The 72,089-nt window shown below is 39.2% G+C and overlaps 1 long non-coding RNA gene across 2 annotated transcripts; it reads left to right on the top strand.

Annotated features, from left to right (window-relative positions):
* The first annotated feature begins 23,305 nt into the window (after positions 1-23,305).
* LOC122744177 lies at positions 23,306-58,569 on the top strand. 2 transcript variants are annotated; one of them, XR_006355055.1, is made up of 4 exons: positions 23,306-23,447; positions 45,945-46,039; positions 56,808-56,931; positions 57,938-58,569. It is a non-coding gene; the product is annotated as an uncharacterized LOC122744177 (long non-coding RNA). The 2 variants fall into 2 exon arrangements; XR_006355056.1 differs by lacking the exon at positions 56,808-56,931.
* The last annotated feature ends 13,520 nt before the right edge of the window (positions 58,570-72,089 follow it).

The raw sequence follows: 72,089 nt of genomic DNA, 5'->3' as shown, positions 1-72,089 counted from the left end.
TGTAAAGATATATTTTTGAGTTCCAAATTTTTCTCCTACCCTCTCTTCCTCCCCCCCTCCCAAGGCCAGCAAGCAATCTGATATAGGTTATACATTACAATCACATTAAATATATTTCTACATTAGTCACATTGTAAGAGAAGGATCAGAACAAAAAGGGGGAAAAAAACTCAAGAAAAAGAAAAGAACAATAACAAAAAGGTGACAACAAAAGTGAAAATAGTATGCTACAATCTGCATTCAGATTCCACAGTTCTTTTCCTGGATATGGAGAACATTTTCCACCATAAGTCTTTTGGCATTGTCTTGGATCATTGTATTGCTGAGGAGAGTTAAGTCTATCACAGTTAATCATCACAAAATGTTGTTGATACTATGTACAATGTTCTCTTGGTTCTGCTTATTTCACTCAGCCTCAATTCATGTAAGTCTTTCCAGGTTTTTCTGAAATCCATGTGCTTATTTCTTTTTTAAAAAAATCAATTCATTCTAATTATAAAAGTATTTTGTTTTCTAGTTACATGTAAGGATAGTTTTCAACATTTGTTTTGTTTTTGTTTTTTGGGGGAACTGGGCAATGAGGCTTAAGTGACTTGCCCAGGGTCACACAGCTAGTGTCAAGTGTCTGAGACTGGATTTGAACTCAGGTCCTCCTGAATCCAGGGCCAGTGCTTTATCCACTATGCCACCTAGCTGCCCCATAACATTTGTTTTAATAAGATTTCTAGTTTCAAATTTTTCTCCCTCCCTCCCTTCCTTCCCCCCCTCCAAGACAGCAAGTAATCTGATATGTTATATATGTACAGTAACATTAAACATATTTCTGCATTAGTTATGCTATAAGAGAAGAATCAGAGCAAAAAGGAAAAACCTCAAAAAAGAAAAACAACAGCACCAAAAGCAAGAGAAATAGTATGGTTCAATCTGCATCCATATTCCACAGTTCTCTTTTATTTTTATCCTTTCTGGATTTGGAGAGCATTTTCCATCATGAGTCCTTTGGAACTATCTTGTACTGCTGTATTGCTGAGAAGAATCAAGTCTATCACTGCTTATCATTTCTTACAGCATAATAGTATTTTATTACATTCATATACCACAATTTGTTTAGCTATTCCCCAATTGATGGGTATCCCCTAAATTTCTAATTCTTTGCTACAGCTACAGAGCAGCTGTAAATATTTTTGTTCATATGAGTCCTTTTCCCCTTTTTATGATCTCTTTGGGATATGGACCTAGTAGTGGTATTGCTGGGTCAAAGAGTATGCACAGTTTTAAAGCCTTTTGGACATGCTTCCAAATTGCACTCCAGAATGGTTGGATCAGTTCACAGCTCTACCAACAGTGTATTAGTGTTCCAATTTTCTCACATCTTCTTCAACATTTATAATTTTCCTTTTTTTGTCATATTAGCCAATTGGATAGGTATGAGGTGGTACTTCAGAGTAGTTTTAGTTTGCATTTCTCTAATCAGTAGTGATTGAGAACATTTTTTCATATGGCTGTAGATAGCTTTAATTTCTTCATCTGAAAACTGCCTGTTCATATCCTTTGACTATTTCTCATCCCCAATTACATGTAAAAACAACTTTTAATATTTGGGTTTTTAAAAAATTTTGAGTTCCAAATTTTTTTCTTCTCTTCCTTCCCTTCCCTCCATTGAGAAGAGGAGCAATTTGATATAGGTTATACATGTACCATCATGCAAAACATATTTTGATGTTAATCATGTTGTGAAAGAAAACACAGACAAAAACTCTCAAGAAAAATAATGTAGTGAAAAAGTATGCTTCAACCCACCTTTGGACTCCATTGCTTCTTTCTCTGGAGGTGGATAGCATTTTTCATCCTTAAGTCCTTCAGAACTGTCTTGGATCATTGTATTGCTGAGAATAGCTGTCATTCACAGTTGACTGGCATACAATATTTCTGTTAATCTTTATAATGATTTCCTGGTTCAGCTCATTTCATTTTGTATCAGTTCATCTAAGTCTTTCTAGGTTTTTCTGAGAGCATCCTTCTCATCAATTCTTATAGCACAGTAGTATTCCATCAAAATCATATACAACTTGTTCAGCCATTCCCCAGTTGATCAGCATTCCCCTCAACTTCCAATCCTTTGCTACCACAAAAAGATCTGCTATAAATATTTTTGTACATACCAGTCCTTTTCCTTTTTGTTTTTTATCTCTTTGGGATATAGACCTAGTAGTGGTATTGCTTGATCAAAGAGCATACATGTTTTTATAGCCCTTTGGTTGTAGTTCCCAATTGCTCTACAGGATGGTTGAATCAGTATACCACTTCAACAGTGCATTAGTATCTCAATTTTCCCACATCTGCTTCAACATTTGTCATATTAGCCATTCTGATAGGTGTGAGGTATTAGTGCAGAGCTGTTTAATTTGCATTTCTGTAATCAATAGTGATTTAGAGCATTTTATATGACTATAGATAGCTTTGATTACTTCATCTGAATACTGTCTGTTGGGAGGGGCTGAAATTAGCCTTGGGCACCCCAAATGGGCTGCCCCTCCCCCAGCACAACTGCTCTCCTTGAAACCACCTCAGGCACTTAAGCCTGGCTCACCATGCCTAGCCCAGGCAGGGCTCAGCAGGGATGCGCACAGAAAACCTCTGGAACGCCAGAGCTTTCTCTGCCAGTTCCCAGAGTGCCCTGGGGCTCTGCCTGCCCTGGGGGCACCAATGAATTAGTTTGGCATGTATGGGCATGGTCAGCCCGAGTTTAGACTGAGAGAAGGAGACTGAGAAAGGGGGGCTTTCAGTTAGTAGGGGAGACTACTAGAGGTAGTAAAGCAGAGGAGGCAAAAGTAAAGGAGCAGAGCAGTGAAAGGAGAGGACTGAGAAAGCTAGAGTGAAGGGGAACCAGGCAGCGGACAGCCGGCCACACCCACAGAGAAGGAGCAACCAAGAGTTTGGACAGCAGGAGACAGATGGGCTGGGGGCTAGGCAGCAGTAGAGTCCAGGTACCGAAGTTTACAGGTCGTATTTCTTGCTTATCCTTATTTTTAAGTTTAGTCTCATAAATAAACCCTGTATTTGCTTTAATTGAAAAGGAAGCTTTTGAATCTTTTTTCTTATCAGTCTGTAGGAGCAGTGGGGGAGGGGGAGCCTCCCAATTAGCTCTTCCCATATTAAATTAAAAGCAGTCAGATAGCCAGCCAGGACGTCACAGATTAGGGCCCAGTTAATAATATATTTTTTACACTGTTTATATCCTTTGATTATTTATCAATTGAAGAATGGATCTTATTTCTATAAATTTGACTCAGTCCTCTATTTGAGAAATAAGGTCTTTATCAGAAAATGCTATAAATATTTTTTCACAGTTATGATTACTGTGTATTGCCATTCATCTTATTTTCCCCTATTTATTCTATTCTCCTTTCACCCTACCCATTCTCAAAAGTGTTTTGCCTCTGACTTTTACTTCCCCCAATCCACCCTCCCTTCTGTCAGCTCTACCCCCTTCTCCTATCTCCTTCTCCTCCTACTTTCCTGCTTGGTAAGTTAGATCTACACCCAACTGAGTGTGTGTGTGTGTGTGTGTGTGTGTGTTATTCCCTCTTTGATCCAATTCTAATGAGAGTAAGGTTCTGGTACTTCCCCTTACATCCCCCATCTACCCCTCCACTTTAAAAGCTCTTTTGCACCTCTTTTATGTCAGATAATTTATCCTATTCTACCTCTACCTTTCCTGTTCTCCCAGTGTATCCCTCTTTCTCACTCCATAATTTAATTTTTTTTTTTTTTTAGGCAATGGGGGTTAAGTGACTTGCCCACAGTCACACAGCTAGTAAGTGTCAAGTGTCTGAGGCCGGATTTGAACTCAGGTACTCCTGAATCCAGGGCCGGTGCTTTAACCACTGCGCCATCTAGCTGCCCCCATAATTTAATTTTTAAGATAATTATCCCATCATTAAAATCACATCTGTTTCCTCTGTCTATGTATAATCCTCCTAACTGTTCTAATAAAGAGAAAGTTTCTAGGAGTTACAAATATCACATCCCCATATAGGAATATAAGCACTTTAGCCTCATTGAATCCCTTATGATTTCTCTTTCCTGTTTACCGTTTTGTGTTTCTCTTAAGTATTTTATTTGAAAGTCAAAATTTCTGTTCAGCTCTGTTCTTTTCATCAGGAATGCTTGAAAGCCCTCTATTTCATTGAATACCCATTTTCCCCCTTAAAGGATTATATTCAGTTTTTCTGAGTAGGTGATTCTTGTTTGTAATCCTGGATCCTTTGCCCTCTGGAATATCATATTCCAAGTCTTCTGATCCTTTAATATAGAAACTACTAGATCTTGAATTATTATGACTATGGCTCCATAATATGTGCATTATTTCTTTTTGGCTTCTTGCAATTTTCTCCTTGACCTGGGAACTCTGGAATTTGGATATAATATTCTTGGGAGTTTTCATTTTGGGATCTCTTTCAGGAGGTAATCAGTGGATTCTTTCCATTTCTATTTTACCCTCTGGTTCTAAAATAAGGGCAGTTTTCCTTGATAATTTCTTGAAAGACGATGCCCAGACTTTTTTTTTTAACATGGCTTTCAGGTAGTTCAATATTTCTTGATTTCTCATAAAGTCATTAGCTTCCATTTGGTGAATCCTAATTTTTAAGGAATTATTTTCTTCAGAGCGCTTTTGTACGTCCTTTTCCATTTGGGCAATTTGACTTTTCAAACTGTTGACTTTTTTTCATGATTTTCTTGCATCACTCTCATTTCTCTCTCTTTGTGGGGGGGCAATGAGGGTTAAATGACTTGCCCAGGGTCACCCAGCTAGTAAGTGTCAAGTGTCTGAGGCCAGATTTGAATTCAGGTCCTCCTGAATCCAGGGCCGGTGCTCTATCCACTGCGCCACCTAGCTGCCCCTCTTATTTGATTTTTTAAATCCTTTTTGAGCTCTTCCATGGTCTGAGACCAATTCATATTTTTCTTTCAGGCTTCTAATGTAGCATTTTTTACTTTGTTTTCTTCTTCTGAGTTTGTGATTTGGTTTTCCCTTTTACCATAATAAATTTCTATAGTAAGGACTTTTTCCTACTGTTTCCTCATTTTCCCAGCCTATTTCTTGACTTTGAATTCTATGCTAAAGTGTGGCTCTGCTTCTGTAGTGGAGAGGGCAGTATTCCAAGCTCTAGGGTTTTTGTGCAACTGTTTTTAGAGATCATTCTGGAACCTGTGAGTTTTCATTTCTTCCAAGCTGATATGATCTAAGGAGAGGTATGTTTACTACTCTCCTGGCATGTGCTCTGGTCTATGAGTGACCGCAAGCACTCTTTTCCGCACTGCAACTGTGACCAGGGCCCTATCTCTCCTGTGGCCACAAGCTTGTACAAATGCACAATACAGGGGGCAGCTAGGTGGCACAGTGGATAAAGCATTGTCCCTGGATTCAGAAGAACCTGAGTTCAAATCTGACCTCAGTTGCTTGACACTAGCTGTGTGACCCTGGGCAAGTCACTTAACCCTTATTGCCCCATAAAAACAAAACAAAAACAAATGCACAATACACAGATAGGAGATAAAATGTCAAATCTGGGAAATGTTTCAATATGACTGGAACATTGAGTTTGTGCAGGAGAGTAATATAAAATAAAGCTAGGAAGGTTAATGAAATTCATTGTTTGCCCTTCATTTTTGAAAAGGACCAATGACATCATAGGGTGATGTCATGACTGGATTTAAGTAAGGCAGAATTACATAAAGTTTTCAGTTTCACTCTCTCCTCCAGAGTCATTGGAATCCAGTGGAAGGACAAAAGTCAGGACAACTGGTGACGGCCTGGGATACAGTGGATCACCTTGGCATGTTTGATGTCTGACCAGGCTCAAAGCATTCCACACCATCTGTTTCAATTGGAACAAATTGTTCTCATTTACCCATTCCAGCAAGGGAAGTCTTCATGTGCATGGGGTAGACAACCCCCTAATCACCGAGGGGTTTGAGGACTGTCTGTAACCCTCAACCTTGCTTAGTCTGTCTGTCCAGACTGTTTATCAAGGTGTGCCTTGGAGCCACAAGTAAGAATTGGGTGAACCAGGTGGATACCAAAGGTGAATAAGCAGCCCTGAAAAGGGCTCAAAAAGCCCTCACTCCAGAGGAGCAAGTCCTCCCTTAACACTCTGGTGATGGTAAAGATCCAGTGCATAGTCCAGGTCAAAGAGAGACGTCCTGCTAATGGTGAGGTCCTTCAGCTGTTTGTGTATGACATTGTATGTATTGTCTCTGGTTTCCAAACATTGCCAAACCTTCTGGAAGAGGTCTGGAATTATTATGAACAGAGTGCAGCCAGTCCATCTACATGGAAAAGACCAAATAGATGATGAATTTCTTTTGCCCAGATTTCAACATACATCTTTTTTTTTTTTTAGTGAGGCAATTGGGGTTAAGTGACTTGCCCAGGGTCACACAGCTAGTAAGTGTTAAGTGTCTGAGGCCAGATTTGAACTCAGGTACTCCTGACTCCAGGGCCGGTGCTCTATCCACTGCGCCACCTAGCTGCTCCTCAACATACATCTTAATATCAGACAGACAACTATAGATGAATAGTAATCTGGGACCATAGTTGAAAAGGAGCTGGAGAGCAGGCTGTTTGATTATATCATGAAGGGAAGTAATTGCTAGGCTATGGAATTTGTATTTTTTTTTTCCTAGAAGAAACAGGGAGTCACTAAGAGTTGTTTTTTTTTTTTTTTAGTGAGGCAATTGGGGTTAAGTGACTTGCCTAGGGTCACACAACTAGTAAGTGTTAAGTGTCTGAGGCCAGATTTGAACTCAGGTACTCCTGAATCCAGGGCCGGTGCTCTATCCACTGCGCCATCTAGCTGCCCCCGTCACTAAGAGTTTTTGAGCAGGGGAGGCTTGAATATTAAGATGATGATTTTGGCAGCCATATTTGTTAAATGGAGTGGGATAGAATTGAATATGTCCCTCATCTGATCATTTTCTCCACAAAGCCACCAACTCAGTTCAGACTCTTGCCACATCTCACTTCCTAATTGATCTCCCTCCTTCTAAGATCTACCCTGTCTAATACAGAGTGGGGTTAAACAGATAATCTCAGAGGTTCCTTCCAGTTCTAAGACTATGATCCTAAATAGTTTAGGAAAAATGAATTTTGTACCATTAAGATAAAATATGAAGAACAACCAGAAATGAGGATGTAACAGTTCTGAAATGGTGATGCAGACTAGTGGAAAAATGCAAATCCAATTTATAAAGAACTAATTTATCTACACACAATTTTAATGGAATACACTGACTAGATCAAGTAAGGCAGGCTATGTAGCATTATCTTTAAAAAAATTTTTTTAAATTCATTTTGAACTTAAATACCAAAAGACCAAACAAAATTTCCATGTAAACAGTACAACATAAAGAGAAGATTCAATATAAAACCATGAATTTACATTTCAAACAGTTTACTTTTTAATAGATGGGATAGACTCTATGTAAGTGCTACACATTGTTTTCAAAACTATCCTGCTTTTCTGTGCTTCCTTCTAAGTTTTCTTTTGTTCTCTGCTGTGCAAAGAAGGCTACAATTAATCACAAATATATATGTATATGTATATATATATATATTTATATATGTAAAACCATACTATACACATATCTATTTACCAATTCTTCCTCTGGAGGTGGAGAGGTGTAGTTGATTTGGGTATTTATGATACTCAAGATTAATTAGTCTTTCAAAGTTATTCTTAGGATAATATTTCTATATACAACATATGTATGATATTTTTATATACAGCATATATACAATATTTCTATATACAACACTCTCTTGGCACTGCTCATTTCACTTTTCATTATTTTATGCAAGTCTTTCCACATTTTTCTAAAGTCAACCAGCTAATCATTTCTTATAGCACAGTAATGTTCCATCACAATCATATACCACAACCTATTTAGCCATTCCCTAATTGAAGGGCCTCTATCATTATAGCCAATCTGATAGGTATAAGATGGTATATCAAAGTTGTTTTAATTTTCATTCTCTAATTAATAATGATTTAGAACATTTTTTCATATGACTATAGAGTTTTAATTTCTTCATTGGAAAATTGCCTATTCGTATCCTTTAACTATTTATCAATTGGGGAATAACTTGTATTTTTATAAATTTGACAAAGATATTTATATATTTAAGACACAAGACCTTTACCTGAGAGACTATCTATAACATTTTCCCCCAATTATCTGCTTTCCTTATAATCTTTAATTTAATGTAATTGTAATTATCCATTTTAAACCTCACAGTGCTCTCTTGTTTATTCACAAATTGTTCTCCTTTCCATAAGTCTGATACATTATATGTTCTGTGTTCTTTTAATTTTCTTATTCTTTTCCTCTATATCTAGGTCATTTATTCGTTTTGACCTTGTCTTGGTAATTGGTATAAGATATTGGTCTATACCCAATTTCTGACAGACTACTTTCTAGCTTTTCCAACAATTTCTACCAAATAATGAATTCTTATTCCCCAAAACTTATGTCTTTACATTTGTCAAACACAAGGTTATTATAATCATTTACTACCATGTATTGTATGTCTACTCTGTTCTATTGATCTACCTCTATGTTTCTTAGCCAGTGCCAGATGGTTTTGATAATTACTGTTTTAAGATATACTTTAAGATCTAGTACAGCTAACCTCCTTTGATGATGATGATGATTGATGATGATTGGAGGAAGATGAGGATTGATTAATGATGAGGATTGAATGAGGGTGATGATGATTGATGGGTGATGAATGGTGGTGGTTGGTGATGATGACAAAATGTATGGTATTTACTTTGCTGGGCTATTATGAAGAAAATTCTGTCAGGTATAAGGTACTATATAAATGTTATCTATTGCTGTTGTTCTAATAATCAACCTCTTGGGTTTATTGTAAGGAAAACTTTTTAAAGTGCTATAAAATGTAGTTTACTATAAAAAAAATGATGAGCAGGATGCTAACAGAAAGACCTGGAAGGACCTGCATGAGATGATGCAAAGTGAAATGTACTATATACAAAATAACAGCAATATTGTGAGATGATCTACTGTGAATTGGTTATTTTCAGCAATGCAATGATCCAAGACAACTCTGAAGGTCTTATGAAAAATGAAGTCCATCTACAGAGAGAGAAGTGATGGTATTTGAATACAGATTGAAGCATAATTTTTTTGTTAGTTTCTTTATCTGAAGCTTTGTTTTTGTCTGTTTTCTTACACAACCTGGCTAATGTGGAAATGTTTTGCGTGACTGCTCACATATAGATTATATTGAATTACTTGAGTTCTTGGTAGGGTGGGGAGGGAGGAAGAGAATTTGGAACACAAAGTTTTAAAAAATTGATGTCAAAATTTGTATTTTATGTGTGCATTTGCATTTTACATTTGGGAAAATAAAATTCTAAATAACCTTCTCCCTTATATTATTCATTAATTTCTTTGAAATTATTGATCTTTGTTCTTACGAATGAATTTTGTTGATATTTTTCCTAATTCAGTAAAATAATTTTTAGTAATTTAATTGCAATGGCATGAAATAAATAGATTAATTAGCTAAAATTGTCATTTTAATTTTATTTGCTTTGCCTACCCATGAACAATGAATATTTCTCCAGGTATTTAAACCTAATTTTATTTGTAAAAACAGTGTTTTATAATTATGGTCATGTAGTTTGGGGGTGTCTGTTTTTCCAGGCATGCTTCCAGGTATTTTATATTGTCTACAGTTATTTTAAGTGTGGTATTCCTCACTATCTCTTCTTTCAGGTTTTGTTGGTGATATATAAAAATGCTAATGATTTATGTGGGTTAATTTTATATCCTACTACTTTGCTAAAATTATTACTTGTTTCAACTAACTTTTTTCTTTTTTTTTTTTTTTTGGTGGGGCAATGAGGGTTAAGTGACTTGCCCAGGGTCACACAGCTAGTAAGTGTCAAGTGTGTGAGGCCAGATTTGAACTCAGGTACTCCTGATTCCAAGGCCGGTGCTTTATCCACTGTGCCACCCAGCTGCCCCTCAACTAACTTTTTAATTGAATCTTTAAGATTTTCCAAATATATCATCACATCATCTGCAAAAAGAAATAGAAATTCATATTGTCAGATTCTGGTTTTTAATCCATTTGCTATCCATTTCCATTGTATGGGTGAGTTCATCCAATTCATATTTGAAGTTAAAATGACTAGTTTTATATTCCCTTCCATCCTATTTTTCTGAACTATTTTTCCTTTTCACCCTATTTACCCTACGTGTCCTCGAGCATCTAGTTTACTTCTAACTACTACCTTGCCCTCCTATTCCTTAATCTACCCACCCTTCTAAGAGTGTTTCTCTTATACCTTCTCCCCACCCTTTTACTTCTTGCTCTATACACTCTTCTAAAAGTCCCTCCCTCATTCTATCCCCTTGCCCTCCAATTTCTTTATAAATTTAGAAGATTTTTACACCCTTCTATAGATATGCATACATATATGTGTATATATGTGTGTGTGTGTGCTATTCTTTCTTTAACTCAGTTCTGATGTAATTCTAGCACTACCAGCCCTCCATATCAACCTGCTTTCACTGTAACAGCTCTTCCATTCATGCCTCATTTGCATAATCACTACATTTTACCTCTCCCTGCCAAATTTTATTTTTTTAATCATTCCATCATACTCGACGCCAAACCTTTTATCTCTGTATGATCTTTTAAACTACCCAAATAATCGAAGTAATCTTAGGAGTACAGATAACATTTTCTGATATAAGAAGTAAACAGTATTGTTTATAATATTTATTATCACTTATAAACTTATGTTTATAATATTTCTATGATATTATTGTTTATAATATAATTATTATAAGAAGTAAACCTATTGAGTCCCTTTAATGTATATAGCATTATCTGCAACAACCAGCCAGATCATTTGCAGAATCACAGGGATCAGATTCAGTGTAAAATGTACAACAATGGCTCCCTCTTCTGACAGACCAACATGGGTTTAGAAATTGGTTCTTTCCATTTTGTGGGTACTCCAGGAATTATTCTTCTCCCCTCCTTTCCTCTCTGACAGCATGTTAGTGTAGTCTTCCAAGCCACATTCAGGTTCATAGAATCTATTTGCATGCAAATTCTATCGCTCATAAACCCTCTCTTTCTCTCTGAATCTCATGACCAAAATTATTCCCTCATACTAGGACATTTACTTAAAACTGAAACGTTCAAGGTAAATAATAAAGAATTAGCATGGGGCGGCTAGGTGGCGCAGTAGATAAAGCACCAGTCCTGGATTCAGGAGTACCTGGGTTCAAATCCAGCCTCAGACATTTGACACTTACTAGCTGTGTGACCCTGGGCAAGTCACTTAACCCCCATTGCCCCGCAAAAAAAAAAAAAAAAAAAAGAAAAGAAGAATTAGCATAAGCTATAAACATAGTTGGCATTCCTACTCTGTCCCCTTCAGACTTCTCTGGGAACTCTTGCTTTCTACTGAAATCCCCACTATTCATACAATCTTAGTATGCAGAGGACACAGCCGGTCAACTCATGGCACAAATATTACTGTTCAGTAATGGCAGCAGTCTTGTGGCTGCCTCAGGTATGTAGAATAGTAGGTAGAATTTCACAGTATGCCAGGCTTAGGCATCCTCTTTCTTCTGCCATACCTGGAATTCTCCCCAGTCATACCTAAGTTCCTTTGTTTAACCTCGTCCAAATATTGACATTTCTTCCTGTCTCTTACATCTCTCTCCCTATTTACTTTTGTCTTGTTTTTGCGGGGCAATGAAGGTTAAGTGACTTGCCCAGGGTCACACAGCTAGTAAGTTCAAGTGTCTGAGGCTGGATTTGAATTCAGGTCCTCCTGAATTCAGGGCTGGTGCTTTATCCACTGTGCCACCTAGCTGCCCCCCTCCCTATTTACTTCTGACTGCTTTAGTTCTTCTTTCAAAACCTCTTCCCTCAGAGGTAGTTCCTACACTGTATGCCCACAGACAGGCTCCTCTGAGAGCCATTTTAAGACCCTCTCCCCAGTGAAAGAATCTTACTGTACCCAAAGAATTGTGAGAATATGACCATTTTTTAAATAGGCTCATATCGACAGCAATCCTGGTTGGGAAGGAGGACTTACAAGGCATACTTCTTGGTGGTAGTTCTGTCACGTTGGAAGAGAGTAAGTAGGCTAAAGATATTTGAGAATTGTTTACAGATGGAAGTTATATCCATTCATACTTGTTGACTGATTATTTGTTTCCTTTTCCTTTCCTTTCTTGGATAACTTAGAGTTACCATACTCTTCTAGGTTTAGGACTATAAGATTGTTGATATCCATATTAATACTATGCTACATGTAGTTGGTGGTGGTGATATGAGTCAAGTCAGCACGTATTTCCCTCAAGGGAAATACCATTTGGGAGAGGAACAGGTGTCCAACACTGACCACCAGTACTATAGCATGAGAGTGCAGTATAGGGTATAGCCTAGAGCAAAGGAGCTATGTACACTGCTGGTGTTGGGGAGCATGAATGAGAGTGAGTGAGAGAACTCCTGCCATCTGCTATAGCCATGCAGACCCATCAGAGGCAAGCTGAAGAGAAGCCAGAAGCATTGCAACAGCCTTGGGATTCAGGATTCCAGTTAAAATATAGGGACCTCATGGTTTTTAGAGTTGGTAGGGACTATGGATGAACCTTCCAGAAAGAGAAATAGAATTCAGTGGGAGAAGCTTTCTGTTAGATTTTTTTTTCCTGAAGGCTCAAACATTAGTCCTTCTGTGCTCATGACTGAGCTTAAGTAGACCTGTTCTGTGTTTAATGCCTTTGTTGGTCTGAATGCTTGTAGGGGAGCTGAAAGCCCTCCAAAATTCTAGAAACAGATTCTGAAACTCCCAGGGAAGATCCCTTGGCAGTAACATGAGCAACTGAGATTATTATTAGAGAGAAGCCCCTGATATTGAACCTCATCTGTTACTCCAGAAATCAAAGTAGATTACACATGGGTTACATATGGATATGGGAGAGACACTAAATTTTATTTGTTAAATTAATTTATTAGATATTTCAGGTGGATGGTCCCCACCCCCACCCTCTTCCCCCAATGTTAAATCCTGGAGCCCTGAATTTGGAGTCAGAAGGATTGAGTTTGAGTCTTGTTCTTGCCATTTACTAGCTGTATGACCTCAGACAAGGCACTTTAACTTTCTGGCCCTTAATTTTCTCATCTAATAATTTCAGGATGACAACACTTGTATTACCTCCTTTATGAATCAGTTGTGAGAATTAAATGAATTTATGAATGTGAAATGCTTTCCAATCCATATGTTAGGATAGGATTGGCACACACATTTTAGTATCACTAGGGAATTAAAATCAAGAGCCATGACGAGGGTCATAAAATCTTGGTGTTAGGATTGGATTGGGAGACTTTCAAGCACTGGGTTGAGCACAGATGGCTTTTTAGTGGTAAATATATCCAATGAGCCAACATCTAAACAGGATGGATACCCTGTTCTCCCTGACATGTAATCTGAAATTAAAAAAACCTTTTTATCATTATTTTTTATTTAACATTACCCTCATTTTTCTGAACGTGCTTTCTCCCACGTTATCCCTTATAACAAAGAATAAAAATGAAAGATAACAGAAAAGCAATTCAGCAAGACAGCCAACATATCAACTGTGTTTGATACTATGTGTGTATGTACAATGCTTCACACATATAGCCTCCAACCTCTGGGAGGGAGGGAGGTACATTTTCTCATCTCTTCTCTGAGGCCAAGTTTTGTCACAATTACATGACATCCACTTTCTTTGTGTGTGTGGGGGGGCTTCTTCCCATTCACATTGCTATTGTCAGTATATATATTGTTTCCCTGGTTCTTCTTACTTTACTTTGTTATCAATTCACATGTCTTAATCTTGAAGATAACTATTTTTTGGACATTTTTGATGTGTGACCTTGGGCAAGTAATATGACCTTCCTGTTTCTTTGCAAAGAAATCTGAGCTTTAAACTAGGGGCCAGGTCATGGGTGGATCTTTAGGGGAGGAAAAAAATGAGGGGATCCATCCTTGGAAGTGTTCAATGTCACACAGGTTTCTTCAAAAATGAACAGTGAGGGGCAGCTAGGTGGCACAGTGGATAAAGCACCGGCCCTGGATTCAGGAGGACCTGAGTTCAAAATCCGACCTCAGACACTTAACACTTACTAGCTGTGTGACCCTGGGCAAGTCACTTAACCCCAATTGCCTCACCAAGAAAAAACAAATTTAAATTTAAAAAAGAATGAACAGTTCGGGGGTGGGGCAGCTAGGTGGCACAGTGGATAGAGAACTGGCCCTGGATTCAGGAGGACGTCAGTTCAAATCCAGCCTCAGACCCTTGGCACTTACTAGCTGTGTGACCCTGGGCAAGTCACTTAACCCCAATTGCCTCATCAAAAAAAAAAAAAAAAAAAGAATGAACAGTGGGGTTTTGAGAGTGGGGTGGGGTACACAGTAGGTGTCAAATAAAGTTGTGCCAAAAGCTTCCTCCTAGGAAGAAGAGATAATGCTATAACAATTATAATGGGGAGAAGGAACTGGCCAACAGGGGCCCAGTCCTTGGAGCAGATGTAATGTTCTCTGCCTACTGCACATCCATATAGAGGCTTCTGAGACTGCCTCTAGATACATGTGATGATTGATTCTGCTCTCCATTCAGAGCAGGCACAGATATTCCATAATCATTTTCTTTTCACTTAACTGTATGGTGAAGAAAACATTTTAAATTCACTGTGCCTGCAAAAGTCATGAACAAGAAAAATAATTCTCTCTTCTGTGGTAGTTTTTGAGTGATGAGGAAGAGCTGCTTATAAGCATCTTGAGAAGGGGAGGGGCACCTGTTTCAGAAGCCTTATCTCCCCCTGGGCTGCCATGTGTTCATGAATGTATGGCTCTGTCTCTTTTATCTCTGTTGTTTCTTCTTACCTGGTTTTTGGTGAATGGGTATTAGAGATATAATGGATTAGGAGCTTTGAAAGGTAGGAAGAGCTATTAGAGATACAAGAACTGGAGTCCATAGCAGAGTTTGTCTTCAGCCAAGCCTAGTGAAGAGATGGCCCTGAGAAATGAACCACTTGGCCCATTCTAACAGTGGTTTGGCCTGGTAAATGAGAGACTGTCCTGAAAGTAAAGGAGTGACTTGTCTATTGGCTAGGCTGCACCTAAAAGTGAGTTTGGTGGGAGGAAAGCTTTGCATTTCTTTTTTTGGGGGGGGGGCAGGGCAGTTAGGGTTAAATGACTTGCCCAGGGTCACACAGCTAGTAAGTGTCAAGTGTCTGAGGCCAGATTTGAACTCAGGTCCTCCTGGATCCAGGGTAGGTGCTCTATCCACTGAGCCACATAGCTGCCCAGCTTTGCATTTCTTTAAGTTGGAATATGCCATTCCTCAGGGACCAAAATGGTGGAGGAGAATATGCTCTGGGTTTAAGAGGGGTTTGTACTTTAAAGTCTTGCTATTTCTGATCCTCCCTTACTGCTAGTGTTTTCCCTCAGAGATTATCTACTATTTACATTGTATATATCTTGCATGTGCCTAGTTATTTGCATGATGTCTCCATTAGAATGTGAGTTCCCTGAGGGCAGGGACCATATTTTTTGCTTTTATTTGTATCCCCAGCACTTAGTATAGTGTCTGGTACATAGTAGGTGCTTGTTGACTGATTAACTATCCCTTTGTAAAAGCTAATTGATTTTAATTGGTTAATAGTGATGCAGAGGAGATTGATCAGTTTGATCACTGGGGTTGATCAGTCAAAATTATAACCACTGGTTAGAAGATATCAAGGAAATACTAATTGATTAGTTGATATTGGGGAGATATTAATTCATGATTGATATTGGCAAGGGGGCAAGGTGGGCATTAGTATAACTCATATAAATTCTGCAACTACTCTCCTAATCTATACTCAGACTAGCAGATCAGGTCCCCAGAGAAAGAATAGTGATCCTCCTTCAGGGTTCTATTGATAACTCTGAGGGATTTGGTGTCTTTTTCTAACCCCATAGATCACCAGCCCCTATCTGGTGTATTCCCCCTAATGTTGATCTCTCATTCACCTAAAATCAATAAAGAAGAAGCACAACTAAGAGAAAAATCAGCATCGATCCATGTATTCATGGCTATATAGTTGCCTGGGTAAGAAGATAAAGCAGATGAAGGCACTTTTGGACTCCCTACCTGGAGGCTCACAGAAGTTATTCTTCCTCATTCAAAAGCCACCGTGGGGGGGGGGGGGGCAGCTAGTTGGCTCAGTGGATAAAGCAATGGCCCTGGATTCAGGAGGACCTGAGTTCAAATCTGCCCTCAGACACTTGACACTTACTAGCTGTGTGACTCTGGGCAAGTCACTTAACCCTCATTGCCCTTCAAAAAAACCCAAAAAAACAAAACAAAAGCCACCTGGGAAGATAAGGCAAGTTTGCTTATTTATGCCTTTTATAAGCTGGGTTCCAACTCAGGGCTGGAGGAGACAGGCTGGAGTCCAAACAATCTAGAGCCAAATTCAGCCTCTTTCCTCCCCTACCCCCCAAATTCCCTGGTGCTCTGAGGCTCTTAGGTTTGTTGTAGAGGTCAAGGCCCGTTTCTTATGATCCCTCTGGTGGCCCCTAGAGGGCAGCATTCGATGGCTTTTCAAAGCAGCCATTACAGCTTTTACATTGCTAGTGGCTAGATGTTTAATAAGACTGATCAAGCTCCCCCTAAAATACATTGAAATTGATTATGAGTTGGCTGGCAGCAAACATCCCATCATGTGTTCCAGGAGTTATCTGAGGTGCATTCCAAGAATTGGGCTTGCCTCTGAAGTTTCTCCAAGTACTCCAACCTGGGCCCATATAGACACTGAAAGAAGTAGCAGCTAGGTCTAATGGTTGGAATGCTCTGTGGTTATCACACCAACAGGTTCATCAAAAGGGCAAATTTAGCCCTTTTCAGTGAGCCACAGATTTAGAACTAGAAGAGCCCATCTAATCCAACCCCCTCATTTTACAGATGAGGAAACTGAATCTCAGAGAGGTGAAGTAAGTTGCCTAAGAAAAGTGGCAGAGCCAAGATTTGAATTTAGGTCCATCGACTCCAAATTCACCCCTCTATATACTGCACCCCTCGAGTCTCACCTGCCTCAGTTCTCTGAGGTCAGACATTGTATGTTTTTTTAAAATTTTCTGAACATAGTGGGCACTTAATATCTGTTGAGTTGAATAGACTCTACCATTTCCAGTGCAAAAGAGATGATGGGCATAACTTCTTAGAGGGCACGATTTCCCCAAGACAAGAGCCAATCTGATGTGATTCTGATTCCTGCTGTAGACACATTTCTGCTGGTATATTTTTCAAAAAGAGCTATTTGGAATAGGCACCAGAATCCTTGAAAGGCTTTGGAATGAGGCAAGTACCTTGAGGGTGGTGGATCCCCAGCACTGAACATAGTGCCTGGCACCTGGTAAGCATTTAATCTATGCTTGTTAATTTAACAGATCTCATCCTGGGCATACCTCTGGGCCCAAATCCAGAGACAGGATTAGGAGCCTATCTTTCTATTTCTCCTTCCTCCCCACCCCCAGGGCAATGAGGGTTAAGTGACTTGCCCAGGGTCACACAGCTAGTAAGTGTCAATTGTCTGACACTGGATTTGAACTCAGGTCCTCCTGAATCCAGGGCCAGTGCTCTATCCACTGCACCACCTAGCTGCCCTCTATATCTTTCTATTTCTTAGAGGCAAATGGTCGTGGGGGAAGGCTGTTTGCATATTAAGGAACCCTTTTCCCTCCCTCCCCAATGTTAGTTAGCATGGAATAAATCAGAGAACTACAGAGTAAAGGGAACAAGTCACAAAGGCTGTTTTAATGGGGTTGTTGAAATGCAGCTGGTCATGGGACCTACTTCCTGCCTCATTCTTCTACATGGGGTGAATCCTTATTTCAAATGCAGCCACATGGAGATTCCCAGGGTCTGTCACCAGCCAGCTGGGGAGGGAACACTAGCCATGCCTTGTGCTATGTGAGGAGCACCTGCTTCACTATTACAACATTTGGAGTTTCCCTGGACATTTTCCAGCCTTTCAGGGCCAAATATCAGTCATAGTTTGGCATTACATCACCCTGACCTCTGGAGCTCAAGATTTCTTGGCAATCCTGGTGAAGGCTGGGTCTGGGCACATGTCTTTTTGGGACCTTGACGGGGCTTGGCTATTTTGCTTATTCATCTATAATGCTTCTTATTGTCATCTCTGATTTCAGTCACTTGATAACTTGGCTCTCAGTAGGATAGTCTTTCCAGTTATTGCTAAGAATGCCTCACCACTTAGGGATTTTTAACAAGCTCATAGTCATAGGCAACATGAAAGCCCAATGTAGCCCTAGAAAAGAGACCCCCAAGATGGTCAATATGGGATTTCCTGAAGTCAAATATTTAGGACCAGTAAATCCATTGAATATTTCCCAAATTTGATGGGTGTCATCTATGTCATTATGCAAGTTCGTGATAAAAAATTCAAGAAGCCCAAGGATGAAGACAGATCCCTGAAGCATTCCATGAGATCTTCCAAGTGGATATTGGCCCATTAATGATTGACTCAACACCTCTCTTGCTCTTCAGCCTTTCCTCCTCTCAGCAGAACCAATGGGTTTCAGCTTCCTGATAAGAACAGAGATGTTAGAGGAAAAGCCCTGAGATGTGGCTACCAAAAGGGAGAAGGCCAAAGACTTGGAGGGACTGAGGGGATATGAGCTAACTCTTGGCCACTGGAAATTCTATTTGAAGGGCTCCGGGTGGAATAGGGGCAGCAACCTCTCCTTGTTGAAGCCTATTGTTGAGTCCTACCTCTGACCTGGTCATGGGCAATGAGCCACGGTAAAGATGGTAAGAAGCCATCAGCAGCCTTTGCTGGTGACAGGACACTGAATGGGCTGAAATTCATGTATATCCTTCAGAAATCATTATAAAGAAAAGGATCACTTTGTTCTGGGAGGAGTTAATAAGCATTTCCTTTCATTCATTTAACAAACTCTGTAAGTGCAACTAGGTGGTACAATGAATAAATAGCCCACTAGGCCTGGAGTCAGGAAGACCTGAATTCAAACCTAGTCTCAGACGCTTATTAGCTGACCCTGGATGAGTCAATTAACCTCTTTTTGCCTCAGATTCCTAATCTGTAAAATGAGGGTAATAACAGCATCTACATTGAAGGGGTGTTCTAAAGCTCAAATCAGATCATTGTAAAGCACTTAGCACAGTGCTTGGTACATTGTAAGTGCTATAGTATAAGATATTAGCTATATTCTAATATTATGTATGATATAATTATATATACTAGTATATATAATATATATATAAAATATATAATTATATTTGCACACCACATTATATATTTATATATAATGTTTTATAGATAATATATTATATAATGTATATTACATGTAAATAGAATTTATATAATAATATATAACATTATAGCTGTATCTAATATTAGTATCTAATATTAGCTATTATTATAAATACACTGTACTTTGGTGCTAGAGACAATAAAAAGCAAAAAGTCCTAGTTGTTGCTCCTAGAGAGCTTAAAATCTATCATCCTTGTCCTTATATTTCATTTGTATGATTGACATTTTCTGTCTGTCCCTTTCCCTTTAACAGTGATCCAGTTTGATCATGACAGACCTGAAAAGAAAAAAAACACACCTATGTGTTTCCAAGAAGCCATTAATCTGGGATGAATGAATGGGGAAAATGTATCAAATACTTGCTATGCAAAACACTGGAGATACAAATAGAAAATCGAGACAGTCTCTACTCTCTAGAAAATCACATTTTAGGGGGTGACAGCACAGATGGATGAAATCAGGTTCATTTGGATATTAGACAATTTTGGGGAAAATATTGTCCTGCCTTGGGATAGCCACCTCATTCTCAGTATTGAACAGAGAAATGAGTCAAAAATCATAGTAAATAGGCATGTAGTTTGATAGTAGCCTAAGTAACAAAAAAAATGAGCATTAAAAAAAAATAAAGAATCCAAAAGCAGCTTGTGATGGCTGCAAGGCAGGGAGGGAGAGTGGGGACTGGGGTGGGAAACAAATATCTTTATACACACACACACACACACAATTCCTTCTTTGGTCAGAGGAGAAATGGGAAGTGAGGTAAACAGGGTCATGGGTATTGGGTTGCTCGAGCAATGTTCCAGGGAAGGGAGGCAGGAAAGCAAAGAAGGCTAGAGACAAACCTCTGAGTGATTTACCAGCCATTGGTCTGATGTTTTGATGTTTAGCTCCATCTCTCATCTCTTTTTTTTTTTTTTTTTTTTTAGTGAGGCAATTGGGGTTAAGTGACTTGCCCAGGGTCACACAGCTAGTAAGTGTTAAGTGTCTGAGGCCGGATTTGAACTCAGGTACTCCTGACTCCAGGGCCGGTGCTCAATCCACTGAGCCATCTAGCTGCCCCTGAGCCATCTAGCTGCCCCTGAGCCATCTAGCTGCCCCTCTCATCTCTTTTTATGTCTCTAGTCAGTATCACAGATACTGTGTCTAGTCAGTATCTCAGTCCCTCTCCTCACCTCTGCTAATTGTCAGTAGGTGAGCATCAGGCACTGTCTATTTACTGTCTGTGCAAGTGAAGAGAGCTTGGCCAACAAGGATTCTTGGAGCAGTGCTCCTTCCTCCTTCCCTGTCTGTCTGCATGTCTGGCTTCTCAGAAACTGGAAGGATCCCACTATCGGCCTCTGGCCCTCCCAGTACCAGCTGACAACATCTCTGGAGGAGGTTTTACATTCGTTTAAATGGAAACCTCCCTTTGAGCTTTCTGACCAGGCAAAATCACGACTCTCACAGCTGAGCCTGTGAAGAATGTTTTTCTTCCTTTTGCAGAGAAACATTATGGTGTTTCTACACCACAGAAGCAAGAACACGAGTTAGAGATGGAGGATCTGATTTCTAATCCTGGTTATTCAGTTTTCACGTTGTGAATTTTCACCTCTTTGCCTTGTTTAAATTTCTAGCAAGCTCCAAACATGAACTTCCTTCCTTTGATCTTGCTTGCAATCTACAGGCTGGGAGGAGGTGTGGGGATGATGATGAGTGGGGCAATTTCTTTAATTTTATTTTACTCTGTTCAATAAATTGTGTGTATCATGATAACAAATAAATAGTCATGTATGAGAGGGACCCCAAAATGGGATGAGGGCTTAAGAACAGAGAGGAGAGGTAGCATTGCAGTAATTTTGGAGTGTATGCTGTATGATACCTTAGAATTCAGAACCTAACATAATAGGGGCTTCCTTCTTGCCCAGTCCTATCAGGGCAGAGAGGCCTGATGGGTTTGAATAACTCACTGAGAAGATTTCCTCTACTGGTTAAGTAATGTGTGTGATACCTTATAGACTTTTGGGGGGGGGGCAATGAGGGTTAAGTGACTTGCCCAGGGTCACACAGCTAGTAAGTGTCAAGTGTCTGAGGTCACATTTGAACACAGGTCCTCCTGAATCCAGGGCTGGTGCTTTATCGATTGAACCATCTAGCTGCCCCCTCTTATAGACTTATAAAAAGCCAAATAAGTCTGGTGCAGACTGTTGTTTTTCCTGTAGCATCTCAAGTGTCATATGAGAAAATTTCCCAAAGTCACAATAAGCCTACACCCCAACATTACTTCTATTTTGGGCAGACACTTCAAATGGATGGTAAGTTGGGCCCAGAATTGAATAGGAAGGCTGGGTTGGATTGCCACTAGAAAATTACAAAATTTCCTAATGTTTCTTCTTGAAGCAAAGGCCTGTGTTTCTAATACCAATATTCTTCTGATGTTCTCATGTAGTTATATCTATTAGAACTGAAGATTGACATTGAAAGCCTATTGTAAAAAAAAAAAAGTCCATCAAAACCTGGTTCTAGTACGTCTTCCTTTCTCTTTATATGTGATTGTAACTTTCCGATGATTCTCTCTCCCTAGTAGAATACTCCTTTATAACCGAAAAGTATAGTCCAGCAAAAAGGGCCATCCATGAAAATGTAAGTTTCATTATGAATCTATTATCTATCACTTCTGGGCTAAGTGGTGGGAAACATGACTCACCATCATAATTTATTACTTCATTGATATGAGTTTTGATGTCTATTTTTCTTTTGGTTCTGCTTACATTACTCTGCTTTAAATCTTGTATGTCTAGCAGGTCATGCCCAGATCAACCTAACATGAAGGAGCCCTTGTGTCCCCTACTGCAGGCTGTGTCTTTAAAATTGGCCATGCTGGGAAAATTCTTTCTCTTTTTTGGCTTGTTTTTCCCTTTGAGCTTTACTTTGGCTCCAAGAAATGGGTCTAGGGTCTTTGCTCTGTGTTGTTTGTCCTTATCAGCTCCATAAGCGAGTGGTAATCCCCACTAGACCCAGGAGTTGGAGCCACTATGGCCTTGGAGCCAGGATTACCGGTAGGATGTTTGCAGTCAGCCAGCCCAGCAAGGAAGCCTGGAGAAGCCAGTTTACTTGGGACTTAAGCACCTCTTTAAGTCTCTCTTTTCTAGATGATAGCTAATAACTGCTAGCATTTATTAAATAGCTATTATGTACAAATATTTGAGCCTCACAACCACTCTAGGAGATGGGTGCTATTATTATCCCCATTTTACGGATGAGGAAACTGAGACCAACATAAGTGAAGTGACTTGTTTAGTCGTGTCCAACTCTTCTTGACCCTATTTAGGGTTTTCTTGGCAAAGATACTGGAGTGGGCTGCCATTTCCTTCTCCAGCTCATTTTACAGATGGGGAAGCTGAGGCAAATAGGGTTAAGTGACTTGCCTAGGGTCACACAGCTGGTGTCTGAGGCTGGATTTGAATTCAAGTTTTCCGCTCAACCAGGCTGTCCTCAAACTCTACACTGGTTCAAGGAAGGCGCAGACCACAGTCCTGAAGTCAGCTCAGTCTCGGAACCCCAGGAGACGCAATACTGAGCATGCACTGCATCCTGGAGATCGCCCTCTCCCCTCAGCCCGCACTCCAGAGCCCGCTAAGCGAACGCCCCAGAACTCTTCTCCTAGTAACTTCTAGAGTCCCCGAGATAGGTCCAGCACAGGGTAGCCAGGAAGCTATACACTAGGAGACCTTGAAGGGGGCGTTCCGAGCCCCACTCCCACGCCAGCGCCGGCCCAGAGTTCCAAGCTTAATTCCCCGCCCCCCGCCCCCAACCATGTGCTGCGCCTGCGCACCGCGGGGGCGCTCTAGCGCCAGGCTCCTCCTCCCGTTGCTTTCGCTTTCACTTTCTTAACTGCTGAGGGATCTTCTTGTTGGCCTGGGGATAGATGGAAAATGGAAAGGGGAGGCTTTCAGCTTTTCCCTGGCCGCCGGGAGCTGGACTTTAATGCCCGCAGCCGGCCGAGCCTCAGGAGGTAGCCAAGTGAGTACTTTCATTCGAGGTGGGAGGTCAGGGACGGGGAGGGGTCTGGGGGAGTTTCTGGGGCGGGGAGGATGGGGGAGGGAGTTTCTGAAGGGGAGGGCAAGGAATTGGGTGAAGGTGGGGCTAGGGATATGAAGGGCCTTGGACAAAAAAAAAAAAAAAAGGCTCTGGGAGGGGGACCCCTCCTCCCCCCGAGGTATTTTCCTGAGAGCCCTGGAGCAGAGTAGGAGTATGAATGTTTGGGATTTAATTAGGGTTAAGATTGCGTGCGGAGAGTCTGGTCCGGTTGCTTCTACCTGCGGTCTACAGTTCTGACTCACTCTTTGCCCCTTGAGGTAGACCGGCCCTTTAAGAGAAACAATTTTGCTTTGATATCTATGACCCCAAGTGTGTGTGTGTGTGTGTGTGTGTGTGTGGGGTCGGGGTCGGGGGGAGCCCTTTTCATTTGCTAACTTGTTTGTCCTAAATTCTAAAATGACGATTTGTTGCCCACTCCACCCCATTCCTGAGCTTAAAAAACACAAAACGAAGAGAATATGATTTCTTGCTGTCAGTGGAATGGACTTTTTGATTTTTTGACATTCCTTTTCCCGCCACTGCCATCGCTAAAAACACGGGCTTTGGCTTGTATAACACTTTCTGCCCTTTCATAGTAAAAGAATGAAGGAACTGTGGCTAGACCCAAGGCGCTCCCGTTTTTAATTCTTTGCACACTGATAATGAAACTTGTAATAAACTTTGTTCAGGTATCACTTGTGATGCTACATTACTACATTGAGATACTACATTTCTATGATTCCACTCTAGGAATGGGTTTCTTACTTAGATCTTTACTGCCCCTGAACATGGGAGAAAAAGAAAAAAGGAGCTTGATGTAGTTTTCTGTTAAAAGGAACAACCCCCCCCCCCCCTGGAAACAAATGGAAATTTCTTCATTATTTAGAACTGACTTCCAGCCCTATGTGGACGTTGGTGGGGAGGGGTGATAGATGTGGGAAGAACATACTCTCCTTTCTGGACTAAACATTTCTAAACAAGCTATTGGTATTAAAGACAGTTCTCTCTTGTTCTCTCGGTCTGTCTGTCTGTCTCCCTCCCCCTCTCTCAGTCACTGTCTCTCTGTCTCCCTCCCTCCTTCCCCTCCCCCTCTCTCTGTCACTCTCTCTGTCTCTCCCCCCCCCCCCCCCCCCCCCCCCCCCGTCTCTGTCTCTCCCTTCCGCCCTCTCTCTCTTTTCTTCCCCCGTTCAGTCTTCCTTCTGCTGACTCCCTGGAATTGCCCTTGTTGGGTTTCTTCTTTCATAATTCTTTGCTGAGATTATTAGATTCCTTACTATAGATCTTTAAAAAAATACTTCGGCAGCTAAGATGTATTCAAAGCTTTGGTGTTTGTAGCATTTCAAATAGGTTTAATTAAAAAACAAGCAAACTTGAAGTTCAGTGATGAATTTTAGAGTACATGGCACATGATACTCACGTCCTATGTCGGTGATTTTAGCCGCCTGACCCCCAAATCTTACATGGTTTTCCTCTTCACCTCCTGACAGCGCTGGCTTTCTTTAACGTTCAGCTCAAGTGCCAGTCTTGGTCTCCCTAGGTACTAGTTTCTTCTCTTTGAAGGTTACTTTTCTATGTGTCTTGTATATGTACATGTTGTCTCTTCTGTGAGAAGGTAAGCTCCTTAAAGGCAGGAACTGTTTCATGTTTGTCTTTGTATCCCCAGTGCCTGGTACATAATTGGTGTTTCATACCTGCTTATTTGCTTGTTGTATAACTGAGAGGAGGTAGTTGAAGTACAAGCTGAGTCTCTTTTTATATACCTTTTTTTTTTTTTTTGGCGGGGCAATGAGGGTTAAGTGGCTTGCCCAGGGTCACACAGCTAGTGTCAAGTGTCTGAGGTTGGATTTGAACTCAGGTCCTTCTGAATCCAGAACCCGTGCTCCATCCACTGCGCCACCTAGCTGCCCCTCTTTATATACTTTTAGTCCCATCCCCTCATCTGCTCCAGCAGATGGCTAGCCCCATTATTCTCTCTCTCCTCACCCCTGCTCAATTTTCAATCTCTTCCACTGGTTCTTTTCACTACTGGTTCCTAAACATACGTTTAGCCATTTAGGTCTTAGTGCTCCTCCTTCTCCACAGTCTATTGCATTTGGCACTGTTGATCATCCCCTCCTGCTAAAAACTGTCAGCATGACATTATTTATTATTAATAATTGTTAATAATAATTAATAACATTATTAATATAATACTAAACCCTTACTGTGATCCAGGTACTATGGTAAGTGTGGGGAATACAAATCCAAGCAAAAAGACAGTCTCTGCTCCCAAGAAACATATTCTAATGGGGAAAAGACCACCCATAAAAGGAAGCTGAAAAGAGAGGGGCAGGAGGGGAAGAATCGATGGTACCTGGACCTGGGGCCTGGGAGAAAAAGTATAGCAGTAGAGCCTGACAAAGGTGGACCTGGGCTCTCTCCTTCAAATGAAGGTTCTGGGAGGAACTGTCCAATCAAGAGCTGTTGTGTGAATTCCAGGGCTGGAGTGAGCTTCCAGGATGAAGAGGTTTCTGGGTCATGGTAGAAAAAGTCCAGAACAGCCTAGACTAGATTCTGGAGAGGGATGAACACTCCTTTCTGCGTTTTCCAATCACTTCTCTTTGTTCTTCTACCTGTTTCTTTTCACTTTTCTTTGATTCATCAGCCAGACCTGATGCTCTAAGTGCTGGGGTTCTGTCCTGGGCTCTCTTGTTCTTTCTCTACATTTTCTCAGTGACTTCATCAACTTTCCTGAAGTTAATTATCATCTCTAAGCAGATGGTTCACAAATCTTTGTTTCTCGCCCCAGGCTTTCCACTGAACTTTAGTCTCATTGCCAGTTGCTCCTTGGACATTTCAAATTGGATGTCTCCGAGGCATTCTAAATTTAACTTATCTTATCTTTACTTAGAAAGCCATCCTTCCTCCAGACTTCCCTATTTCTATGAAAGGTACCACTAGTCTTTTAGAATCCCAAACTTGAAATCTCATTCTCTTGCTCTCCCTAACCACACATTGAATCAGCTGTCAAATCTTGCTATTTATACTCCTATAACACCTCTCACATCCAGCCCCTTCTTTCTGCTCATGCAGCCAGCCACCACTCTAATTTAGGCCCTTATTGCTTTTTGTCTAGATAATTGCAATGGCTTCTTTCCATTCCTGTCCATCCTCTTCACTATTACCTGCCAAAGCGATTTTCCTAAGTGCAGAGTTGACCACGTCACTCCCCTGATAAACCCCAGTGATTCTCTATTACTTCCAGGATAAAAATATAAATTCCTTTGTTTAACTTTTAAAGCTCTTCACAGTCTGGTCCCATTCTATCTTTCTAGACTCATTTAATATTAATTGCTTCCTGTGATGTTTTCTGTGAAGGCCAAACTAGCCTTCTCTCTCAGTTCCTTAATCATAACATTTCATCTCACATCTCTTTGCCTTTGCATTGGCTGCCCGTGTTCCTGAAATATATTCTCTTCTTTCCTTTGAATCATAGAGTCCCTCTAGGCCTTCATAGTTTGACTCCAGCAGCAGCCTCATGAAGCCTTTTTTTTTTCTTCTTTTTTTTGTTTTTTGGTGAGGCAATTGGGGTTAAATGACTTGCCCAGGGTCACACAGCTAGTAAGTGTTACATGTCTGAGGCTGGATTTGAATTCAGGTCCCCCCGAATCCAGGGCCGGTGCTCTATCCACTGCACAACCTAGCTGCCCCCGCATGAAGCCTTTTCTGATGCTGCCTGCTGCTAGTGTCTCCTTCCCAAACTACCTAGTATTTTATTTTATTTTTAAAAATATTTACTCTGCATACACCTATGTTGTTGTCTTCCCTTAGAATGCACACTCCTTGAGAGCAGACTGTGTTTGTATTCCTAATACAGGGTCTGGCCCATAGAAAATACTTGATAACTAAATGTTCGTTGATGAATTGGGATCATTCACTTTGTGTTCCTTATGTGCTTCCCTCTATGTCCCCCACTTACCTCCCCCAATGTTTTGCATCCCCTCTACTTTTATGGTTTGGGGCACTGGGTCAGTGATAGATTAGAAAAAATCTAAAATATGAACTTTTCTGAGAAAGCCAGTAACATTTTTGGTTGTGGTCAGAACCTGTGATTTCACCATTGTTGGGAGCTCTCAGGTGAGAAAACTCCCAGTGCAGAGCTGCAATTGTACAGTTTGCCTTAGAGAATTGTTTGGGGGCCCTGAGTAACCTTTCCAGATCTTGACAAGGAGGAAGTAATTATGTAGCTTGCCTAGGGTTCTGAAGGTGGTAGTAGGTGCCGGAGGTGAGACTTGAACCAGGTTTTCCTGACTGAGGCCATCTCTGAATTTGCAATACCAGTCAGCCTCACCATAGTAAGATTATTACATTAAAAATTGGCTGGGAGTAGACCTAGTCATAACAGGATGAATCACACTTATTAGACCTGGACCTAGCCTTCAGGTAGCCACTGGGACAACACCTTGTGCTAACATTAATGCTTTTTTCCCCCTCAGTTGTTTTTACCTGCAGGTGGCACCATTTTCTAGATTTACTTGCTCCTCTAAGGCAAGAAATGGTGCCCCGTTATCTTTTTAAGGATGTTTGTTGTTTCCGTGTTTTCTTCTAGTTTTCTTCTAGTTACTTTAGTATAAGAGTTAATGCAAATCAAAGATGTTCATATTTTCAGCACTAAAATGAATTTTGAGCTTTTCTTCATGATACAGATGAAGCCAAGAAATATTATAAGGTAGGATGATGCTGCACATGTTCGTTTCCCCTTCTTTCCTTCATTTGGGCCCTTGATTTGGTCACCATCACGAGTATATTTTGTCAAAGAATATGAACAGGCAGTATTCTGGTGAAAAAGCCAAAATAATTTAGCCATGTGAAAAAATGCTCCAAATCATCGATTAGAGAAATGCAAATTAAAGCAACTTTGAGATATCATTTTAAACCTTTCAGATTGGCAAAAATTATAGGAGAGGAAAGTTACAAGTGTTGGAGGGGATGTGGAAAAATTGGGATCATGATTAGTTGTTGGTGGACCTATGAGCTGATACTAACCCTTTTGGAGAAAGATATGGAAATATGCCCCTGTTAAGGGCTAAAATTCTAGCTAAACTGTCTAAAATATCTAATGAGTGGTCACCAATAAATTATAAGCTTTAGCAAGAGTTAGACTTTTAAGCATTTATTAAGGAGAATAAGAGTTTGGTAAAGAGAGAAGAAAAGGCCTAGATTCCTGTCTATTAAAGGGAGAGCACATTTCTAGCTCCGCTCTCCGAGAGCGAGCGCCTGTCTCTTCCTTCCTCCTCCCACTAGCCCGCGTCACTTCCTGACGCCAAAGAAAAGACTCCTGGTCTTGCCCTCAAAGACCTTCACTTCATGGGCAGAACTCTTCTACAGTAAGTCTCCAGCAGGTGGCGTCATTCCAATCGTTACACCCCCAAAGTTAATACTAATAAACTGCCTATACCCTTTGACTCAGTAATACCACTATTAGGTCTGTTTCGCAAGATAATTACGGGGAAAAAGGAAAAGAACCTATATATTCCAGAATATTTATAGCAGCTCTCTTTGTGGTAACAAAGAACTGGAAATTGCAGGGAGTCCTATTGGGGAATGGCTAAACAAATTGTGGTATATGTTTATGATGGAATATTACTCTGATGGAATATTACTCTGTTATAAAAAATGATGAGCTCAATGATTTTAGAAAAGCATGGAGAGACCTCCATGAAATAATGAGTGAAATGAGCAGAACCAAGAGATCATTGTATACTGTAACAATATTGTTTTAATATCAACTTTGAGCAACCAAGTCATTTTGACTATTATAAGTATCCAAATTACCTGCAAAGATTCCATTAAGGAAGATGCTGTTTGCATTCAGAAAAATAAGTAAGATGGGACCAGGTAGTGGAAGACTTTAAAAGTCAAATAGAAGAGTTTATATTTTATTTTTTATTTTTACATTTTTTTAATGAAGTTTTTTTTTTTTCAAATGAAGATGTCTTCTCCGCACCTTTTCTCTGTTAGGAAGGGGGTAGCCTGTTTCTTCACGAGTCCTCTGGAATTATAGTGATGTTCAGATGTTGCCTGTTGTGATGATCAGAGTTCCTAAGTCTTTCCAAGTTGATTGTCTTTACAATAATGTTTTTATTGTGTATTTTATTCTCCTGGTTCTTCTCACTTCATTCTATATCAGTTCGTATAAGTTTTCACTGGTTTCTCTAAAACCATCCCCTTGATTTTTTTTTTTTGTGTGTGTGTGAGGCAGTTGGGGTTAAGTGACTTGCCCAGGGTCACACAGCTAGTAAGTGTTAAGTGTCTGAGGCTGGATTTGAACTCAGGTACTCCTGACTCCAGGACCATGCTCTATCCACTGTGCCACCTAGCTGCCCCCTTGATTTTTAATTATAGCACATTATAGTATTCCATTACAGTCATATAATTTATTCAGCCATTCCCCAATGGATGGGCACCTCCTCAGTTCTTTGTCACCACAAATAGTGTTGGTCTGAATATTTTGGTACCTAAGGGTTCTTTTCATCTTTCTTTGGGGTATAGACCTAGTAGTGGTTTTGTCAAAGAGTGTGTCTTCAGTTACTATCTGTTTAGAATTTTATTTTATTTTCCAAATTACATGTAAAAAAAAATTTTGACATCAATTTTTAAAAACTTTGTGTTTCAACTTGTCTTCTTCCCTCCCTCCCCACCCCCACCCCCAAGAACTCAAGCAATTCAATATAAGTTATACATGAGTAGTCATGCTAAACATCTTCACATTAGCCAGGTTGTGAAAGAAAACAGACAAAAACAAAACTTCAGATTAAGGAACTATCAAAGAAATTATGCTTCAATTTGTTTTCAGATACCATCAGTTCTTTCTCTGTAGATGGATTGCAATTTTCATAAGTCCTTCAGACTTGTCTTAGATCATTGCATTGCTGAAAATAACCACGTCTCTCACAGCAGATCATCTTACACTGTTGCTGTTATTTTGTATACAGTACATTTCACTCTGCTTCAGTTCATGTAGGTCTTTCTAGGTTTTTCTGATAGCATCCAAAGAGTGTGTCTTAAAGTGATCCTTTCTATCTCTTGTTTGTTCATGAGCTCTTCCCCGATCCATAGATCTGACAGGTAATTTGCTCCTTTAATTTGTTTTGATATCACCTTTTATGTCTAACTCATGTACTTGTTTGGACCTTATCTTGGTGTATGGTGAATTGATATTTTATCCTAGAAGCAATAGGAAATCAATGGAGTTTATTAAGTAGAAGAATGACATGATTAGATCTTCACTTAGGAAAATCACTTTGGCAGGCAGTGGTATGGAGGATGGAAAGGAATGGGGAGAAAATTGAGGCAAGGAGACCAGTGAAGAAGCCATTGTGGTAGTCTAGGCAAGAAATGATAAGAACCTGAAGTTGGGTGGTGATTGGCTGTATGAACAGAGAAAATGGACTAGATGAGGTATTGTGGAGGTAGAAATAGCAAGATTTGACAGCTGATTGGATGTGTGGTGAGGGAGAGGGAGACACTGAGATTACAAGATTGGGAGACTGGAATACTGGTGGGATCTTTGATAAAAGTAAAATTTGGAAGCGAGATAGATTTGGGGGCAAAAATAATGTATTCTGTTTTCTCTCTCTCTCTCTCTCTCTCTCTTTTTTTCCGGAGCAATGAGGATTAAGTGACTTGCCCAGGGTCACACAGCTATTAAGTGTCAAGTGACTGAGGCCGAATTTGAACTCAGGTCCTCCTGAATTCAGGGCTGGTGCTTTATCCACTACGCCACCTAGCTGCCCCCTGCATTCTCTTTTAGACAAGTTGAATTTGAGATGCCCCTGTCCAGTTTTAAATGACCAAGAGGCAATTGGTGATATGAGACTGAAACACTGGCGATATCTCTATCTGCGTCTATGTCTATGTATGTGTGTACTTAGAGAGAGAGAGGATAAGTAAACTCATGAAAGTTGATGAGATCATCAAGAGAGAGAACTGAGAGAGAAGACATTGAGCATCTAGGACAGAGTCTTGGGGAACACCTACAGTTAGGGGCTCTGATGTTGATAAAGGGGCTGTTAGGTGGGTAGGAGATCCAAGAAAGAATAATGTTAAGAAAACCTGAAAGGCGAATATTTAGGAGGAGGGGATGCTGAATAGTGTCAAATGTAGTAGATTGTTGAGATGGATGCGCTCAGAGAAAAGACCATTAGATTTGGAATTAAGATGTCATTGGTAACTTTGGAGAAAGAAGTTTCAGTTGAGTATTGAGGTTGAACATCAGATTTTTATGGGTTGAAGAGTGAGAGAAGAGGAAGTCATTTCTTATTGTCATTCTCATTCTCATTTCGTGTCATTCTCATTCTCATTCTCATTTTGTAGATAAGGGAACTGAAGTCTTGTGGCTTGTCCAAGGTCACAGTAGCAGTAAGGACCACAATATTACCCTTTTGTTTTTTCTGGCTGTATTCTGGATATATTTATAGTAGTTAAATCTTAAGCCTTTTTTTTTTTAAGTGCTAGTTCCATGCTGAAAGAAATAAAAAGAGCCCATATTTTCCCCCTTTTTTTTTTTTGCATGGCAGGGTTTTGTCCCAATGGTGGATGCTTTCAAGATTGAGAAATTAAAACTCAAAAGGAAGTAGATTTACCTATTCCCCAGGACAGCTAGATTTTCTAAGATGTTCTTCCAGTGTTAAAGAAAAAAGATATTTTTTCTGCATATTTTCTACATAAACTCTTCCATTGATCTCTTCCCTGTAACAAGTACAGTAAAATTGACCAAAGTGGGGGAAAAAACTGTTGGCCTTAAGGATCTGTTATAGTGCATTTGACATAGTCTAAAATTAAATTTTAAGGAAATTTTGCAAAGATTTTTCATGCCATTTGAGCAAGATAACCCTCATGTCTGTTAGCCTGAGAAAAGAATGAGAACAATTGTACTCAGGTATGGAAAAGAGGATACTGAAAGGATTGAGCAGAATCAGCTTTCCTTTGGAGTTACTAGGCTAAGCTCCCTTCCCAGATTACATCAAGGGACTGGGACAAGCCTGACTTATTCTGTGTGTTTGCTCTTTTATAGTCTGAAGGATGTGACATGTAACAGCTATATGCAGAAGCATTCCGGTGGCTTATATTTCACCCTGGACCTGATTCCTTGAGTGCTTCTGTCATAGTTTTGGTTTTCAGTAAAAGCAGGTGCAGTGTAGCGCTGTTTTGAAGGGAGACTCTGTAGAACTTTTGAAAGACACAGTTCTTTAAAAAAAAAAACCAAAACACCATTTCCGGACTATTTAAAAATACCAGTTAACAATTTACAGTTAACTGTGTTTTCCTTCCTGAAGTCTGATAGGTGAGGGTAATTCTTATAATTTATTCATAGATATTTCCTCTGCTGAGTTTGACTCAGGGAAATAGAGCGTTCTTTACATGGATTACTTAGCATTAAATGGCATCTTGTTGCCCTTAATGAGTTCAAGTCACCAGGCCTGGACAAACTACATAATAGGTTACTAAAAAAAAGTGTCATGTGTGATTGCAAAACTGGTGTCAGTTATCTTTGAAAGATCTTGGAAGATAGAATATGTGTTTCAGGGTTGAACAAGAGTGATCTCATCAACTCCCATGGATTTAATTACCATCTCTGTTCTGATGAGTTTCAAATCTACCTATTCTGCCCCAACTCTTCTGCTGACCTCCAATCTCTCATTACCAACTGCCTTTCAGACATCTTGAACTGGTTGTCATATAGACATTTTAAACTCAACATGTCTAAAATAAAACTCATTATCTTTTCCCTTAAACCTTCCCTTCCTTCCACCTTCCCTGTTGCTGTTGAGGGTAATACCATCCTGTCATCTTTGAGTTGTCACTATCTCTTAATCCCCGCCCCCCCCCCCCCCATAGCCAATCTGTTGCTAAAGGCTTTCAGTCTCACCTTTGCAACATCTTTTGAATACTCTGCCTTCTTTTCTGATACTGCCACCATTTTAGTGATGAGGCCTTTACTACATCACATCTAGTCTCTTGCAATAGCCTGCTGGTAAGGCTGCTTTCGATCCATCTTCTATTCAGCCGCTAAAATGATTTTCCTAAAGCATGGGTTCAACCGTGTCACCCACTTACTCATAAACTATGTCTTGTAGGATCAAATACAAAATCCTCTGTTTGGCATTCAAAGCCCTTCATAATCTATCCCCCTTCTACCTTTCTGAACTTTCTACAGTTTACTCCTAATCATCTACTTTTCAATCCACTGATCCACAAATAAGACACTCCATCTCTTGGCTCTGATTTTTTTTTCTGGCTGTCCCCCATGCCTGGAATGCTTTCCCCCAGTATCTTTGCTTACTGTGTTCCTTGGCTTTCTTTAAGTCCACATTGCAAATTGCAAATTCTAGTGACTAACCTCTGTTAATTATTTGCTATTTATCCTTTGTTGTTCTTCAGTCATGTCTGACTCTTTGTGACCCCATTTGGGGTTTTATTAGCAAAGACAGTGGAGTGGGCTGCCATTTTCTTCTCCATCTCATTTTACAGATGAGGAACTGAGGCAAACAGAGTTAGGTGACTTACCCAGGGTTACGTAACTATCAAATATCTGAGACTGGATTTGAACTCAGGAAGATGAGTCTTCTTGCTCTAGCACTCTATCCACTGCATCACCTAGTTGTCCCTGTAGCTTCTTTGTACACCCCCCCCACATATATGTATGTGTTTATGAATGGATATATGTATCCTTTACATATAAGTGTGTATGTATCCTGTGTGTTTCACATGTCCCATAGATAGCTTGTTTGTACATACTTGTTTGTTGCCTCCCCCATTGGATTGTGAACTCCTTGAGAGCAGACAGGTCTTTTGCCTTTTAAAAAAATTCCCAGTGTTTAGTATAATGCACATAGTAAGCACTTAATGTTTATGATTGGTCGATTTTCAAAAAAGGGCAGAGGATTGAATTTACCAACTGTAGGCCAATGAGCTTAACTTTTATAGCTGATAAACTTTACAATGTTATCAAAAGGAAGGTTTGTGAACATTTAGAAAGTGATGCCATGATCAAATAAAAAAGCCGGTGTGGCTTCATTAAGACCAGGTCATACCAGATTTATTTCATTTCCTATTTTGATATGTTAATGCCACCAAATAAAGCTATGTCAGAAGAGTACAGGTTTGACCATGCTGGAAAAAACTTTAGATGTGATTTTACAACAGAGTGTGTCTGTTTTCTCAGTTCTGGAGCCATAATTAAATCAGTACTACAATTGTGGGGTGGAGGGGTTGGGAAGGAGGGCATGTTACTTTACTCCCCTATGTCTTCACTTCTAGCCAGATTCATAGTCATTATCCAGGGAGTAAACCTTCTGGAGAAGGATATCCTTTTTCCCTCCCACCACCATCACTACTATCTGCAAATTAGACAAAAGAATAGAATTGAAAAAATATGGTATGCAATTGATGCAATGCCAACCTGACCTATTTTGGCAAGCTTTTGACATTGAAAGATGGTGTAAACTCATTCTAATATTGGAGAGAAGGTATAGAGCTAGTTTTATGGCATAGTGCCTAGCTTCTTAAACTGTGGGTCTCGACCCCGCATGGGGTTATGTTACTGAATGTGGGGGTTGAAAAAAAAATTTGGTGGTAAATGTTTGATTGTTATACCTATCTTATATACCTATATATCTGAGTTGTGTAAAAATTTCTCAGGCAAAAAGGGGTCATGAGTGAAAAAAGTTTAAGAAACCCTGGTCTAGTGCATACATGTTAGATAAATACTGTAAAAGGACAATGAATTGAACTCGGAGTTAGATAGAAGAGAGTAGACAAATTATATTTGGGAAATTATACAGTTATTTTGATGAGCTTGAGTTTCTCCCTGAAACAAAGACCTAGCTTCTGTGGCGAGTAAAACCATATTGTGGTCGCCTTATTTCTGTCCAAAGTTTGGGGAAAATTAGTTGAGGTATCTAATATATTTGTTACTTATAAATTAGAAGCTTTAGCACCAGTTTGGGGGCATTAAGCATTTATTAAAGTATGTTAGATATTAGTAAAGAGAGATAGCACATGTCTCAGAAAGTTAGGAAAGCCCAGCTAGGATAGAGGAGGAGAGAGAAAAAGGTGCCAGAAAAGGAAGTCCCTTTGCTTCTGTGAGTGGAAACTTCCTGTGGGTCTGAACAAGAGGCAGTCCCTACACACTGCTCCAAGTTAATTGGCCGCGAGCAGAACGCACTGAGGTCAGAGCTCAGAGAACACACCCTCTGAGGGCCAGGCCCTCAGGTAGACGGGTTTCAACCAAGTCAACTTCAAGTGAGTTAATCCACAAAGTCAATCCAATCAATCTCAATATTATCCTCTTGAGCAGGGGCCTCTGGGCATCCCCAAACCCATTATTTTCTCACACTTCTTTTGTTTTTTTTTGTTTTTTGTTTTTTTTTAGTGAGGCAATTGGGGTTAAGTGACTTGCCCAGGGTCACACAGCTAGTAAGTGTTAAGTGTCTGAGGCCGGATTTGAACCCAGGTACTCCTGACTCTAGGGCCGGTGCTCTATCCACTGCGCCACCTAGCTGCCCCTTTTCTCACACTTCTTAATGTCTATATTCTTCTGGTGATACTTTATGATTAAGTCATGGAATGCCAGGCTCCCAAAATTTGAAATGATGGTTTAGCCAAGGTTCGGTGGAAAGACAGATGAGTGCGAGTAGATTCTATCCTATTACCAATCAAGAACTGTACTTGAGAAATGATGTGGACAGTGTCATCAGAGGAATGTACTACAGGAAAGGGAAGTGGGCTAGTTGCATAGCAATAGCAAAAGGTAGTGAGTGGATAGTCCACATATTTCACTGGTATCCATGCAGTGTCAGGAAGGAACACTACAGGATGACTCTTAACGTGTCCAATAGATCCTCTCTTTATGGGAGGATATGAAAGATTTACATGAAACACACATGTGCTGCTGAACAAAGTTGCAACTGTTTTGATTGGGTCCACTCTAATTTTATGTTACACGGCCTCAATGGGGTCCTCCCTGCTGCCAGGCAGTCCTGCTATACCTGCTGCATCACTTGTGATCCCACCTTCCATTATGCTACATATTCTCAGGGTAGGGAGGTAAGATACAAAATAAAGAAGACTTCACCCTTAAGAAATCATCAGGTGGGTATACAAGGTTAATACAAATGAAACAGATAATGATAGAAGACCTGTAAAGAAGGGAGAGTGTAAGGTTTGGGATGTATGGTGTGGTTTAGGATATACAGCTGCCATAGATGTGCAGAGAGGAAAGGTGACTGATTCCTTCCTTGGGTATTCAGACAAGCCTTCATGGAGACTATTTGTATTTGAGCTGATTCTTTAAGGTTGGATAGGATTTGAATATATAAGCAGCAGGGAAAGAGGATTTCAGATACAAATAAAGGTACAGAATGGAGAATATATGTGGCATATGCTGGGGACAAGGCAGAAACTAGCCTGGATGAAGCAGATTTTTTGGAGATTAGTATGAGCAGAGTTTGGAAAAGGGTACTGGTCAGAGAGTGAGAAGACCTGGATTGTAGTCCTATCTCTGGTGCTAATTTGCTCTGTATGATTTTGGCTAAGTCACTTGACTTCTCTATGTCCTATGAATGAATGAAGTTAGGGAATTGGACTAATAATCTCTAATCTGTTAAGTTTGAAATTCTGTGATTTTTATTTCAGTAAAAATTATCTAGCAAAGCTATTGGTCAACAAGCAACTGTTTCTTGAACATTTTCTAGCTACACAGTCCTATACTGTGTAGCAGGGGAGACCCCCAATGAAATGAGTCAGGTCGTTCTGTAAACATTTATTCAGTGAGTCTCCTTTGTGTCAGGCACTATGCCAGGCACTGGAGATAAAAACAGTTTTCAAGGAACTCACAGTCTAATGGGGAAGACAACATTCAAGCAACTAGATACAGACAAGATAAATTGGAGATAATCTCAAAGGGAAGACACTAAGATTAAGGAAGACTAGGAAAGGCTTCTTGCAGAAGGTGGAACTTTAGCGGATACTTGAAAGGAGCTGGGGAAGCCAAGAGGTTGAGAGGAAAGAAAGTGCTCCAGGCACTGGTGACAGCTAGCCGAAATGCTGGGAGTTTGAAGATGGAATGTTAGATGTTAGGAACAGCTGGGAGGAGAGTGTACATGGAGGGGTTGGGGAATGGGGTTTGTGATAGGGTGTAAAAAGACTGGAAAGTTAGGAAAGGGCCGGGTTATGAAGGCCTTTGAATGCCAGATGAGATTTTATATTTGGTGCTTAGAGGAGATAGAGAGCTACTGTAGTTTATGGGGTGTGGGTGTGTGGGTGTGACATGGTCAGAGCCACACTATAGGAAGCTCACTTTTTTTTTTTTGCATGGCAATGGGGGTTAAGTGACTTGCCCAGGGTCACACAGCTAGTAAGTGTCAAGTGTCTGAGGCCGGATTTGAACTCAGGTCCTCCTGAATCCAGGGCCAGTGCTTTATCCACTGTGCCACCTAGCCGCCCCGGAAGCTCACTTTTACAGCTGAGTAGAAGGTGGACTAAAGTAGGGAGAGACCTGAGGTGGGGAGACTAACCAGTAAGCTATTGCAGGAGTCTAGACGTGAGGTTCTGAGGGCCTGTGCCAGGATGGTGGCAATGGTCAGAAAAGTGAAAGGGCCTATACAAGGGATGTTGGCCACTGAGTAGATAGGTGGGGTGAGAGTATGAGGGGAGTCAAAGATGACACATAGGTTTCAAACATAGGCACCTGGGAGGATGGTGGTACCCTTGAAAGTAATAGAGAAATTATGGGATTTTTTGGGAAAGATGACAAGCTTCATTTTGGACATGCTGCGTGTAAGATGTTTACTGAACATCCAGTTCAGGACGTCTAAAAGTTGAGCTGTTGGAGCTTGAAGACTGATGATTGAGAGGGAGGTTAGGGCTGGGCAAATAGAACTGAAAATCATCTTCATCGATAGCACGATTGAATCCATGAGAACTGAGACTGTAAACTCCCTGCCCTTAAGGAACTTATGAGTCAGATTGTACATTTTCAAGACTTTTGGCCTTATTTCCACTTCCTTTTTTAAAAATAGTTATTTCTTTTCTTATTGGCATTTTCCTTGAATCTGAATCATAGATAATCCCAGAGTTGAATGGGACCTCAGAGACCATCTAGTGTCATCTGTACCTGAATAGAAATCACCTGTATAACACCCCAAAAATGTGTCCAACCTTTGATGGAAGACCTCTACCAAGGGGGGACACACTACTTGCTGAAGGTCTACATTCTACTTTGGTATACTTCTGATTGTTAGAAAACAAAAACCCAGTCCATATTCTACTTCAGGGGAGGGGAAAGGCACTACAGTATGTGAGCAGAAAAGTATAAAAGAGAGAGTATCTGTAACTAGGTAGAATAGGAAAGGCTTTCTAGAGGAGTTTGCATATGAGTTGAATCTTGAAGAGATCCAGAAGTGAAGAGGGAGTATATTTTAGGCATGAGGAACTGTCTTTGCAAAGGCTTGGACGTTGCAAATGGAATGGCAAGTCTTGGGAACAGCAAATAGTCCAGGTTAGTCTGAATATAAAGTGTATGAAGATGAGTAATATACAATAAGCCTGAAAAGATGGGCTGGAAACCAGAAAGTGAAGGGCTTTAAATACCAAGATCAAAGAGTTTGTATTTTATCCCCAAGGCACGAAGAAGCCCCATGGAGGTTCACAAAGTGAGTAGTGCTTTTAGGGGTTATTTTTGGCAACTGTGGAGAGTGGTTTGGAGAGAAGAAAGACTGGAAGCAGAGAGAACAGTTAGGAGGTGAGAGGTGATGGGGTGGTGCCTGTGAGAGAGGATGTGGGATAGAAGTGATTGGACTTAGCCACTGATTATTTCTGCAGGCAGAAGAGTCAGAGGCAATTATTCAGAAAGGGAGTGTGTTGCCTCAGGAGGTAATGAGCTCTTTCTATCATGTCCCGTAGTTTGGGCTGTCATTTGCTGGGTACATTGATTAGAGATTCTCTTTTGGTTATGGATTGGACTAGATCACTGGTGATGTCCCTTCGAACTCCCAAATTCTGTGATTCTGCATCTGATAAGATTGCAGTGGTACCCTCAACAGAAATAACCTTTCCTGCAGGCTTAATTAAAATGATCTGTACATTGCATAGGTTTTTGTTTGTTTGTTTGTTTGTTTTTTTGGTGGGACAATGAGGGTTAAGTGACTTGCCCAGAGTCACACAGCTAGTAAGTGGCAAGTCTGAAGCTGGATTTGAACTCAGGTCCTCCTGAATCCAGGGCTGGTGCTTTATCCACTGTGCCACCTAGCTGCTCCCCATTGCATAGTTTTGAAGTTCTTTGGTGTCCAGTCCCCCTGCTTTGGGCATTTAGCAAATATTGCTCTTCTGAAAGGGTGGCCCCCAGAAGTCCACACTGTGTTCCATTTGAAGCCTGACTAAGGCAGAGTAGGTGGGAGTGCCCACCTCTCTTATTCTGGATACTAGTTCTCTAAACGCAGCTGAAGATGACCTTAACTTTTTTGGTATTTTTTCATATGAATTGTGGCCATCCCCACTTCTCTCCCCCAGTTTATACTTTTTTTTGGGGGGGGGGGTGAGGCAATTGGGGTTAAGTGACTTGCCCAAGGTCACACAGCTAGTATGTGTTAAGTGTCTGAGGCCAGATTTGAACTTGGGTCCTCCTGACTCCAGGGCCGGTGCTCTATCCATTGCACCACCTGGCTGCCCCTCCAGCTTATACTTTTGATGTTGATTTTTAAAGACTCCAACACAGATATTTACATTTAAAGGAGCTAGCCTGGTATAGAGGAAAGAATATAGATAGGCCTTGGAGTTAGAAGGTCCTTTGTTTCACTACTGGTATGATCAAAAGGAAACCATGAAACTTCTCTGGACATGTTTCCTTCCATATAAATTGAGAAGGTTGGACTTGATCTTGAAGGTCTTTTCTTGCTCTAATATCAGATAAATATGATTTCTTTATGCCAGCGTCTCTAGAAAGGTAAAAATGAGTAGAGGAGGAAGTTTCTGTTTAGGTGTTATCTGCAAGGCATCGTAACTGGTTGGGAAAGAGCAACTGAAACAAGCCATGACAGCGTCTCAGGAGATTGCCCAGACAAGTCGAGAGGTCCTAGCTCTGCCTGTTAGTTCCTTGGAATCTGATTCTTCCAATTTTTCTTCTCTTCATGGGTTTTGTGTGAGATTTGATCTTCACAGAACAGAATGACTATGTATTAGAGCCATGGCACAAGTCACCTCATGTTTTTTACCAAACCCTTCCTTCCAGGTGTGAAAATTTGGTTGAAGCTAAATCTTTTGTCATGAAACCCCCTCTGGTCCTTGATAAATAAACATTTTGGTCCAAATTCTCATCAGTTTTGACTTAGCTTTAGGGAGGAAAGGAATGCTTACTGGATCCTCCCTCTCTCTCACTGACCTTTCTTTTAAGAGGAAGGGTAGTGTATTTAAAGACTCCAATCAATCCAACCTTGTGTTTTCCTTGCAAGAAGTCACCTTTTAAGTTGGGTTACTTTACCCTCATTTTTTGATCTCTTTGTATAATTTGATTTTTATGGTTTTATTGATGCCCCCCTTTATTCACAGTTCCTCATATTTTTGCCTCCTCCCCCAGCATTTCATTGTTACAAAGAAAATGGTTAAAATCAGTGACACAACCACTGACTGACTTTATGACAGTCATTATTCATATTCCTTTACTTTTCTGAGGAAGTCTGTCTCATAATCTGCCCTTTAGAATCTTTATTTGTCATTGTTGTAAATCTAATTTCAGTTGCTTGTTAGAATTGTTTTTACATTTTTGTAGTCACTATATATGTTGTTTTTCTTGATTTTTCTTGTTTGCTCTGCCTCAGTTCAAAAAAATTTGCCATTTTTATTCAAATCCTTAGAATTTTTTATTTTGCAGCACTATTCCATTCCATTCATATACCCCTTTTCTTTCAGTCATTCTCCAGTTGATGAGCACTTAGATATGCTGTTTCTGTTACCACACAAAATGCTTTGTGACCATGGGCCCTCTGGGCCTTGGTTTCTTCATCTGCAAAATGGGGATAATAATACTTGTATTATTGGACATTTATTTGAAAGATTTGGTTCAAAGATTTTCTTCCTCATTCAATCATTTACTCTAAGTATATTGAGCTTTTTTCAAATTTTAATTTTTTTATTCTGACTTAGGAAATAAAACAAGCATTTCCATAGCATAGTAGAATAGAAAAAAAGATGATTGCACACGAAACTGCAAATTTATTATGTACAACTTACTATTCCTTTTAAATATATCTTATTTTAATATATCTTAAATATATTAAATGTAACTTTATTGAGTTATTATGCAACTTTCTTTTTTCCCCCCTCCCATCCGCCTTCCCCCTCACCTTAGAGATGGTTACCATTAGACACAAATATGTACATATCTGTAAAACATTCTATACATCTATTTATTAGTTCTTTCTCTGGATGCAAATAATCTTCCTTCATAGGATCTTTGTGGTTAGTTTGGGTATTTATAATAGTCAAAATGATGTGGTTGTTCAAGGTTGTTCTTTTTTTTTTTTGTTTGTTTGTTTTTTTAGTGAGGCAATTGGGGTTAAGTGACTTGCCCAGGGTCACACAGCTATTAAGTGTTAAGTGTCTGAGGCTGGATTTGAACTCAGTTACTCCTGACTCCAGGGCCAGTGCTCTATCCACTGCGCCACCTAGCTGCCCCTCAAGGTTGTTGTAAAAACAATATTGTTGTTACTGTATAAAATGTTCGTTTGGTTCTGCTCATTTCATTTTGCAAATATAATTAGTTCTATTCTACATCCTCTCTCACAGACACTTACCCCATTACCTCTCACCTCCTAATTGCTTTCTCTGCTTCTAGTCTTTCTTCTCTCCAATCCATTCTCCACAATTGCCAGAAATAACCTCCTTAAAGTACTACTCACTTTTCATTTTGTGCAAGTCTATCCATGTTTTTCTAAGATCATTGAGCTCATTTCTTATAACACAGTAGTATTCTATTCTCCAATTGATGGGTCTCTTTGCAGTTTCCAATTGTTTGCTACCACAAAGAGAACTGCTATAAATATTTTAGAACATATAGGTTCTTTTCCTTTTTCCCTAATCACCTTGGGAAACAGACCAACTCTTTGGGTATAATTCCAGATTGCCTACCAAAATGGTGGGATTAGTTCACAATTCCACCAACAGTGAATTAGTGTCCCATTTTTTCTACATCCCTTCCAACATTTGTTGCTTTCCCCTTCTATCATTTTAGCTAATCTGCTAGGTGTAAAATGATGTCTCAGAGTTATTTTAATTTGTATTTCTCTAATCAGTAATGATTTAGAGCATTTTTTATGATTATAAATTATTTTGATTTCTTCATTGGAAAACCATTTGTTCATATCCTTTGATCATTTATAAATTGGTCAATGACTCGTATTCTTAGAGATTTGACAAAGTTCTTTATATATTTGTGATATGAGACCTTTATCTGAGAAACTTGTATAAAATCCTATCCCCCCCTCAATTTTCTGCTTTCTTTCTGATCTTGGCTACATTGGTTTTATTTGTACAAAACCTTTTGAATTTAATATAATTGAAATTATCCATTTTATATATCACACTGCTCTCTGCCTCTTGTTTATTCATAATTTCTCTTATCCATAAGTTTTGTAGGCAATATGTTTCTTGTTTTTCATATTTTCTTGTAATATCTCCCTTTACATGTAGGTCAGGTCATGTATTCTTGGTAAATGGTGTAAGATATTGGGCTTTGCCCAATTTCTGCCAGATTTCTTTCCAGCTTTCGAAACAATTTTTTACCAAGTAATGAATTCTTATCCCCCAAACTTAAGTCTTTCCATTTGTCAAACACAAGGGGTTTTTGTTGTTGTTGTTTGTTTTGTTTTGTTTTTTGTTGTTGTTTTGGTGGGGCAGTGAGGGTTAAGTGACTTGCCTAGGGTCACACAACTTGTGTCAAGTGTCTGAAGCTGGATTTGCACTCAGGTCCTTCCTGAATCCAGGGCTGGTGCTTCATCCATTGCGCCACCTAGCTGCCCCCAAACACAGGGTTTTTATAGTCATTTGCTGCTGTAAATTGTATGTCTACTCTGTTTATTTCTTATTTCAAAAGCTTTTTAAAAATGCTATATATATGTGGGGGCAGCTAGGTGACACAGTGGATAGAGCACTGGCCCTGGAGTGAGTTCAAATCTGGTCAGACACTTGACACTTACTAGGTGTGTGACCCTGGGCAAGTCACTTAACCCCAATTGCCTCCCCCTCAAAATCTATATATGTGAAATTGCCTCTTTTTATCTTTTGTGATCTCTTGTCCTTTTTTTGTTCTAAATGTAATAAATTTTCCCCCTAAAATCTTTTAGGAAGTTCCTTCCATTCATCTAATTTTTAAAGAATGATATGACCTTTCATATTTAGATTGCTCATCCATTTGGAATTTATTGTTGTAGATATTATAAGATGTAGCTCTACATGTATTCTGTCAAATTGTTTTCTGGATTTCCCATCAGTTTTTGTTCAGCAAAGATTCTTTCCCCTAGTAGTTTGTTTTATTTTGTTGCACCATGTTCATTTGTTTGAAGAGTTTGCTTGTCTTTTCTGATCTACTGATCTACTTTGCTGTTTTCTAATTTAGTAGCTTTGATGTTAGCTTTTAAAAAATTTTTTTAATCATAAAAGTATTATGTTATTTTCCAGTTTACATGTAAAAATAGTCTGCAACATTTGTTTTCATAAGATTTATAGTTCCAAATTTTTCTCCTTCCTTCCCTCCTCCCCAAGACAGAAAACAATCTGATATAGGTTATATATGTACAATCACATTAAACACATTTCTGTATTAGTCATGTTGTGAAAGAAGAATCAGAACAAAAGGGAAAAACCTCAAAATAGAAAAAAACCCAAAAAAGTAGAAACAGTATGGTTCAATCTGGATTCAGAATCCACAGTTCTTTTTTCTGGATGTGGAGAACATTTTCCATCATGACTTCTTTGGAATTGTCTTGGATCATTACACTGCTGAGAAGAGCCAAGTCTATCACAGTTGATCATCACAGTGTTGCTGTTACTGTGTATAATGTTCTCTTGGTTCTGCTCACTTCACTCGGCATCAGTCCATTTAAGTCTTTCTAGGTTTTTCTGAAATCTGCCTGCTCATTATTTCTTTTTTCTTTTTCTTTTTTAATAAAGTATTTTATTTTTCCTGTTACACGTAAAGATAGTTCTCAACTTTTGTTTATACAAGCTTTCCAATTTCAGATTTTTCTCCCTCCCTCTCCTCTCTCCTCCCTCCCCTAGACAGCAGGTAATCTGATATAGGTTTTATATATATATATATATATATATACACATACATATATACATATACATAATAACATTAAACATATTTCTGCATTAGTCATGTTATAAGAGAAAAATCAGAGCAATGACAAAATACCTCAAAATAGAAAAGCAACAGCATCAAAACCAAAAGAAATAGTATGGTTCATTCAGCATCTATACTCCACAGTTCTTTTTTTTCCCCTGGATTTGGAGATCCTCTTCTATCATGAGTTCCCTGGAACTCTTCTGTATCATTGCACTGGTGAGAAGAATATAGTCCATCGGGGGCAGCTAGGTGGTGCAGTGAATAAAGCACCGGCCCTGAATTCAGGAGTACCTGAGTTCAAATCCAGCCTCGGACACTTGACACTTACTAGCTGTGTGACCCTGGGCAAGTCACTTAACCCCAATTGCCTCACCAAAAAAAAAAAAAAGAAGTCCCTGGGTGTGGGGCCAGTAATACCTATTTGAACATGGTCATAGACTTAAGTTAGGAAGTGAACTCCAACTTTTGGGGTGACTTTGTAGTCCCCAGTATTGATTCAGACCAGTATAGGATGTAAACTTACTCACTCAGGATATTAACAGATTGGAGTGACTGCATTCGGACTTCCCATATAACTCCAGGCCTACAAAGTCTGGAGGAGTAAATTCTGCCCCCTGTGCTCACCTCTGATGAATTCATTCCATTCAATCTATCAAATTCTGTGTGTGTGTGTGTGTGTGTGTGTGTGTGTGTGTGTGTGTGTGTGTGTTTGTGTTTTGACCCTACCTTTGCCAGGGGCTGCTGCCGCTGCCTTTAGAACTTCCTCACCTGCACACACGAGTAGCCGCTCTGCAGCATGGGGCTCTAGAAGGCTTCGTGGCTTCTCCAGGCCCATACTCTTAGTTTGTGGTGAGACTTTACCCTGGTCTTTCTGACTCAGAGACCAGCTCTCCGTTCTCTGGGCTCATGCTGTTTCTCCCACAAAGCATTTCTTAAAAGTCTTCTGTGTATCAGACACTGTCCTAGGCACTAAGCATGAAAAAATTGAAGGAGTGTAGGTTCTGCTCACTGAGCCTTAGTTATCCACAGACACTGATTAAGTGCCTGCTCTGTTCCAGGCCCTGTGCTAAGTGCTGGAGTTGCAAAGTCTAGAGGGAAGCAGCTCCTGCCATGAAGGGACTTACATTTTAAAGTGAAAACAACCTGTGTATATGTAAGTATACACGTGTCCAAAATGAATGCAGGGCATTTGGAGGAAGGCATGGGCCAGGAGGATGAGGAAGGGCCTTATTTGGAAGGTGGTGTTTGGCCTGAAACTAGAAGGAAACCAGGGATTCCTAGAAGTGGAGGTGAGGAAGCAGTGCATTACAGTCATGGAGGCCAGGACGAGGGGGTGTCCTGTGTGCAGAAGAGCATGTACAGCAGGATGGTTCATTTGCAGAGTGTGTGGAGGGGAGTAATGCGTAAGAACACTGGAAAAGTAGGGACAGATCAGTTTGTGAAGAGCTTTATAGGCCAAATAGTGGAGTCTATATTGGATCCTAGAGGTAATAGGAAGCCACTGGATGTTTTTGGGGGGATGTGGGAAAGGGACATGGTCAGACCTGTACTTTAGGAAAATCACTTTGGTTTCTGGGTGGAGGATGGATTGGTACGGGGAGAGGCTTGAGGTAGAGAGACCAATAGGGTAGGTATATAGATTATAACCCAGGTAAGAAATGATGAGAGCCTGAATTAGAGGTGATATTTGTATGAGTGGAGAATAGGAGATATATCCAAAAGATGTTATGTTATAGAGATAGAACTGTCAACATTTGGATGTGTGGAGTAAGAGAAGATGAGGAATTGAGGGTTACCTGAGATTGTGAACCTGGGTGACTGAAAGATGGCAGTAATAGGGAAGTTCAGAAGTGTTATACACCCACAGGTTGTTGGCAGAGAGGGCAAGAAGGTGAATATCGAGGAGAAGCCATTAAATTGGACAAGATTTGATAGTTTTGGAGGAAACATTTTCAGCTGAATCCAAAGATAAGTAAGAATTCAAATTGTAGAAGGCTAAGAGAGTAAGAATAGGTCTATATCAATTAACAGATACGTGTGTAATCATTAGCCTTTTCCAAACACATAAGTGGTCAAAGGATCTAAACAAACAATTCTCAAAAGAATGAACTATTAACTATTTATTAAATTTAATAAATTAAATTTATTAAAAGAATAAACTAGTAGCATTCATATGAAAGAATGGAGTAAAAAGTGGTGTCAGACTTAAATGGAAATAGAAAAGGATCCCTACTAGCTGCATATTGACTTAGAAAGCCACATATTAACATTATCTGTGTGCTATTATTTTTTTATTCATTTTGTTAAATGTTTCCCAGTTACATTTTAATCTGGTTCTTGGCTCTAAATCACTAACAAAAAGAGAAGTGCAAATAAAAACAATTCTGAGGTTGTCAGTGCTGCACATTGGCCAAATGATAAAAGATGAGAATAGTCAATATTGGAGGGATTATGGGAAAATCGACACACTAGTGCATTAATGGCAGAGCTGTGAATTAGTATAACAATTTTGGAAAGCAATTTGGAATTTTATCAATAAAGTGACTTTGAGCCAGAGATTTCATTACTAGGCTTATGCCCCAAGGAAGCCATCGATAAGAGAGAAGTCCCAATATATAGCAAAATATTTATAGTAACACTTTTTGTGATAGTAAAGAATTGAGAGGAAAAAGGTAGATGTTCATCAATTTGGGAATGGCTAAATAGATTATAGCATATGGGTAATGGAATATTATTGTGGTCTAAGAAGTGATGAATTTGATGAAGCATGGAAAGATCTTTGTAAATTGATGCAAAGTAAATAAGCAAAATCAAGAAAAAGAACCTACACAGCGACATTATAAATAGAACCACAAAGAATAAAAAATCAAAATCAAAAGTAAACATCGTAAAATTACATAGAATAAGCATATAAGGAGATACCCTGATTCCACCCCTTTGCAGATATGGGAGGTCCATAAGTATTGTATATTGGACATATTTTCATACTTTTTTCATTTTTGATCAATTATGCTGATTTTTCCTCTTTTAAAATTATTTGTTATATGAGATGGCTGGGGAGGGGAGGGAATAATGGAGAAAACTATGGTAATATAAAGAGACATCAACAGCTACTTTTTAAAAAGAGAATCTCTTAGGGAGGAGTTGTAGGATTACCTTGATGAGTTGAGGGCGCCCTTGAGATTAGATAACATAAATTTGTAGTGCCTCTAGTTGGTATGGTTTATGTTTTACAGCTCCAGTCAACAGCACATGAATAGTAAGAGTAGAGGAGGATGGTGAGAGTAATCTGGGGTTGGGGGTTGGCAAGTTATGAACTGTGAGAGGACAGTAAGGGCGTGGAATTATAGAGTAGAACATAGTATAGAGCTGAACTTGTTTTCCAGGGGGTGGACATGTACATGTACAGCACACATGTGTAGTATGTGACTTGTTCTATAGTTAAATACTTAGGAGAGGTCAGACAGTGACCCAAGAGATTTAAGGAGGGTGATGGATCACTTCTAGTTGGGAGGATACTGGGGAAAGGGGGGTATGTAGCTGAACCTTGAAGGAAGAGAAGAATTTCATTAGGTGGGGTGTGAATTTAATTTAGGCATAGGGAATCTGTGTATACAGATATATGAAGTTGTACAAGTTGTTGTGCAAAGCCTGTTAAACCAGGATTTCTGAGATTCATTTTATAGTGTCTAGCTTTTGTGACATTTCTCTATGATGTATCTAAGAATATGTTTACTTCTTAGAGTATTTTAACTGCAAGTTCTATCCTTTCCATCTCTGTGGATTGCAAATGAATTTGTATTACTTTCTTCTATTCTCGCCTATATTTTAAAAATGTTTTATTGACATTCTTTTCCTTTTGATAGTAACTGTCATTAGTTCTCCACTCCCCTCCTTAATAATATCTAGCATTTATGTAATGCTTTAAGTTTTGCAAAGCATTTGAAATAGATGAAGCATTTACTAAGTACTTTGTTTTGTTTGAGGCACTTGACATATATTATCTTAGTTAATACTCACAACAGTCCTATCCTGCAAAGTAGGTACTGTTATTATCCTTATTTTATAGACGAGGAAACTGAGACTGAGTTTAACTAAATTGCTCAGGGCGGTACAACCAGTTAGTGACTGTGATGGTATTGTTTTCCTGACTCATCTGATATTCTGTCCCTTGAGTCATGTAGCGGCCCCACAGAATTTCTGCTCCCCCTTCCACCCAATGAAAAACTTTCAAATAAGCACAGTCAAGCAAAGCACTTGCCGAGTCATCAGTCCTTTGGAATAGCCAAGTGCTGTGTTGTTGATCCAAGTTACCAAGGCTTTCATAATTGTTTGCCTTCCTGAAACGGAAGACACTTAGGGAGATTTGTTGTCCCTATATACATTCTCCCAGTTCTGCTTGCTTCCGTCTGTACCAGCTCATAAAATCTTCTCAGATTCTCAGATTCCTTCTTTCATCATTTCTTGTTGCACAATAATATTCCATTATATTTATATACCATAAACCTTATGTTTTTGAGACCTTATATTTTATTTTTTTCAATCTAGTTTATTGTAATAGTTCTTATTGTTTCATGTGATATTTGAGTTTTGATTGCTTCATTGTATTTTTCAGGACGTCCAATTCTAAGTTATTTATTCTCCTTTTGCATTTTTCCTCCAGAGCTCTTATGTCAGTTCCAATTTCATTTTAAAATCTCTCATTTTTTTCCTTCCAACCATTTTAAAATTCACTGTAGTTAAATCATTTTTTTTCTGAGACTCTGCTTATATTTATTATGGAGTTAACTCATGTCTGGGATTACCTCTTAGATTTCTCTCTCTTTTTGGGGGGGGGGGGCAGGACAATGAGGGTTACGTGACTTGCCCAGGGTCACACAGCTAGTACGTGTCAAATGTCTGAGGCCAGATTTGAACTCAGGTCCTCCTGAATCCAGGGCTGGTGCTTTATCTACTGTGCCACCTAGCTGCCCCCTTGGATTTCTCTTAATCTGAAGCATTTCTTCATTGTGTTCAGTATTTTTTGTTTATTTGATTACTCATATTTTCCAGTTGTATCCCTTTGATCTGTGCTCATAGGGCTCAGGTCTTATCTTCTGGGGCTTGCACTGGCTCCCCTGATACAAATGCTAACGCAGCCTCTGATAGATTGTGGTCATCTTTTCATGCAGTTCCTATCTTGATGGAAGAGCTTCCTTATGTTACTCTTCAGTTTTCTTTTGCTGGGGTATATGGAAGAGAGTCTGCCTCTTCAGTGACCCTCAGGTTGCCCTATTAACTAGAAATGAGATGAAGGAACAGGCAGCTGGCTGAAGAGCCTCATGGGATGACCTCAGGGGTCTCTAGCCTTAATGGGGTTAGGTAGGATGGAATTAAGTCAGCAAAAGGTACTCAGTCTCAGATGTGACCTCTAGACTCCTTGATGCCTGGATTAGTTGGGGCAGGGTGGGCCTGGTCAGCCTCTATAAATCATATAATCATTACTAATCTGAGAGAACCTGACAAGAGGCAGAAGACCTTGGGAAGCTTCATGCTCATACAATTAGCTAGTGTCCTGTAAATGCTTTTTTCTTAATTTTGCCTTCTCCCCTCAAATCAGCCCCAAAGTTCTCATCTTCTTATTTTCCCCCAAATAACTTAATGAATAAGTTTCTTTTTAGTCTCAAATGATCCCGTAGAACTTGCCATCTTTGACTTCCATATCACTCTCCAGAGACAAAAGTTGGCACATTGGCTAGAGCACTGGACCTAGACTTAGGAAGACCTGAGTTCAGATTTTACCTCTGATACTGTGACCTTGGACAAGTCACTTAGCATCTCTCAGCCTCGGTTTTCTTATCTATAAAATGGGGATGTTGATAATAGCACCCACCTTAGAGGGTTGTTGTGAGGGTCAAAGGAAATAATATTTGTAAAAGCACTTAGCACATTACCTAGCACGTAGTGGGTGGTATATAAATTCTTATTTCTTTTCCTTTCTCTTCCCCTCATTGAGTAACTCAGGAAACATTACTTTCTTGTGCTATTATTCCCATTAGCCACTTACTATGCTTAAAAATCTCAATGTGGATGGATCTGGAAGCAAAGGTAGCTTATAACCTTTTTTCTCACTATTCACCATTCTGCAACCTCTTTCCTCCCTTGATTTCCAGCTTCTTAAGGCGATGGTATTCATTTCTGATCCACATCAGAGATGGGACTTTTCCTTTGCAAAAGGGAAACCGTCTTTGGGGGAACTGCTAGATATTTGGGATGTATGGGGTATTTAAGAAGGACCAGCACATCTGTTGTGAGGGTTTGCTGAGCCCTTTTCAGGACTGATTATCCAACTTTGGTGTCTACTTGGCACTCAACTTCTCCCCCTGTGCCCCCAAGAAGCTATAACACATTCAGCAGCCACACGCTAGTAAACTGTCTTGGCAAACAAGAAGAACCAGATTGAGGTTAACCAATGAGCCACATATCACTTGGTGAGTTAATGGTGGGGGGGGGGTATCCTACTATAAACATGAGAAGACTTCTCCCAGTAGAATAGGCATTTTGTATCACTGGCCATGAAGGAGGCTGAAGCAGGTTCTGTGGAGCAGTTTAGAGCTTGATTAGATAGCAGAGATGCCAGTCAGGGTCATCCATAGCATCTCCAGCCATGGGATTTGGATGACTGGAAGAGAGAGTAAAGTCATGTGCGAGTCGACATTCCCCTGTGATCTCATTGGTCCTCTTCAAAAATGAAGGACAAACAACAATATATTTGACCAAATCTGGATGCAGATTTGAAAGCCACTTCCATCTCCAGCTGGCTGTGCAGAATATTCTTTAAGAAGTCTTTTTTTTTTTGCACACATAATTCTTGTGTTTCCTTCTCTTCTTTCTAGTGCTGATGTTGGAAAACCATGTAATCATTCATTTGGAGAGGCATTCACTTTCACATAAAGAAATTGAAATAGGAAAAACTGATCCAATTTCCTTCTAATTTAAAATTCCTCCAACCCAGATAGTCCTCATTACAGTAGCTCTAGTGAATGACCCTAACTCAAAAGGCACAATGAGATCTAAAAACATTGAGCTGTTAAGATTGGCTTGAACATCAGTGAAGGAAAATACTGTGAACTAAGATTAAAAGATTGGTTGAAGCCAGTTTGGGAGAGCTTTGATTGACAGTCTGAGTGTATATTCCATTTGGAACTGGAGATTTTTGTAAAAACAATTTTTATTGATAACTTGGTTTTATATCATTTACATTTTCTACTATAGCCTTCCCTTTACCCACTAGAGTCATCTTTATAATAAAGAATTTTTAAAAGAGGAAAAAAGTTAACCAACCTGTCAAAAAAGTCTGATATTACATGCTGTGTTTCATACTACAGGAGAAAGTTTCTTCTCATTTTTGTTCTTTGAGGCTTAGCTTTGTCATTATAATTTGCATTTAATGTCTGTTGTTTTTTTTCCATATCCTAGTTCTGCTTATATGACTTTACAGTAATTCACAGAAGTCTTTGCAGGCTTCTTTGTAGTCATCATATTCCTTGTTTCTTATAGCTCAGTATTATCCCACTACATCCTTGTACCCCAGTCTGATAGCCATTCTCCAGGCAATGGACATTTATTTGGTTTCTAGTTCTTTAAAACTAGAAAGAGCACTTCTATAGATGTTTTAGGATGTAGGTAACCTTTCTTTTTTGTCATTGAACTTCTTGGACTATATGCCTAGCAGTCAAAGGTTATAAACATTTTAATCCCTTTAAAATTGTTAATAATAGCTTTTATTTTAATGTCACCTAATTTCCCCCCTATATCCTTCTCTTTTCTTGCTTCCAAAGGACCATTCTGTATGAGTTTTTTTTTAACAAAGGAAGAAGAAAAAAACAAGTAAAACTGAGAAATAATTTTTTAAAAATCTTACAATATATTTAGTGTTTTTCAAAGGAGTTGGAAAGAGGTGTTTTCTTATAGCTCTTCTTTAGGGTCAAGCTTGTTCTTTGTAATTTTACAATACTTATTTTCAATTGTTTTGTGGTGGTGGTTCTTTTCATTTGCATTATTGTAGTCATTGTGTGTGTTTTTGGTTCTGCTCTTCCCCAGTTCATGTATTTCTGTGCTTTTCTGTATTTATCAAGTTTGTTGTTTCTTAAAATATAGAAAGATTACGTTTTATCCATATGCCACAATTTCTTTAGCCTTTCTCTACTTGTTGGGCATCTATTTTGTTTTTCACCACAAAAGTACTGCTCTAAATATTTTGTTGTACCATATATGGAATATTTCTTTTATCTATGACCTACTTAGCCTATTTACCTAGCTTTTGAATATCTGAGGCAAGATATATATATATATATATATATATATATATATATATATATATATATATATATATATATATATATATATATATATATATATATATATATATATATATGTTTGTTTTGTTATTTCTTTCCTTTTTTCCCCATTTATTTAAAGTTCTTTCCCCCCCCAATTACATGTAAAAAAAATTTCAACATCCATTTTTAAAACTCTGTGTTCCAAATTCTCTTCCTCCCTCCCTCCTCTCCACCCCCACTGCCCAAGAACTCAAGCAATTCAATATAAGTTATACATGTGGTTATACATTTGTAGTCATGAAAAACATTTCTACATTAGTCAGGTTGTAAAAGAAAACAGACCAAAAAAAACTTAAGAAAAAGAAACTAAAAAAATATGCTTCATTCTGTATTCAGAAACTATCAGTTCTTTCTCTGGAGTTGGATCATATTTTTTGTAAGTCCTTCAGAGTTGTCTTGGATCATTGCATTGCTGAGAATAGCCAAGTCATTCACAGCTGATCATCTTACAATATTGCTGTTACTTTGTATACAGTACATCTCACTTTGCATCAGCTCATGTAAGTCTTTCAAGGTTTTTCTGAGAGCATCCTGCTTATCATTTCAGTTACTATTTCTCACTCTCTTTTCACCCTTTCCCTCCTCAAAGGTGTTTTGCTTTTGACTGTCCCCTCCCCCAGTCTATCCTCCCTTTTATCACCCCCCACCCCATTCTCTTCCCCTCCTGCTTTCCTGCAGGGTAAGATATATTGCTATACCCAATTGAGTATTTATGTTATTCTCTCGTTGAGCCAATTCTGATGAGAGTAGTTCACTCTCACCTCTCCCATCATTCCCACCACTGTAAAAGCATTTTCTTGTCTCTTTTATGCAAGATAATTTACCTCATTCTTCTCCCTTTCCCTTTTCCCAATGTATTTCTTTCTCACCGCCTTTTTTAAGGTATCATCCATTCATATTCAACTCACACCTGTGCCCTCTATCTATATATACTCCTTTTAATTGCCCTAATAATGATAAACTTCTTATGAGTTGCAAGTATCATCTTCCCATGTAGAAATGAAAACAGTTTAACCTTTTAATCTCCTTTATGGTTTCTTTTATCTGTTTGCCTTTGTATGCTTCTCTAGGGTCTTATACTTGAAAGTCAAATTTTCTATTCAGCTCAGGTCTTTTCATCAGGAATGTCTGAAAGTCCTCTCTTTCATTGAATTCCCATTCCTCTCCCCCCCCCCCCAAATGATTATACTCAGTTTTGCTGGGTAGGTGATTCTTGGTTGTAATCCCAATTCCTTTGCCCTCTGGAATATCATATTCCAAACCCTCTGATCTTTTAATGTAGAAGCTGCTAAATCTTGTGTTATCCTGACTTTGGTTCCACAGTATTTGAATTGGTTTTTTTCTGGCTGCTTGTAGTATATTCTCCTTGACCTGGGAGCTCTGGAATTTGGCTATAATATTCCTGGGAGTTTTCATTTTAGTATCTCTTTCAGAAGGTGATCAGTAGATCCTTTCAATTTCTATTTTGCCTTCTGATTCTAGACTATCAGGGAAATTTTCTCTGACAGTTTTTTGGAAGATGATATCTAGGCCCTTTTTTTTTTATCATGGCATTCAGGTAGTTCAATAATTTTCAAATCATTTCTCCTGAATCTATTTTCCAGGTCAGTTTTTCCAATGAGATATTTCCCATTGCCTTCTATTTTTTCATGCTTTTGGTTTTGCTTTATTGTTTCTTGATTTCTCATAAAGTCATTAGCTTCCATTCACTCAATCCTAATTTTTAAGGAGTTATTTTCTTCAGAGAGCTTTTGTACCTTTTCTTCCATTTGGCCAGTTCAGCTTTTCAAGACATTCTTTTCCTTATTGTCTTTTTGTACCTCTTTTACCATTTGGCCTAGTCTGTTTTTTAAGGTGTTATTTTCTTAAGTATTTTTTTGTGTCTCCTCTACCAAGCTGTTGACTTTTTTTGCATGATTTTCTTGCATTACTCTCATTTCTCTTTCCATTTTTCTCTCTACCTCTCTTACTTTATTTTCAAAGTCCTTTTTGAGTGCTTCTATGGCCTGAGACCAATTCATATTTTTCTTGGAAGTTTTGGATATAGAAGCTTTGACTTTATCTTTTTCTGAGGGTGTATTTTGATCTTCCTTGTCACCATAGAAACTTTCTAAGGTCAGCATTTTTTTCTGTTCGCTCATTTTACCAGTTTATTTCTTGACTTTTAAGTCTTTGTTAAAATGGGGCACTGCTGGGAGCAGGTAGGTGGCATAGTGGATAAAGCACCAGCCTTGGATTCATGAGGAGCTGAGTTCAAATCCAGCCTCAGACACTTGACAGTTACTAGCTGTGTGACCCTGGGCAAGTTACTTAACCCTCATTGCCCCACAAAAAAATAAATGAATGAATGAATGAATAAATAAAGTGGGGCACTGCATTCAGGGTGGAGGGTACACTGTCCCAAGCTTCAGGGGGATTGTGCAGCTGTTTTCAGACATACTTCTAGGGATTTGTAAGTTTTTAGTTCTTCCAAGGTGGTATGATTTAAGGAGAGGTATGTTTACCACTCTTCTGGCCTGTGTTCTGGTCTGCAGGCAACCACAGGCCTGATTTTCTGTCCTGGACTATGAACAATCCCCCTCCACTGTAGCTGCAAGCTCCTGTGTGTTTTTGCTCCTCCCCAGCCTGGGAATGCCACCCAAGACTGTGACCTGGATCCAAGAATGGGCAATACAACAGAGTCCTGCCCCAGTGCTAGCACGGAGATCCCTATAATCTCCTTTTGGCCAATTCTTTGACCCCTTACCTTCTTTGGACTGAGTTCCAGAAGCAGTTCCTGCCACTGCTGATTAAGAGGCTTCTAAGTTTTACTCCTGTTTGCTGGGGTTGGGTCTGCGCTGGCACGGCTTGTCACCCCAGTGCAACAGACCATTCCTGTATACCTTCTAAGTTGTCTTTGGCTAGAAAATGATTTCACCCTGTCTTTTTGTGGGTTCTGCTCCAGGAATTGTTTTATGGCATTATTTGAAGGTATTTGGAGGGGTGTTGGGGAGAGCTCAGGCAAGTCACTGCCTTTCCTCTGCCATCTTGTCTCTTCCCCTGCAAGGGGTATATTTGTGTAATTCCAAATCGCTTTCCAAAATGGTTGGACTGATTCAAAGCTCTACCTTCAATGTTCATCTTTCCCTTTTCCCTAAAACTCTTCCCACCTTTTGTCACATTTTTTCTAATTTTCTGGATATGAAGCAAAGCTTCAGCGTTGTTACTGGTTTGTAATTCTTATTTTGATCAGTTTGTTTGTATTCTTTGACCACTTATTGGGGAATAACTTTTTGTCTTATGTGGGGTTTTTTTGTTTGTTTGTTTTTGCAGGGCAGTGAGGGTTAAGTGACTTGTCCAGGGTCACACAGCTAGTAAGTGTCAAGTGTCTGAGGCCATATTTTAACTCAGGTCCTCCTGAATCCAGGGCTGGTGCTTTATCCACTGCACCACCTAGCTGCCCCATCTGTCTTATTTTTTACAATTATCTCTGTCCCTTATTTGGTTAAGAATTAGCCCCTCCCCCAAAGCTGTGTGATCTTCTTTTCTCTTTTTTTTAAGGTATAAAAAAAAAAAAAAGAATGAAGAGGTCCTAAGACACTGTGCTAAATACTGAGTATACAACAGAAGACAAAACATGATCCCTGCCATCAGGGAGCTTACATTCTAATGTGGGAGACACCATGTAAGAATTGTGTGTGTGTGTGTGTATCTCATGATGGCAATTCCTGCCTGGCACAGGCTGGACAAGATGGCCTTTGGCAGGTCTTCTAACTCTAAAATTTCCTGAGTCCAGGGAAAGGGATAGGATGTATTTACATTGCTTCACTAGGAAGTTTGTTTTAGTAGTTGTGTGAAAAATGGATACTAATTATAAGAACAATTATATCATTTATAGAATGCTTTGCCTCAGGTGTGTTATGAGACTCAAATGAAGGTAACATACATTTATGTTGATGTGACATATGTATATATCACTTTGCAAATGTTAAAACACTCTATTAATGTCAGATAATATATTTATTTGAGTATTAGAAAACCTCTGTGAAGAAGTAAGATAGCTGTTATCTACATTATAGATAAGAAATGAGACGTGTTGTGACTTGTCTTCATTCACATAGCTATTAAGTGTTAGAGGCAGGATTTGAACTCATGTCTAGCACTTTATCAACCTTTTAGGATGTCCCAAAAGTCTTACTACAGTTTTAAGCTTTAATAATTCACTATACTGTCTCTTATGATCTTGTATGTTACTGGATTAGAAAGCATTCATTTACCAAGCATTCCCTGAACACCTTCTTTGTGCCCCAAACTGCCATGGTTATGATAGGCACAGGATCAGTGAGAGGAGCAGCAGTGGTCAGAGCCTTCTCTCAGTCACTTTCTAGTAGGCTCAGTTCTGATACATTCCTTGATTCCATTGAATAGGGCTGGACTGTGGCCACTAGAGAGCTCCAGTGCTTTCTAAGAGATCAGTCTCTGCCTTGGACTTGGAACTCTCAAGCAGAGCATTCCAGGTCAAGTTTACTGTGTTTCCTGCTTTATCTGATCTGCTTCCATGACAATCAGGAGATATTTATCCCTGACATTAAGCAAATCCCTGGACAGGAGGAAGCCTTTATTTAGGGTCAATCTTGGATGACTCTAGGTACCAGAAATGTTTAAGGTTTTCTTAACTGTTCATTCCATAGGTAGCAGGAAGAAGCTCAAGAATTGACATGGGAACAGAGGCATAAGTACCAGCCCCACGCACATACCTGGAGGCCCTCAGGAAGCTCCACCATATGGGCACCCCCAAGCCATTTCATGATGTGTGTAACACTAGTGCTAGAAAAGAGAGAAAATGTATACACATTAGATTTGCGCATACAAATAGAAGAAACATGTAAGTGGCCAGCAATGCACTGTTGTTTGCTCACAAGTGGAAGACTCACAGTATGATGGGAAAACTCAAGCAAAATATAGTATCATAGAAGAAGACAACAATGTGAAAACAGCTACAAACAAAGCCTCAAAGAAAAAATGCTCATCAGACACAAGCCCAGTAAGAATTCCTGGAAGAGTTAAAGAGCTGAGCGTGTTGGGGAATGAAAATTATGAAAAGGGAATTAACAGGTTGGTTAAAAAAAAGAAAGCACAGAAAATTCTGAAGAAAATAACACTTTAAAAAGCAGAATTAGCATAAGTAAGATAAACACAAGAATTCCTTGAAGAAAAGAAGTTCTTAAAAAATAGAAAAGGCCAAATGGAAAAGGAGATACAAAAATTCACTGAAGAAAAGAATTCCTTAAAAATTAGAATTGGGCAAGTAGAAGCTAATGACTCCATGAGACATAAAGAAAATAAAACAAAAGAATGAAAAAATAGAAGAAAATATGAAAGATATCATTGGGAAAGCAACTGACCTGGAAAATAGATCAAGGAGAGATAATTTAAGAATCTATTGGAGTGCCTCAAAGCCACAATTAAAAAAAAAAAAGAGCCTAGATTTATTTTTCAAGAAATTATAAAAGAAAACTGCCCTGATATCTTAGATCCAGAAGGTAAAATAGAAATTGATTTGGATGTTTTTTGGAGCGATCGTGTCATGAGTTCAGGAGCTCGCTGCCTTTCCTCCGCCATCTTGGCTCCGCCCCAGAAGTCTGTAAAATAGAAATTGAAAGAATCCACCACTCACCTTCCCTTTTCTCCCAGTGTATCCCTCTTTCTCACCCCTTATTTTATTTTATTTTTTTTGGCTATCATCCCATCATAGTCAACTCATACCCATGCCCTCTATGTATGTGCTTTCTAAGTGCCTTAATAATGATAAGGTTCTTAGGAGTTACACATATAAGCTTCCCCTGTAGGAATGAAAGCAGTTTAATTTTATTGAATACCTAATGATTTCTCTTTCCTATTTACCTTTTTATGTTTGTCTTTAATGTAGAAACTACTAAATCTTATGTTATCCTGACTGTGGTTCCATGATATTTGAATACTGCTTGCGGTATTTTCTACTTAACCTGGGAGCTCTGGAATTTAGCTATAATATTCTTGGGAGTTTTCATTTTGAGATCTCTTCTAGGCTCCTTTTTTGATTATGACTTTCAGGCAGTCCAATTCTAATTTTTTTTTTTTTTTTTTGCGGGGCAGTGGGGGTTAAGTGACTTGCCCAGGGTCACACAGCTAGCAAGTGTCAAGCGTCTGAGGCCGGATTTGAACTCAGGTACTCCTGAATCCAGGGCCGGTGCTCCATCCACTGCGCCACCGAGCCGCACCCAATTCTAATTTTTAAGAAAATTATTTTCTCTACTGAACTTATGTACCTTCTTTTCCATTTGGACAATTCTACTTTTTAAGGAGTTATTTTCTTTAGAGAATTTTTGTATGTCTTTTTCCATTTGGCGAATCCTGCTTTTTAAAGAGTTACTCTCTTCAGTGGATTTTTGTGCCTCTTTTACCATTTGGCCTATTCTGTTTTTTAAAGTGTTATTTTCTTCTTGCATCATTCTCATTTGTTTTCCCAATTTTTCTTCTTCCTCTCATTTGATTTTTTAAAGTCTTTTCTGAGCTCTTCCGTGAATTCTTTTTGGGCCTGAGACCAATTCATGTTTTTCTTTGGGGGGACCTTTACATGTAGACATTTTGTTATTATTGTCCTCTTCTGAGTTTGTGTTTTGATCTTCCCTGTCAACCATAGTAACTTTCTATGGTTAGATTCTTTTTTGTTGTTGTTTGCTCATTTTCTTAGCCCATTTCTTGACTTTAAATTTTATGTTAACATTGGGCTCTGCTCCTGGGGTGAAAGGGGCATTGTCCAATGCTTCAGGTTTTTTGTTTTGTTGTTTTCAGAACTAATTTGGGGAGGTGGTCTATAAATTTTCAGTTCTTCTGAGGTGGTATGATCCAAGGAGAGGTGTGGGCTCTCTTGGCCTGTACTCTGGTCTGTGACTACAGGTACTCTTTTCTACCCTTGGAAACTGTTACCAGGGTCCCCACTCCCCTGTATCTGGAAGCTGTAGTGTGCTAGTGCTCCTCCTTATGAGACCTGTAGCCAGTGCCAGCAAATGGTCTCTTATAATCTCCTGACCAGTTGTTCCCCTTCCTATGGTCTGAGAGCTTTAGAAGTCGCTGCTGCAGATTCAGTTACCCCCAAAGCCTGCTGCTGGCTTGTGCCAGGGCTCAGGGCTTGCTGCTGGCTTGCTGGGCATGGCATGCACTGGACTATGCTCCCCTCTTATACCTCTAAGACAGACCTTTCCTGCTGACCTTCTATCTTGTCTTGAGTTGGAATATTGTTTCACCCTGTTCTTTTGTCGCGTTTGCCATTCCAGAATTTGTTTTGAGGTGTTATTTTAAAGTTGTTTAGAAGGGAATTTGGGAGAGATCACATGAGTCCCTGCCTTTATTCCACCATCTTGGCTCCACTTCTTATAGTTTCCTGAAAGGAATTCCAAAATGAAAACTCCCAGAAACATTGGCTCCCAGGTCAAGGAGAAAATTTTGCAAGCAGCCATAATGAAACCATTCACATATCATGAAACTACAATCAGGATCACACAAGATTTAATAACTTCTACATGAGAACTGTTCCCCAATTAATAAATGGTCAAAGGAGGTGAACAAGCAGTTTGCAAGAGAAATCAAAGCTATCAATAGTCATGTGAAAAAAATACTCTAAATCATTATTGATTAAAGAAATGCAAATTACAGCAACTCTGAGCTACCACTTCACACCTATCAGAAATGACAAATGCTGGAGATGAGGGGAAATAGGTACGCTAATGAATTTTTTTGGTGGAGTTGAGAACTGGTCCCACCATTCTGGAGAACAATATGGAACTAGGCCCGAAGGGCTATAAAACTGCATATCCTTTGACCCAGAAGAACCACTAGTAGGTGTATACCCCAAAGAAATCAAAGAAAAATGAAACCTATGTACACAAATATTTATAGCAGCTTGTTGTGAAAGAATTGGAAATTGAGGGAATGTTCCTTAGCTGGGGATTGGTTGAACAAGTTGTGGTATATGATTGTGATGGAGTACTATTGTGCTATTAAAAAATGATGAGGGGTATGGTTTCAGAAAAACTTGGCAAGACTTACATGAACTGATGAAAAATAAGATGAGCAAACTAGGAGATCATTGTTCACTGTCACAGAAATAATGTTGTAAGGATGATCAACTGTGAAAGATTTAAGCTGCCCTGATCAATATAATGATCTAAGATGATTCCAAAGGACTTGTGATGAAAAATACTATCCACTTCTAGAAAGAGAACTGATGAATTTTGAGTGCAGATTGAAGTATAATTTTTTTTTACTATTTTTCTTGCTTTTTTGTAATATGGCTAATAGGGAAATGTTTTGCATGATTTCACATGTATATTTGATATATTGCTTGCCTTCTTAATGGGTAAGGGAAGGGTAGGGGGAGGGAGACAATTGGAACTAAAAAATGTTAAATAATAAATTAGGGGCAGCTAGGTGGCGCACTGAATAGAGCACTGGCTCTGGAGTCAGGAGTACGTTCAAATCTGGCCTCAGACACTTAACACTTACTATTGTGTGACCCTGCACTTAAAAACAAACAAACAAATAAATAAATAAATAAACAGGCCAATTAATTAATTAATTTTTAAAAAAGATATTAGCCCCTTTTAAAAAAAGTGAATATTGCAAACTTGGATATAAGAAGCTTAAACTTGGTGCCAAGAAAGAAATATGAAAAGATAGCTCTCCCCCGACCCCTTCCTTTTCAGAGATGTACGTGTGGGGCAGTTCATGGGTGTATATGTAACATTACATATATTGTCATATTTTTTGATACATTGATTAGTTCTGGTTTTTTTCTCCTTAAAAAAAATTCTTTGTTATATGGAATGTCTTTTTGAGAGGGAGAAGGAGGAGGGATACATGGGGAAATTTAAGCAGTGTCAAAACAAAAATATTAATAAAAACTTTTTTAAAAAAGAAAAAAAACTGTGAAGAAATATATAAATAATTTTGTAGTCTCTATGTTCTATAAATCACATAAAGCATTTGTGTACCTACCATGTACAAGGTAGTATATTAGGTGCTGAAGGCCATAAAAATGAAAATTATATAGGCCCATATAATCTAATAGAGATGATAAACCATGAATAAATATGATATATTAAAATTTAATAAGGGGAAAGGAGAAATCCAGCCAGAATGCTACAAGATAATTTAATGGGGAAACATCGCTTTAAATTTGAGGGATAAAGAAACATGGTACTGGGCAGCTAGGTGGCACAGTGGATAAAGCACCAGCCCTGGATTCAGGAGGACCTGAGTTCAAATCCAGCCTCAGACACTTGACACTTACTAGCTGTGTGACCCTGAGCAAGTCACTTAACCCTCATTGCCCCGCAAAAAATAAAATAAAATAAGAAAGAAACATGGTGTTTAAGCTAGGCCTTGAAGGAAAATAACGATTTCAGTAGGTTCACATAAATTAATTCCAAGTCTTGTGAATACACAAAGATAGGATGAGAGTAAGGAAAGCTCCTAGTCCAGTTTGGCTGGATAGTAAAGTATATAAATGTGATTAGGATGAAATAAAGCTGGAAAGGTAGAATAGAGTCAAATGGTGAAGAACCTTAAATTTCACACCAAACAGCTTATGTTTAGTATGTTTAGAATGTTTTTGAGTAAGGGAGTGATATGGTTGGACATAAACATAAGGATGAATTGAAAGGAAGTGACACTGGGGGTGGTTAGGATGCTATGGCAGTAGACCAGCTAAATATCAATAAGGGCCTACAAATAGGGTGTGAGGTTGAGAGTAGAGAGGTAGGAGATGCATTTGAGAGAAATTATAAGGGATAGAATAGAATAAGGACTTTGCAAGTCTGGTTGTAGGGGGATCATGGAAAAGGGAAAAAACAAAGATAATTCCACAATTTGAAGCCAAGCACGTGCAGCGGCCACATCCCAGTAAACCATCTCAACAGACAGATTACATCAGTTTGAGGGTAACTGATGGGTCTCAAACCACTTGGTGTGAGTTTCGGGGGTGGGGGGTGTCTACCTCAAACATTAGAAGACTACCGCTGGTGGAATGGGCAGGTGAGAACCGCTTGTTCCAGTGGCCATAAAGGAGGCCGAAGCAGATGCTTGTGGATTGCTTACAGCTTGGTCAGACATCAACAATGCTAGGGTTATTCCTTGCATCCCGGGCCATTGTCAGTCATCTTTACTTTTGTCTTGCTATTGGACTTTGATGACCCTGGAAGAGAGAGTGAAGCTGATGACTGTACAATTCTGCCTCACTTCAGTCCGTTTCATGTGTAAATCAAGACATCACCCATGATGTCATTGTTCCTCTTTGAAAACAGACAAGAAAAATGGTGTCCAAGTAACATAGTGAAGTTGAAAAGAGGTTTGAGAAAATTTTCTTTTCGTATATTTTATCTGAGATGCTAGCAAAACATTCAGGTAGAGATATTCAGCAGGAAATTGAAAATATATATTTAGAATTCTTGGTAGAGATTAGGGTTAAATACATAGATTTGGCTGTTTTTTGCATAAAGGTAATTGAAGGCAGGGGAGTAGATGGGAGTACCCAGGGAAAGTATTTTAGAGAAAGAAAAGATAGCCTAGAATAGAGCTTTGAGTGCCACCTACATGTAGGGTGCTGTAAGAAGAAACGTGTATAGGTGATGGATCAACCAAGAGAACAGTGTCATAAAAGCCAGGAAGATATGGTTGCCTACAATGCACAGTCCTTATTGCCTACAAGGACCCAGTGCACTTTTTAAAAGTAGAACTCTGTGTGTGTGTGTGTGTGTGTGTGTGTGTGTGTGTGCATATTAATATTGTGTACTTTGCCTTATGAAATAATGGTGCTTCTGAAATACTCAATATAAAACAGCTTTCTGGTAACTCATTCTTAGTGCACTAAAACAATCTTACTACAAAAAAGAGCATATAATAAATCTTTCTGTAAACCAGACAATCATTTTGCAGTGTTGATAGTGACCCTCTAATGTATCTGTTCTGAAAAATCAGATTTTTCTATCCAAAAGACAGCTACTTATCTAGTTTTATCATGATGCCCCTTTTCTTCTTCAGTTATTTATGTGTGGTTTATTCATGGCAATCATGCCCTCTTCCAAATACTGACCAGTCATCTCAACACTTCCAGAAGTAAGAATGAGTCAAATAAGGGGTCAAGAGGTCCACACTGAAGAAAAGAATGAGTTTTTCCTTTGAGTTTATGACTGATATGCATGCAAATCCAAATGTAGGTTATTTGAAATTACCTACCCTTATGTATTAAACGTAGCTTGCTTCTGTAGACATGGTTGAAAGTTTAGGGAAATATTGGCTCATTCTTCATCCTAATATTTCTCCATGTAGCATTTTCTTGGCAAGTGTGGAATGAAAATTGCAGTAATGCTTATGTCTCTAGGGCTGAAACAGGAGCAGTCCTAAAGATCCTGGTAGCTGATCCTGGAAAAGATTCTCAGTTGTCCAGAAACTGAACCTAATTGAAAGCATATCCTTTTCTTTCTAGATTCATGTCACCAGATGTTCACTTCTTAGGCCTATGGGCAGAAAGTGGCCCCTGACACCTTTCTTGTCTAAGGTAAATCATGTGACTTTAGAGAATCAGGCCTGACCTTGATTATCAGGTACAGCATCAGTAACTGCAGTGACTAGGAGGCCAGAGTCTCTTATTTCAAACCATGGGGTTAAATATTAAGAAGGCAGTGCCCTTAAGTATCCCTTCAGCAAGGGTAAGGGTTGTTTCTCAGTTTATTGCTTCCAGTAAATCACAAGTTTTCATGAAAGAACCAGGTGGCAAATTCAGCTTGGAGACTCCAAACCAAAGCCAGGATGAGCTGGCAGAACTGGTTCACCTTTGGAATTAGGTGAAGCTTTGAGTCATCCCAGGCTGAAGCCAGTTTCTATGGAACTCTCATTTCTTGGAGTTTGGCCAGTGAGCCTCAATGTACCCACCTCTATGATAAAGAGAAAGAAGATCCCAAATGTCTGCTGGCTACTGTGTATAACCAGATGTGTTCACCTTCTGGCTGATAGCCAGTCCTAGCATTTTTTGGGTATATTTCTCACATCTACCTGGGTATTTAGAAATTTTTCCTAAGAATTAAGGGCCAATTATCTGAAACTAATATTAGGGATTTCTGAGAGAGACTTGACCAGTATTTCTCTCTATTTGTTTGAGGAGCCCCAGGTCTTCCCCTACAGAACTTGTGAAGCCTCATGTTGCCCCTTCTGGCTGAATATTGCCAGAGGAGATCAGTACTCAGTGCGGGGCACATTGAATAGAATCAGTATTGACTACAGAAATTCCTACCCCACTTTCAACCTTAGGATTATTCTTTGGTAATGGTGGTCAAGGAGAGTAGATATTCTATGAAAGCTTAAAAGGCAGCTCAAATCCATATCAGATGTATGTGAACAACTACATAGCTAGTTCTACCTTGTAGATGAGTGCTAAAAGGGAGGTAGAGCTGTTGGAGTGACAAGGGTAGGAGGCCTGGGGGCTCTTTAGTATAAAAGGTCAAAAGTAGTAGTTAATTGCTCAGTTCTTCGGTTTATATGAACTCATTTTTATATCTTTTTATCTGATTGTGATCACCAGGAATAGTGATGATTCACACTTTACTAATATCATTTTCCTTTGCCTTCTGCAAGAAGAGTGTAAGAGTAGAAGCTTTGTTTTTGTAGTTCACTTCAATTCTGTTTCTCCCAGTTTCTAACAAAATTACAAGGGTCAGCATCTGATCCCATATGAGCTTGGTGAGATGCACTCAGCTGCAGTCAGGGGATGCTATTAAAGTGTTGAATAATATTGTAAACATTTGGGTGAACAATGAAAGATTTCTAGAAATAGTAAAGTGAAGAGTTCAATGAAGAGTTGAGCTTCAGGGCCCAAGCTAGCCAGTCTTCTTGGCTGAAGTTTGCCTCAGTGCCAGCACTTCTTGGAAAATCCTGGGTTGCCCAGGGAGTTATAGAGAACAGCATCATAGCCCATTTTATACCCTAACCATTGCTCCCCAACTCCTCACCACCCCCTCTTTACATAGGATTTCTGTCATCTGATTAAATGTTACAGAGAGGCTTGCAATCTCCACAGTTTACAAGTTTCTGCGATGCCAAGGTAATAATAAATGATATCAATAATAGACATCCTAACTCCGAGCAGTAGCCATAGCTCTGGGCAGACCCCCTATCAGTTTTACCTTATGCAAGAGAGGATCCACCAAATAGGCAGTTCTCAAACTGGCAGATTGATTTGGCCAAGGAGTCTGCAGCATCCTGAGTGAAACAAGGGCCAGGTTGTAATTCATTTGAAGAGTCATGAAAACAAGTTTCACTATTTTCTCTTGCTAGAATTTGATTAATTCTTTTTTTTTTTAAGATGGTAGTTTATTTAGGGCAGGAGAAGGGAAGGGAAACCAAGAGAGAAATCCTTGGACTTCTCATGGGGAGAAAGGCATAGCACAGAGCGTGGCTCTGAGATACCAATCTCCTGATTAATTCTTAATCTACAGGGTTTCCAGTTTAGGTCAGGAAGTTTGTCTTTGTAGAACTCCATTTAGACAAGCTGTAGTTGCAAACTATGTTCACATTATTTATTGCAGTGTTACCTTTGACATCTAGAGTCTTGTACAAATGTGTGACCCAGAGGGCAACATCTAGAACATTGTATTAAGCTCGTGGGGTCATAATTGTGACATAGAGGTCATTTACAAAAAGAAGAGGTCCATATGCAGTACACTAAAATATAGAAACTCTTTTAGGATAGCAAAGAACTGGAAACAAAGATACCCATCAATTGGGAAATGGCTAAACAAATTGTAGTAAATGAATGTAATGTGTCTTACAGGTAGGTACAGTTGCAAGAAACAATAAATGTGAATACAGAGAAGCATGGAAAGACAAATGAACTGATGAAAAATAAAGTAAGTGGAGCCAAGGAAACAATCACCTTAATGATTATAACAATGTTAAGTGGAAATAACCACAACCACAAAACAATTGAAAATTAACGTTACAGTATTACAAAGAACAAGCTTGGTCCCAAAAAAGAAATAAGAAGATAATGTCCTCCTCATCATCCTTTGCAGAGTTGAGAAGGTCTGTATTGTAATTTTTTATGTATTGATTGGTTTTGCTGATTTTTTTCTTCTTCCTCTTTAAAATGTGTGTGTGTGTGTGTGTACATGTGTATGTATTTTACAAGGGATGGCTCTCTGGAAGGGGAAGAAGAAGGGAAGGAAGGTTAAAACAAAAGATACCAATAAAAATTTATTTGAAAAGAAGAACTTGCCATTGGGGAACTGATAGTCTGATATATACATAGATTTTGACTGACAAATACGTGATACATTGGTGCCTAGGGAGAGTAATAAATAAAAAGTAATTTAGTTAAACAAATAGGTATCTGGTGCCTACTGTGTACAAGACTACTCTGTCATTGGGGCAGAAGGAGGAACATAGAGGAAGACATGCATAAGAGATGGTTCTTGCCCATAAGGAATCTGTTGTGCAGGGCAGAAAAAGACATGTACATACATGTGCACACACACACTACAGTGTAGGGAGAGAGGAACAAAAATGGTGATATGAGGTCTCAGAAAAAAGAAGAGTTTCTTTTAGCTTGAGAAGGGAAGACTCAAGGAATGATTCATGGAGATTGCATTGGGCATTAAAGGATGAATACACAAAGACAGGATTGAGGGAATTCTAGTTATTCGGAACAAATGTTGATGTGGGAGATTGTTGGTTATGGTAATAGAACAGTGAGAAGTCTGGTTTGGCTAGCATTTAGAGAAGTATTATTTCTTTGGTTTACATATGTTATTTCATCTCTGTGAGGTACTCCTGGTAAAGGAGGTACCACTAAGGTAGCTGCATGCTTTATCTGCCACTTAGGGCCACAGAGCCATAGGTCAGAGGCAGGATTTGAAACCAGATCTACTTGACTCCAAGGCTGCCCCTCTACTACCTCATGCTGTGTTATATATGATACGAAGCTGGAATTGGAGCAGAATTTTAGAGGGTATTGAGTGCTATATCAGGGAGTATGAATTGTATACTGTAGATAGGAGGGAATGGCTAAGATTTTTGAAATAGGAATATGATGTGACCAGAGTTAAATAGATGAAGAAAATCTTTATTGTAACAGCATTAAGTATGGATTGGTGAATGGTGGCAGAGAGACTTAAGTTATTTCAGTAGACTAGGCAGGAAGCTATCAGGCCACTAAAAGTATGGGACCATTGTGGATGAAAAAGAGAGATTTCTACAGAACCACACAATTTTATATCTAGATTGAATCTAAGAGGCCATCTGGTCTGACTTCTACCTAATTGAGAATACTGTCTACCAAAGCCTTTACTTGAAGCCCTCCAGTGAGATAAATGAATTCTACTTTTGGATAGCTTCAATGCTAAGAAAAATCTTTTTTACTTTGAGCCTGATTTGCTTCTTTATTACTTCCCACTGGTCCTAGTTTTGCCCTCTGGAGTGAAATAGGACAAGTTTAGTCCCTCCTCTATGACAGCCCTTCAAATATTTGAAGATAATTATGATGTTTCTCCAAGACTTCTCTTCCAGTTCCTTCAGCAAGCTGTATGTGGCATGATCTGGCCCTTTACAACCTTGGTCATTTTACTGTCAACACTTTCCAGCTTATCGTTAACCTTAAAATATGGTGCCAAGAACTAAACATAGCACTCCAGATGTGTCCCAGAAAGGGCAAAATGCCACAGTATTCCAGATGTGTCCTTACTAGGACAGAATATCCTGGTGTGTTTTTCTTCCCTAGATGCTTTGCCTCTTAGTGTAGCCAAGACCACATTACCTTTTTTTTTTTTTTTTGGCTGTTAAGTTGCACTTAGTTTGCTGGCCACTAAAACTTCCAGATCTTTTTTCAGTTGAATGGAAGTATCACACTGGGACCCATCCTGATATATCCCAGTTGTAACGATTGGAATGACGCCACCTGCTGGAGACTTACTGTAGAAGAGTTCCGCCCATGAAGCAAAGGTCTTTGAGGGCAAGACCAGGAGTCTTTTCTTTGGCATCAGGAAGTGATGTCTGCTTGTAGGAGGAAGAAGGAAGAGACGGGGGCTTTCCTTTGAACTCTGGTGGAGAGCGGAGCTAGAAATGTGCTCTCCCTTTAATAGATAGGAATCTAGGCCTTTCTCTCTCTCTTTACCAAATTCTTATTCTCCTTAATAAATGCTTAAAAGTCTAACTCTTGCTAAAGCTTATAATTTATTGGCAACCACTCATTAGATATTTTAGACAGTTTAGCTAGAATTTTAGCCCTTAACACAGTGTTATGAAGCAGATCTGCTCACTTCTTATTTCTTTCTTCCACTTCTTTCTCACTGCCCTTTCTACTCTTACCATGGTTTTGTTATTCTCTTTTTTTCTTCCACCTTTCTCTTCCCTTAAAAGTTCCCTTACTCATAAGTTCCTTTACTCATTCTTTTCTTTCTCCCTATATTAAAGAGAAGTATGGCAGGTAAAAAAGCTCTGACTTCCAAAGTCCTATGGATGACCTTTAGTCATTAAATTCAGTTCAACAAATGCTTATTAAGAACCTTTAGTTGTTTAGTTGTTTCTTAGTCATGGCAGACTCTTCATGACCTCATTTGGGGTTTTCTTGGCAAAAGATACTAGAGAGGTTTGCCATTTCTTTCTCCAATTCATTTTACAGATAAAAAAAATGAGGCAAATGGGGTTAAGTGACTTGCCCAGGGTCACACAGCTAGTAAGTTTCTGAGGCAAGATTTAGATTCATGAAAATGAGTTTTCCTGATTCCAAGCATAGTACTGTATCCACTGTGCCACTTAGCTACCACCTATTAAGGGCCTACCATGTGCAAAACACATGGGGGCATTACAAAATTAAATAAGGCAATCCCTGGCTTCATGGAGTTTACTGTTGAATGTATGGTCTATAACTGGAGTACAAAATTAAAAGTATGAGATATACAAGGTGCTTCCTTGAACCACATGAGATCCAAAGGAATAAAGAAAGGCTTAATGGAGGGGAGAACAATGGAAAAACTGTTTTTCAAGGGTTGATAAGATATCTGTTATATGTGGATTTTGAGGAATAGCATAATCTAGAGAATTTCTGCTTCAGTATGAGTGGTTTCCTTTTTTTTTTTTTAATAAAGTATTTTTTTCCATTACATGTAAAGATAGTTCTCAACTTTTGTTTATACAAGCTTTCCAGTTTCAGATTTGTCTCCCTCCCTCCCCAGGATCAGTAGTTTCTAACCCCACAAAATCCAAAAAGAAGTGTTGCAACAGTTAAAAGGTTTATTTCAGGATTACTTAACAGAAGCCACAACCCTTTTCTTTCTGGCTTTCACAATTGACCATAACATCTCAATCACAGAATAGTTTCTTACTCTAGAGCTTAAACTGCTGAATCAGTTTTCATGAGATATTTCTTGCCCCTCTAAAAGAAAAAAAAAAGGAACTTTCAAAAACACCTAAAATTTCTTTCTACCTACAGTTTTGTTTAGAGAATTCTTAGATACAGATTTTTTCTGCCTATCTAAGTAATTGCATAATCTGCCATAATTGCTCAAATATAGGTGGTTGGGAAGACAGGAAATGCTAGAGAAACTGATTTTTATCTTAGAGGGATCCACTAGACAGAAGCCGCCCTTCATCCTGGAGCAGCTCTTAGATGAGTGGCCATGTCAGGAAATGGAATCAAAGAGTCATCTTTCATTTAGCTGCAAATGATTGAACTTCTTTGGATTATCTGCAGTATGACAGGGTCACCCTTCAGGGCCTTATCAGGCAAAGGTGGATTGTGGCAAAATAGGCTTGAGAAATGCCCCAAAAGTCATTCATTCAGCACTCAATATTTGTTTATTTTTCTTGGCTCACATCTAAAATTAATTCTATTATACACATTACAAAAATGAATATGAACATATATTTAAAAATTTGTATGATAAAGGACATAACTTGCGGCAGCCAGGTGGCACAATGGATAGAGAACCAGGCCTGTGGACAGAAAGACCTGAGTTCAAATTTAGCCTCAGATGCTTACTACCTGTCTGACCATGGACAAGTCTCTTAACCTCTTTCTTGTTTGTTTGTTTGTTTGTTTGTTTTTGTGGGGCAATGGGGGTTAAGTGACTTGCCCAGGGTCACACAGCTAGTACGTGTCAAGTGTCTGAGGTTGGATTTGAACTCAGGTCCTCCTGAATCCAAGGCCAGTGCTTTATCCACTGTGCCACCTAGCTGCCCCTCTTAACCTCTTTCAACTTCACTATCCTTCATGTGTAAAATGAAGATTATAATAATAGCACCTATTTCCCAGGGTTGTTGTAAGGATCAAATGAGATCATATTTGTAAAAGCATTTAGCATAGTTCTTGGCACATATTATGTACTATATAAATGTTAGCTACTATTATTACATAACTGAATATTAACAGCTTACAAATCACCTTCAGATTGCTTTGTCCATTCACATTTCAATGGATATTAAACACGTACTGTAGGTTCCAGCTTCTTCATTTATAGAATGAGGGTTACTAGGTGACCTCTGAGGTCTCTTCAGCTCTAAATCTAAAATATCACAATCTTTTTTCTCATTACCATAGGAGATATACAGATAATTAAGACAGGTTCTTTTTTTCTCAAGAGCTCACAGTGATATGGTATGTAGCCTGATGAACAAGAAATTAAAGGGAAAATGGCAAGAAAGTTCTACATGCTGTGCTGTTGTTCAGAGGGGGAAAAACCCTAGACATGGGGAGTGGCATGAGCTAAGATGTGAACACTTGGAGAAGACAAGGCAAGTTCAGGCAATCCTAAGGAG

This window comes from Dromiciops gliroides, chromosome 2 (genome assembly GCF_019393635.1).
Source record: "Dromiciops gliroides isolate mDroGli1 chromosome 2, mDroGli1.pri, whole genome shotgun sequence".
Taxonomy (NCBI): Eukaryota; Metazoa; Chordata; class Mammalia; order Microbiotheria; family Microbiotheriidae; genus Dromiciops; species Dromiciops gliroides.
Note: the sequence above shows the minus strand (reverse complement) of the source record. Positions and strands in the feature narration are given on the sequence as shown.